Genomic DNA, 72,089 nt, shown 5'->3' on the forward strand with positions numbered 1-72,089 from the left:
ATGACTAGGGGATAATAAGAGTACTACAGATAAACCAAATGCCCCAACTGGTTTGTCATGGTTTGATAACAACAGCTGAGCATAGTAAATATCAGTACTATTGTTAACCATGTTTTTAGACGTTGTCCGTGGTTCGGTAGCAACAGCGGGAGCGCGGTATATATGATACTATAGTTAACCATGACCTAACAGTTGTAATGCTCCAGTAGCAACCGCTAAGAATCCCGTCTGAAATATTTTTCCATTAAAGCGTCTTTTTGTTGTGGGCATACTATTCAAAATGCGTAGCTCTGGGGCTTGTGATGTAATGGGTACTATAGATAACTATGTTCGACTTGTTTTGTCGCTGTTTGGTTAAAGTACAAGCTGGAGCATGTGAATATATCAGTACTAGAGTTAACCATGGATACCAAAGTTGTAAGCAACAGACAAACATGGTAACACATGTTGACCATGTTCTTGGGGCTGTTTGTTGTGGTTCGATAACAACTGCTGGTGATGGTCATATAGTACTATAGATAAACCATGGCCCTAAACTGTTTGTCATGGTTTGGTAAACAACAGTATAGCATGGTAATAACAGTATTACAGATAACCATGTTCCGGCTGTTTCAGTGGTCAGTAAAACAGTGGGAGCATGGTAAATTGTAGCACTAAGATAACCATGCCCCAATCTGTTGTCATGGTTTGTAAAACAGGTAGAGCATGATATAATCAGTATTACAGATGACCAGTTCCACTGTTGTTGTGGTTCAGTAACAACAGTGGGAGCATGGTAAATAGTAGTATTATAGATAACCATGCACCAACTGTTTTGTCATTGTTTGGTAACAACAAAGGAAGAGTCATGTAAATATCAGTATTAACAGATGACCATTTTCTGATGTTGTTTGTGGTTCAGTAACAACAGTGGGAACATGGTAAATAAAGTATTATAGATAACCATAGCCCCAACTGGAAGAGCATGGTTTTGATAACAACAGAAAAGCATGGTAAATACAGTAAGACAGATAACCATGTACTGACTGTTGTTGTGTTTGATAACAGAGTGGATCATGGTACATAGTCTCACTATAGATAACCATGCCCAACTGTTGTCATTGTTTGGTAACAACAGTTTAGAGCATGTATATAATCATATTACAGGTAACCATGTTCTGGCTGTTTTTGTGTTTCAGTACCAACATTGGAGCAATTGTCATATTAGTAGCACTATAGAAAACCTTGCCCCCAACTGTTGTCATGGTTTGGTAAACAACATTAAGCATGGTATATATTCAGTAATACAGATGACCATGTTTTCTGACTGTTGTTGTGGTACAGTAACAACAGTGGGGGAGCATAGTAAAATATAATATAATAGATAACCATGCCCCAACTGTTTGTCATGGTTTGGTAACAACAGGAAAAGCATGGTAAATACAGTATTTCAGATGACCATGTTCTGAACTGTTGTTGATGGTTCGATAACAGTTGGGAGCATAGTAAATATGTGTAACTATAGATAACCATGCCTAACTGTTTGTCAAGGTATTTTTGGAACAACAGGAAAAGCAAGGTATATATCAGTTTTAACGGATAACCATGTTCTGACTGTTGTTTGGTGTTCAATACACGGTGGGAGCAAAGTAAATATGTGTCAGTAGATAACATACTTAATGTTGTCATGTTTGGTATCAACAGGAAAGCATGGTATATATATATATATATCATCGTATTACAGAGAACCAGTCCTGGCTGTTCTGTGCTTCAAGTAAAAACAGTGGAGCCCTGGTAAATATGAGTACTATAATAACCATGCTCCAACTGTTGTAATGGTTTGGTAACAACAGAAGAGCATGGAATATAACAGTATTACAGATAACCATGTTTCTGACTGTTGTTGTGGTTCAGTAACAACAGTGGGAGCATGGTAATAGTAGTATTATAGATAACTATGCCCAACTTTTGTCATGGTTTGGTAACAACAGGAAAAGCATGGTTATATCAGTATTACAGATGAACCCATGTTCTGACTGTTTTTTTGTGGTCGATAACAGTGGGAGCATAGTTAATATGTGCCTATAGATAACCATGCCCTAACTGTTGCATGGTTTTGGTATCTACAGGAAGAGCAAGGTATATATAGTAATACAGATAACACATTGTCTGCCTGTTGTTGTTTGTTCAATAACAGTGGGAGCATATAAATTATTTGTACCATAGATAACCATTGCCCCCAACTGTTGTCTATGGTTTGGTAACAACAGGTAAAGCATGGTATATATCAGTATTAACAGATGACCATGTTTCTGACTGTTGTTGTGGTTCAGTAACAACAGTGGGAGCATGTAAATAGTAGTATTATAGATACCATGCCCCACCTTTTGTCATTGTTTGGTAACAACAGAAGAGCATGGTAATATATCAGAATTACAGATGAAACAATTTCTGACTGTTTGTAGTGGAGTTTCAGTAACAACAGATGGAACATGGTACTATAGTAGTATATATAGATAACCATCCCCAACTGTTTTGTCATGGTTTGATAACAACCGGAATAAGCATGGTATAAAAACAGTAAGACATATAAAACCATGAACTGACGGTTGTTGTGGTTTGATAACAGTGGGAACATGGTAAATAGGTAGCACTATAGAATAACCATGCCCCGAACGTTTCATGGTTTTGGTAACAACAGTTAGAGCATGGTATATATCATATTACAGGTAACCATGTTCGGCGTTTTTTGTGTTTTCAGTAACAACAGTGCTGGAGCATGTAAATAGTAGCACTATAGATAACCTTGCCCCACTGTTGTCATGGTATGGTAACAACAGTAAGCATGGTATATATCAGTATTAACAGATGACCATGTTTCTGACTTTGTTGTGGTTCAGTAACAACATGGGAGCATAGTAAATATAGAATTATAGATTAACCAATGCCCCAACTGATTGTCATGGTTTGGTAACAACATGAAAAGCATGGTATATATTCAGTCAATTCAGATGACCATGTTTCTGACTGTTGTTTGTGGTTCGATACCAGTTGGAGCATAGTAAATATGTGTCCTATCGATAACCATGCCCTAACTGTTTCAAGGTTTGGTAACAACAGGAAAAGCAAGGTATATATCAGTTTACGATAACCACCATGTTCTGACTGTTTGTTTGTGGTGTTCAATAACGTTGGAAGCATAGTAAATAAGTGTACTGTAGATAAACCCTACCATGAAGTGTTGTCATGGTTTGGTATCAACAGAAGAGCAAGTATATATATATATATATAAACAGAATACAGATAACCACTGTTCTGGCCTGTTTCTGTGCTTCCAGTAACACAGTGAGGAGCTGGTACATAATGATACGATAGATAACCATCCCAACTGATGTAATGGTTTGGTACAACAGGAAGAGCATGGAATATATCATATTTACAGATAACCATGTCCTGACAGTTTGTTTGGTTCAGTAACAACAGTGGAGCATGGTAAATATATTATATGATAACTATGCCCCAACTGTTGTCAGGTTTGGTAACAACAGAAAAGCATGGTATATTATCATAATAACAGATGCCATGTTCTGACTGTTTTTTGTGGTTCGATAACATGGGAGCATAGTTAATATGTGTACTATTAGATAACCATGCCCTAACTGTTGTCATGGTTTGGTATCAACAGGAAGAGCAGGTATATATTAGTATTACAGATAACCATTGTCGACTGTTGTTGTTGTTTCATAACAGTGGGAGCATAGTAAATATGTGTACTATAGAAAACCATGCCCTAACTGTTCAAGGTTTGGACACAGGAAGAGCATGGTATATATCATATTACAAGTACCCATGTTCTGGCTGTTTTTGTGTTTCCAGTACCAACAGTTTGGAGCATGGTAAATAGTAGCACTATAGATAACCTTTGCCCCAACAGTTTGTCATGGTTTGGTAACAACAGAAAAGCATGTATTTTCAGTATACCAGATGACCCTTTTCTGTCTGTTGTTGTGGTTCAATAGAGCAGTGGACATTAGTAAATATGTGTACTATAGATACCATGGCTTAACTGTTGTCATGGTTTGGTACCAACAACAGGTGTAGAGCCTTGGTAATATATCAGTATTACATATAACCACTTTCTGAACTGTTGTAAGTTGTTCAATAACAGTGGTAGCATAGTAAATATTTGATACTATAGATAAGCTTGCCCTAACTGTTGTCATGGTTTGAGTAAAAACAGGAAAAGCAACGGTATTATATCATTAATAACAGATGACCATTTATCTGACTGTGTTGTGGTTCAATAACAGTGGGAGCATAGTAAATCTGTTGACTATAGATACCCATGCCCTAACTGTTGTCATGATAGGTATCAACAGGAAGAAGCCATGGTATATATCAGTATTTACAGATAACATGTTTCTGACTGTTGTGTTGTTCAATAACATGTGGGAGCATAGAAAATAATGTGTACTATAGATTAACCATGCCCTAAGTGTTGTCATGGATTGGTATCCTCAAGAGAGCATGGTATAATATCAGTATTACAGATTAACCATGTTCTGCTGTTTTTTGTGGATTCAGTAACATCAGTGGGATCATGGTAAATAGTACACTATAGATATACCATGCCCCAACTGTTGATCTGGTTTTGGAGAAACAAGCGTTAGAGCAGTATAAACAGTATTACAGGTACCATGTTCTGGCTGTTTTTGTGTTTCAGTAACAGCATGGAGCATGGTAAATATGTGAAACTAAGATAACCATGCCTAACTTGTTTGTCCTGGTTTTATGTAACAAGAGGTAAGCATGGATATATCAGTTTACAGGTAACCATGTTCTGGCTGTTTTTGTGTTTTCATAACAGCAATGGGAGCATAGTAAATATGTTTACTAAAGATAACCATGCCCGTAACTGTTGTCATGGTTTTGTACCAACAGTAGAGCATGGTATATATCAGTATTACTGGTAACCTTGGTTCTGGCTGATTGTTTGTAGCACATTTACATTGAGAGTGTTTCTTTCAATAAAGAGCATTGCAACGGTATGAATTCCAAAAATGCTAAGATAGAAAAGGACAGAAAAGTGAAAAAAAAAACTAAAAGTTAAAAATTTACAAAGGTAAAACCTGGAAATGAATATATATCTATGACCTACAATTTCCACTGTATATAACTGAAATCATCAAGGAAAGGAGCTTCTATAAAATCGACTTACTGCATTTCTACAATGCAAAACTTCCCATATTTTAAAAAAGGAAGGACCTTCTCTGGCTTTTGTTCTGATGTTACAATATCTTCAGAATTCCATCAGTATATTCAGAATATTTCATTTCTGAAAAAAGGCAGCCAGAAACTGCCTACAGAACCAGACAAGTTGGAGAGCGAAAGTAATGCTGGGGGGGTGATAAGGAATATTGTTAAAAGTACAAAAGAGTTGTTTTTGTTTTAAGAGGTACTATATACAGAAACAGGATGGGAAAATATCTTTTACTAAAATCTAAATGGATTGTTTGACACTTTAGTGTGGTGTAATTGTTTCCAATTTAAGCATAATCTGATCTGAAATTTTTATACACATTTTACTACAACATTTCTAATTGTACTAAGTGCACATATTTCCCTTATCTTTGTAAATCATGTCATAATGGTTTGATAGTTTTGTTATAAGTGCACATTGTGACAGTATGGCATCCAATAAAACATCAACATTATTGCAATTTTTTTAGAGTACTAAGTGGCACTTAACACATTTGAATCTTCGAATTATTTTTGGGCAGTTTGTTTTGTATTCCAGATTGAGTTAAGTACAATATTACTATTAAAACCAATTTAATTATTGAGAAGTCCTTCCTATATTATAACACATTGTTGACATGATATAACTAAATCATACCTAAATATTCCCATTCAATTAAAAAGCTTTTATTGTTTCCTAAAAACCTTCTTTGCGTTTCTCCTACTAATTGAAAAATGGACTTATACCGTTCTGGGCGTAAACACCTCGATAAACGATTACAGAAAAACATGTTCTGGCTGTTGATGTGGTTCCGGTAACAACAGCTGGAGCTGGTATATAATGAGTTACTAAAATATCCATTCTCCGACTTTTACAAGGTCGGTAAGAGCATCTGCAGCATGTATGATTCTGAAACGGACATGCTCCACTGTTTGTAACACAAACCAATTACAACAGTTGGTGCCTAATTAGCTTTAGTACTGAAACAGATGCTCCGGCTGTTGGTATCGGACCATGACAACAGTCAGAGCATGTTTATATAAAGTGCCTGATACAAACATATCTAATGTTGTTAAACAACCTCGAGAATAGATGGGTCCCCTAGAATATATCTAGTACTGATACAGACCGTAACTCTAGCGTTGTTGCAACAAACATGACAACAGTTGCGGCTGTTTATCATAGTACTAATATAGACGAATCTCTAGCTGTTGTAATCACAACATCATAACGATTTTGGCCTAGGTTGGCTATAGTCCTGGTATGGTACACCAACTCTAGCTGTTTGTTATACAACCACGAGAGGCAACCATTCGAGGTTCTGGCCTGTTACTTTTTATACTGAAGGAAACCCATGCTCTAAGCTGTTTTTACCGGTCAATGACAACAGGCGTAGCATGTTTATCTATTGTACTGAAACAGAACATGCTCTAGCTGTTGCTACCGACCATGACAATAGTTGGGACCCTCACCCCTCGTTATCTACAATTACTGATACTACAGATCATGCGGTAGCTGTTGTTAACGGACCATGACAACAGTTGGAGAAATATAGTACTGCTACATACCATGCTTCAGCTGTTGTAACGCAAACTTGGACAATTGTTGGGGCCTGTTTTTATCTAATGTACTAATACAGACCACTCTTAACCTGGTCTTACACTACCATGAGAACAGTTGGGGCCAGGTTATCTAAGCAATGATACAGACCATGCTCCGTCTATTGGTTCCGGACCATGACAACAGTCATAGCCTGTTTAACCAATAGTACGGATACAAATCATGCTCTTAACTTTATTTTACTAATTTGGATGGGTTTAAGGTCGCAAAACCGACACAATTATTAGTCCAAGGCGACTTTCCAGCTTTGATGGTGGAGGAAGACCCAAGGTGACAGCCTCGCGAGCAATTATTTCATCACGAGCGGGGACCAGGGTAGAACCACCGACCTTCCGTAAGCCAGCTTGATGGCTTCCTAACATATGCAATTCAACGCCTCACGTTAGGCTCGAAACCCACATCGATCATGCTCTTACTGTTTGTTACACAACCATGACATCCGTAGGTGCCTTGATATCTAAAGTAGTGATGCAGACATGCTCCAACGTTTGTAGCACACAACCATGACAACAGTTGGGGCCTTGTTTATCTATATACTGGTACAGAAGATGCTCCCAGCTGTTTGTAACAAAACCTGAAAACAGTTGGCCCGGTTACATATAGTGCTGATACAAACCATGGCGCTAGCTGTTGTTACACAGCCAATGAAAACAGTTTGGGCTGGTTATCTAATAGTAAAGATACAAACAACTCAGTCTGTTCATACTCTCCATGACAACAGCCGGAGCATCTTTATCCTATTGTATTGATATAGACGGCACTTCTCAAGCAAAGCTCCGTATTTGCTTCATAAGTTTCGATCAATATCCGAACGGCCATAGTACAACAGCCATAGCAGTTATTGTACTGATACGGACCATCCTCTGCTGTTCACACAACCATGAGGGAAGTTGGGTCCAAGGTATCTACAGTACTAATACAGACCAGCTGTAGCTGTTGTAACAGGACCATGACAACACCCGGAGCAAATGTTAGCATCTATATACTGATACTGACCAAGCTCCAGCTGTTTTTTCCGGATCATGACAACACCGAACATGTTTTATCTATAGTACTGGATAGATTTTCATGATCCGACTGTTGAAACGCAACCTTGACAATTGTTGGGGCCTGTTTATCTATAGTACTAATACAGACCATGCTCAACCTGTTCTTACACAACATGACATCAGTTAGGGCCAGGTTATCATTAGTAACTGATCAGAATCTGCTCCGTCTCTTGGTACCAGACCATTGACCACAGCCAAGCATGTTTTACACCTATAGCATTAAACAGAACTATGCTCTAACTGTTGTTACCCAACTCCATGACAACCAGTTGGAGTCTGGTTATCTATAGTCCTAATTACAGACCAATGCTCCAGCTGTTTAAACCTAACCATGACAACAGTTGGGGCCTGGTACAAGAGTAATGATACAACCAATCTATAGCGGTAGTCACACAAGCATGGCGAATAGTTGGGCCTATGTTATCTAAAAGTACTGAACAAACATGCACCAGCTGATTAATAAAACAACCAGACAACAGCTGGGGCCAAGGGTATCTAAAGTAAAGATACAGGCCATGATGAGCTGTTGCAAAACAACCATAACAAAAGTTTGGGCTGTTTATTCTAAAGTAACTGATACAGACAATGCTCCAGCGTGATGTAACCACAACCATGAAAGCAGTTGGGGCCTGGTATTTATTAGTACAGATACAGATCCTGCTTCGCTGTGTAAACTTACCACCATTGACAACAGTTTGGGTCCTTGTTTTCTACATTGTATAGTACTGATACAATCCATGCTCTTTCTGTTGTAACCGAATCATGACAACAGCGAGCATTTTTAACCATAGTAACTGATTTATACACATACTCCAGCTGTTTGTAACACAACCAAGAAAACATGTTGGGGCCGTTATATTTCGTAACTGATTTCGACCATGCTCTAGCTGTTGTTACCGGTGAACGACCACACCGCAGCGATATTTTCTATAGTAAATGATATAGACTAAGCTCTAACTGTTGCTATCGGACAATAACAACAGCCGGAGCAGGTTTATCCTGAATTGTACTGATACAGACAATGCTCTTACTGTTGTACACAACCATGAAAACAGTTGGGCCTTGTTATCTATAGACTGGATACAGACCATGTTCTAGCTGTTGTAACACAACCATGACAACAGTTGGGGCCCCAGTTATAGTATAATAATACTGATAATTCTCCGCTATGTAACCGGTCCATTGGCCACATTTAGAGCCTATAAACATATATTACATCTACAGACCATGGCCCTACCAGTTGTTACACAATCATACAACAGTTGGATCTGATTATCTATAATACTGATACAGACCTGCATAGCTGTGAAACCGGACATGACAACCAGCCGGAGCATGTTCATCAATAGAAGCTAATACAGACCATGCTCCCAGGTGTTGTTACAACACCATGACAACAGTTTGGGCCTGTGTATTAAATAGTATTAATAAAAACCATGCTCCACCGTTTTGGTTACCGTCCATGTCAACAGGCCGAGAGCATTATAACTTTTGCACTGGATATAGACCATGAACTAGTCTGTTACTACCGGACCACCAGCCGAGCAATTGTTTTATATATTGTACTGATACAGGCCATGCTCTAAGCTGTTGTAACACAACCTTGACAATATCTGGGTCCTGGGTATCTGTATTACTAATACAGTACCATGCTCTTGTTGTGGTTACACAACTATGAGAATAGTTGGGACTTGGTCATCTACAGAACTGATGCAGACAATGCTGTAGCTGTTGTTGGGCTAACATGACAACAGCCGTAGCCTGTTTATCTATAGTACTAATACAGACCATGCTTAGCTGTTGTAACACAACCATGACAACAGTTTGGGCCAGGTTATCGTTAGTACTAATAAGATTATTCTCCGGCTATAGTTACCGGACCATGGCACGTCAGAGCCTGTTTACCTATAGTACTGCTACAGATCATGCCCTAACTGTTGTTACACAATCATGACAAAATTTGGTGTCTGATTATCTATAGTACTGATACAGTTCATGCTGTAGCTTTTGTAACACAACCATGACAACAGTTGGGGTCTGGTTATCTAAAGTATTGATGCAGACCATGCTGTACCTGTTGTAACACAACCATGACAATAATTGGGGTCTGGGTATTAAAGTACTGATGCAGACCATGATGTAGCTGTTGTAACACAACCATGACAAAAAGTTTGGGCATGGTTATCTAAAGTACTGATAAGACATACTCAGCTAATGTAACACAGCCATGAAAGCATTGGGCCTGGTTATATTTAATACAGATACAGATCTGCTCTAGGTGTAGTCACACAACCATGAGAATAGTTTGGGCCTTGTTATCTACATTACTGATACAGACCATGCTGTAGCTGTTGTAACCGGACCATGACAACAGCCGGAGCATGTTCATCTATAGTACTGATACAGACCATGCTCCAGCTGTTGTTACACAACCATGACAACAGTTGGGGCCTGTTTATTCATAGTACTAATACAGACCATGCTCCATCTGTTGTTACCGATCCATGACAACAGCCCGGGGCATTTTATCTTTTGCACTGATATAGACCATGCTCCAGCTGTTGTTCCGGACCATGACAACAGCCGAGCATGTTCATCTATAGTACTGATACAGACCATGCTCCAGCTGTTGTTTCCGGATCATAACAACAGCCGGAGCATGTTTATGTATGTACTGATTTCATATCATGCTCCAGCTGTTGTAACGCAACCTTGGCACTTGTTATGTTTATTTATAGTACTAATACAGACCATGCTCTACCCGTTCTTACACAACCATGACATCAGTTAGGGCCAGGTTATCATTAGTACTGATACAGATTATGCTCCAGCTGTTGGTAGCAGACCATGTCCACAGTCAGAGCATGTTTACCTATAGTACTTATACAGAACATACTCTAACTGTTGTTACCCAACCATGACAACAGTTAGGGGTCTGGTTATCTATAGTACTGATGCAGACAATGCTGCAGCTGTTGTAACACAACCATGACAACATTTGGGGTCTGGTTATCTAAAGTAATGATGCAGACCATGATGTACCTGTTTATATTTAGTACTGATACAGACCATGCTCTAGCTGTTGTTACCGGTCAATGACAACAGCCGAAGCATATTTATCTATTGGAATGATATAGACTATGCTCTAGCTATGCTACCGGACAATGACAACAGCCTGAGCAGGTTTATTATTGTACTGATACAGACCATGCCCTAGCTGTTGTAACACACCATGAGAAAAGTTGTGTCGTTGGTATCTATAGTACTAATACAGACCTGCTCTAGCTGTTGTTACACAACCATGAGAATTGTTTGGGCCTTGTTACATTACCGATACAGACCATGCTGTAGCTGTTGTAACCGGACCATGACAACAGCCGGACATGTTCATCTATAGTACTAATACAGACCATGCTCCAGGTGTTGTTACACAACCATGACAACAGTTGGGGCCTGTGTATTTTATAGTAATAATACAGACCATGCTCCATCTGTTGTTACCGGTCCATGACAACAGCCGGAGCATTTTATCTTTTGCACTGATACAGACCATGCTCTGCTGTTTCTAACCGGACCATGACAACAACGGGGCATGTTTATCTATTGTACTGATTTATACCATACTCCAGCTGTTGTAACACAACAATGTCAACTAACATTTGGGGTCTGGTTATCTATAGCATGATAACAGAGAGCATTTGCTCTAGCTGTTTTTACGGTCTATGAAAACAGCCGCAGCATGTGTATCTAATTGTAAGGATATAGCCTATATGCTCTAGCTGTTGGCTCCGGACAATGACAACAGTCGGAGCAGGTTTATCTTATTGTAATGGATACAGACCATGCTCTAGCTGTTGTAACAAAAAAAAAAAACAACCATGAGGGAAAAGTTTGGGGCCAGGTTATCGTTAGTACTAATACAGATTTTTCTACCAGGGCTATTGTTACCGGACAATGGACACAGCAGAGCTGTTTACAATTTTTTTTTATAGTACTGCTACTGACCATGCCCTACTGTTGTTACACAATCATGACAACGTTGGGGTTCTGGATTTATTATAGTACTGATACAGACCATGCTGTAGCTTTTGTAACACAAACCATGGACAACAGTTGGGGTCTGGTTATCTAATGTAATGATGTAGACCATGCTGTACCGGTTGTAACACAACCATGACAATATTGGGGTCTGGCCATCTAAAGTACTGATGCAGGACCATGATGTAGCTGCTGTAAACAACCATGACAAAAGTTTGGGCATGGTTATCTAAATTTATGTTACACACAATGTTTCCAGCTGATGTAACCACAATCATGAAAGCAGTTTTTTTTTGGGACCTGGTTATATTTAGTACAGTTACAGATCATGCTTTGTTGTTGTACACAACCATGACACAGTTGGGGCCTTGTTATCTATAGTATGATACAACCATACCGGTCAAGGACAACAGTTCGGAGCAGGTTTATCTATTGTACTGATACAGAACCATGCTCTAGCTGTTGTAACACAACCATATAAGAAACGTTTTGGTCATTGGTATCTATAGACTAATACAGACCATGCTTACTTAGGCTTAGTTACCTCAACCCTTGACAACAGTTGAGGCCTTGGTTTCTATAGTACTCTATACCACCGTGGCTCTATAGGTTGTTACACAACCATGAACAACAGTTGGGCTTGTTATTCTATAGTACTTATACACTTCATGCTCTATCGTTGTTACAACAACCATGAACAACAGTTGTGGCCTTGTTATCTATAGTACTTATACACACCTATGCTTCTATCTGTTGTTACACAAACCATGACAGCAGTTGGGGCCTGGTTATCTTAGTATTGTACAGACCTACTTTAGCGTTGTTAACGGACCATGACATCAGTTGGGAGCCTATTTATCTGTTATTTATGATACATGTTTGGAAAATAATATACACTCCTATGATGGAATGTCAAAGGCAAGTGGGCATGTAATTTTGTATACGGGGGCCTTGCTCTTTGAACTCAAATTTCATGAATACTTCTAGTCACAATCTTAAAGGTGACTCCTCACCCTAAAGATCTTAACATCTTAAAGGTGACTTAGCACCTTAAATATCTTAAAGGTAGCTTGGCACCTTCAATACTTAAACATTCTAAATGTACCTTGCCACCTTAAATATTTCAACATCTTAAAGGTGGCTAGCCATCTGAAATATTTCAACATCTTAAAGGTGGCTAGGGTAATTAAATATTTCAACATCTTTAAGGTGGCTCCTCAAACAAACGATTTCAACATCTTAAAGGTGGCTTGGCACCTTAAATATCTTAAAGGTGGCTTGACAACTTCAATACTTAAAACATTCTAAATGTGGCTAGTCACCGTAAATATTTCAACATCTTTAAAAGGTGAATAGTCACCTTAAATATTCAACAGCTATCCCTGAATGACCAACCCATATTGTCAAACAGAAAAACAGCAAAAATTAGAATAAATGGAAAACAGAAATTTGGTATACAGTATGAAAATATTTATTATCAAAAGATAACAGTAACAAAGATAGTTGTAGTTGATAGTATGCCTAAATAATTATGTCAACAAAATTTTGGCACTTGCCAATAATCCTTTTCAAAAATAAACATAACAAAGAGTTGTTTACAGTTTGTAATATAATACACTGGTACTGGTTATATTTTGAAATAATTAACACTTGAGAAAAAGGTCATGGTCATGTTTAATATTTTGTTTTTCTTTCAACAAATGTTTTTCAGCAATTGAGTGTGGAAACCAGCTACAGAATGCAGCCTTGCCATTGGTCAATTTCAAATTGGTGCTTGAAAACAACCGATCAGATGCTAGATTTTGGAGACTGGTTCTCAAACTCAGTCTAATGACCTTGTAGCCAGGTTCAATTTTTTATTCGTTTTTCATATGTGAATAAATAAAAATCATATTTGAGCCACGCCATGAGAAAACCAACATAGTGGCTTTGCGACTAGCATGGATCCAGACCAGACTGCGCGATGCTGTTCACTAACAGTTTCTCTAATTGTAATAGGCTTTGAAAGCGAACAGCATGGATCCTGACCAGACTGCGCAGGTGCAAAGCCGCTATGTTGGTTTTCTCATGGCGCAGCTCATTTGTTTGTTTAAGGTAGTGGGTTGGTAATGACTACATTTTCTCGTTAGGCAATTCATCATTCTTCGGACGTAGATGTAGTTCAAAGAGCACCAGGCTTTCCATAACAATCGAAATTACACATGAAGAATACATAATTTGCTGATTGTCATTACCTTAACCCTTACCCTGCTAAATTTCTATAACGAATTTGTCCATCTTTAAATTTGGACAGAACCATTAACCTGTTAAAAGGGGTGCTTACCAAAAAGATACTGACTGAATTTAGGAAGAAGTCTCTACTCCCTTCAGTTGATTCAGGGGTAAGTTGGTAGACTTCAGTGAGAAGTGGAGAAGTGGGAAGACTTTAGGGAAAAGTGGGAAGACTTTTTGGGAAATTTGGAAGACTTTAAGGAAAAGTGCAGACACTTTTGGGAAAAGTGGGCAAAAACTTTAACAATCTGGAAGCCAACATGGACGCCATCTACAGATTGTGTGCAACAGTTCTACTTATTCTTTGAATAGTTAAGCTATGACAAAAAAAAAAAAATCTAGAAAATTGATAACTCTCAAGAAAATTTAAGGTCCAAACATATTTGGTCGAAGATACACCCAGGAATTCACAATCAAATATGTTTGTACATAAAAACTTCTAGATGCTTTAACTTCTGATTGACCTTTAAGAGATTAGCAAATTAATTGCATAAAAATACATGTTTGATCAAGTTACTATGAGCTCTTTATTTAGAAGTTAAAGACCTCTTTAATCTGTAAGTACCATTGAAATTTTAATACTTTATTTTTTAATCCCATATATAAACTAAGTTCAATCTATTTAATATACCAAACATTTACAAATTAATGGCAGAAAAAAAAGTTAACTACACAAGATTTTTGGGTAAAAGTTAATCAGCCTGTCCACAATATGTTGAATGGCGGGGGGGGTGGGGGGTATTTTGTTTGTTTGTTTTGGGTTTAGCGCCATTTCTCATCAGTATTTCAGTTATGTTACGGCGGGCAATTAACAATATTTCAGTCATGTTACAACAGGCAATTAACCGAACCAGTGATCCTGGATTCTGAACCAGTACTAACCTGTTCTCTGCAAGTATCTGCCAACTTCTCCACAAGAATCAGAGATGGGGGATGTAATGACTTCAAACACAATGTCTTTTATCAAAACTGTCCAAGTGCTCTTAGTCCTCGCCTAGGGATCAAACTCATAAGCCAGTTATCTACTGGGTATTTAACCTTTAGCCTGCTGGCGGCAAGTGATTCTGCCTTTGTGACCACTGCAGACCAAGTTCAACCTGCACATCTGTGCAGTCTGATCATAATCTGCACTGTTCGCCATTCAGTAAGTAAATCTTCAGTGAACACCCCTTCGAATAATAAGCGGTACTGCCGAAACTGAATAACGGAACAGTCCATTTTAGAAATTATGCTGGTTAAAGGTTTAAAAAACCAGTACCTATGTATTATATGAAACATGCACGATTACAAAACGTTATAAAAATATGAAAAGGTAAACAATCAAATGAAACACGGAATGTTTTTTGTAGATAATCACAAAGGAACGAGAACAAGACATGCTAAAAATATATGGCATATAAGAACTTTTGCATAATATCTGTACATAATCATTGACAATATACAGTTTCAAATATCATTTACTTATAATTAATAATTACACATATGTACATACTGAACAAAAAATTGCAAGTTCATTGTCTACAGTTAAATTTGGAATGATAGACATAGATCTACAATCACAATATGCTCTTAAGGTATCCGATCCATAAATGGCTCAATTTATATGCCCGGTATAGTAGTCGCAACTTGACCACGATGGTTGACCTTAGGCTGATTATTCATATCGATTATTTCATTGTAGAAATAAGGGGTGCTTAGGGTGGCCGTGTATATTTATATGGAATGAGTTTGTATAAAACGTTTTACGTACACACCTTTTCAATAATAGGTTGTGCCTCGTTATGTTTTACAATACAAAGGTCAACCATCGGGGTCAAGTTGTGTCCACTATAACATTATCCTTTTTGGCTGTTTTATGAAAGTTTACCATTTGGCAGTTTGAAAATACCGACATCGTCTGATAACTGCCGAAGAGATAAGCGCTATTTATGGATCAGATACCTTAAACTTGTTTTTAAAAAAAAATACTGTTGCCTGTATTCCTGAAGAAGAGTTAATATACATTGTTGAAAGCTCAACACAGTATATAGTAACATTACTGTTGAAATGAATTTACTCACGGTCTGCCATTTATTCTTAAATGATTTTCATTTCCGTACGCCGAATCCAGGCTTTATCCTACATAAATGAAGTGACGCCATTACTTCCGGTTTACCAAATGTGCAGAATTACCTTAAACTAGTTTCACATTTGAGCCGTGCCATGAGAAAACCAACATAGTTGGTTTGCGACCAGCATGGATCCAGACCAGCCTGCGCATCCGCGCAGTCTTGTCAGGATCCATGCTGTTCGCTTTCAAAGCCTATTGCAATTACAGAAACTGTAAGTGAACAGCTTGGATCCTGACCAGACTGCGGGGATGCGCAGGCTGGTCTGGATCCATGCTGGTCGCAAACCCACTATGTTGGTTTTATCATGGCATGGCTCTTTTATATCTTGACTGTCTAATAAAATCTGTAAATCTTCATGTTCTCTCTTTTACAGAAATAGGAAGTTTTAAAATGATTACATAAACTGTTTCTTATTTCAAGAAACCTAATCCCACTGTGTACGCTACATGGTAATTTGTATATAATGCAGTGGCTAAAACATAGCGCAAACATATTTTAGATGAAAAGTGCTATATCAAGCTGATCTTGAATTAACACGCTACTGCGAATACTTATATTATTGACTTATGGTTGTTGTACCCATATCGCTAGCAATTTTCCGAAAATAATATCTCAGAAGACCGTTATATTTATGAGAACGCTTACAGGTACGTACATGACTATACCAAATGTCGCGGAGATAACTAAAAATACCTATATATGTTATATGAACCAGTGAAAGACAAAACCTACAATTTGGCAATGACATCACATTTACTAGAAATGACGTAACATATGACATCATTAATGCATAGTGACATCATGAAAACAAAACTATGATGCAATAGCTAACTTCAAAGACCTAAGTAATCAACTAAATTGTTAGCTTATCTCCAAGTTTGATACATTAAAAGCACTATTTTTACATACAAAAGTGAAACTCAACAATTTTTCATTAAAATTTGGTTTATATGAACTGTGTATAACGTAAAACTTCGTGGCATAAATTCACGTTGAATGTACAGCTTTATACAAAAGGCACGTAAATAATAAAATTACAAATAATGGTTCATAAACACAAATGAAAATGCCATTGCCTCATAAAGGTAATGAAAACTGGCTAGTCTATAGTAATAAGAGATGTCTGAGGAGACAGTATACTTGACTATTTTGATTCTAGATAGTGAAATATTGCATTTCCGCAGAAACTAGAGCTATCACTCGAGTGATTAATATATCCACAATACTGCTTTGACACAGGACACAAAACATTCTTGAATTGCCAAGATATGTTCAAGCAAGTGAAGAAATTTGGTTGTGGGTATGGTGCACCCCCACCCCACTTCCCTAAAACTCCACCTTTAAAAAAGTGTCAGACGATCTTGTCATATATGATGTGGATTGTGGTGTGGAATAACTATTTTAAGTTTAGATCAATTCCACTTAGCAATAACAGAGACAAAGAAATCAAACCTTTAACCTGAATTTCTTATCAAAATCTATTTATTTATTTATTTATTTATTTGGGTGTTACGGCGCACCAACACAAAAAGTGGGCAAAATTCATAAAATACTGCCACAAGGATTACACATCTTAGGTCATGAGAAACAACTGTTTCAAGTCTGAGGCAAATCTATCATGTAACAACAGAGACAGAGTGACAGTGCATCAACACCTTAACCAAGCTATAGTGTAGACACGAACAAAGACACCAAGGCTAACACAAGGATAAGTAGGATAGCTCCCCATATACTTTGTATAGTTGAGCTAACATAACACAGACATGTATGTATGTGTTTGCCATTTTCTAAAGAAAACAAAATGTCACAGATGTCTTTAGAAAAATATATGAGCCGCGCCATGAGAAAACCAACATAGTGTGGCTTTGCGACCAGCATGGATCCAGACCAGCCTGCGCATCTGCCCAGTCTGGTCAGGATCAATGCTGTTCGCTAACGGTTTCTCTAATTACAATAGGCTTTGAAAGCGAACAGCATGTATCCTGACCAGACCGCGCGGATGCGCAGTCTGGTCTGGATCCATGCTGGTCACTAAGCCAATATGTTGGTTTTCTAATGGCGTGTCTCATATGTATTTCTCATAAGTATTTTTTCACCATCAAAATATTCATTTAATTTCTATTAATTTCTTATTGTGACAGATGGCGCTTCTTGTGTCTTATTCTTGTATACCAAGTGTATATAAAACTGTTGAAATGAGGTACTTCCATTCTGAAATGTCTCTGAGTATGTGTAATTGTTTGTGTAAATGCATATCCTGGAATTCCTTATATGAGCCGTGCCATGGGAAAACCAACTTAGTGGGTTTGCGACCAGCATGGATCCAGACCAGCCTGCGCATCCGCGCAGTCTAGTCAGGATCCATGCTGTTCGCTATCAATGCCTATTGCAATTACAGAAACAGTTAGCGAACAGCATGGATCCTGACCAGACTGCGCGGATGCGCTGGCTGGTCTGGATCCATGCTGGTCGCACAGCCACTATGTTGGTTTTCCCATGGCACGGCTCATATTCTTTTATTTCCATAAATATGACAATACCCTATATACAGAATATGACAATACCCTATACACAGATCTGAAGGTAAGTCTGAGTATATTAGTATATCATTGTCCTTAACATGTAAGAACCATATAAAAATTTAATAAGCAAGATGTAAGAATTTAAGGAGGGATGTAAAATTGCTCAAATCATAAACATAAATTGTAGCTACATGTCAATTACATGTATCAATAAATGAGCCGCGCCATGGGAAAACCAACATAGTGGCTTTGCGACCAGCATGGATCCAGACTAGCCTGCGCATCCGCGCAGTCTGGTCAGGATCCATGCTGTTCGCTAACAGTTTTTCCAATTCCAATAGGCTTTAAAAGCGAACAGCATGGAGCCTGACCAGACTGCGCAGATGCGCAGGCTGGTCTGGATCCATGCTGGTCGCAAAGCCACTATGTTGGTTTTCTCATGGCGCAGCTCAAATAACATTATACACAAAATATTAATGTATTATGCTTGCATAAACAATAATCAGTCAAAAAAACTATCACAGTACGCGAATGGCAGACATCTTTTACGTTCGGTCATTTTTGCAGTCAAACAAGTGCATTTTCGGTTAAATAATCAATAAAATAGCTTCTTTCAAAAAATTCAAGCCATTTACTTTTCTATTAAGTACCTAAATACGTTAAATTCACCAACTTTATGAAGAATTATGAGCATTTCAAATTCAAAGGAATTATGATAAATCTGAAGTTCCAAGATGGGAAACAAAATAATTGAAACTTCCTGTAATTTTACAGTAAATCTGAAGTTTCTACACTGGAAACTTGTGTCAATGAATTTACCTGTAATGTTATGGTCAAATTCACGTTCCTGAGCACAACAAGGCAAATTCTATGAGCAATTTTAAAATGGATAAGTATAATAACATATTACTGTCTAAACTACTTCTAAACTTAGCACGAAAAAAAAGTTCTACAATGTGCCTAATTACAGCTTTCAAAAAATTTACAGAAAAAAATTTTCCACCTAAGCTTGAAATTCGAATCAGATATAATTTAGTTATATAAATAAAATGAAATATCTAACCTAATTTTTTGTAGGAACATCGCAGTGTCGAATCTGGTTAGCTTTCACATAAAGAAATCCAATTACCTCCCTTTCATATTTAGATTACCTGGACTTCATTTGATATATATCTTTTTTTTGTGATTCTATAAGCAAATATGATGTTTTCTTTATGATGAAGGTATTTTTACTCATAGATATAATACAAAAATGTGATTAGAAACAGTAATTTAGAGACCCTAAAATATTTTTATGGTGTTGGAAAAAAAAAAAAAAATCGATATTTTCGCTATCTTTTTTATACTTTTGCTTTGTGTTGTTCTTTCTTCATTGTAAAAAAAACCCCCAAAAAGTTTGCCTACCTACCTACCTACCCTAATTTTTAGGGGCATCTTACCAGAAACAAACCGTATGTTTTTTTAGGGCTAACAAGGTTTTCTTTCATGAACTGTCACTTTACTTCATAAGATTCAGATATAAACTATACATCTTTTTAAAGGTGTCTGAGGGCAGTGGAAGTGTCTTTAAGAATTTTTAAAATATCTTTAATAATGTGTATTTTACTGCAAAAAAAAATTTTTTACCTTTCAAAAATCGGGCAAAATAAAAAATTTGAAAAATAAAATTTAGAAATTTGATAATTTTTTTCATGAAATATTACTTACACTAACTAAGATATTCTATAAGTTTTACAACAATCAATTCACAAAGAAAGCCAAAACTGAATTTTAAAAAAAAATGGTGTCAAAAATGACTGAAAATTACAGCAGAAAATGCCTCACCAAAATCATTTTTGATGATACATTAAAATCTAGGTAATCAAGATATTTTGAAAATTTAAAAATTTCGTATTACCGCACACAGGGTTGTTTATAATGACATATAATAACAGACTTGTCTTGAAATCAAGTAAAACCCCTGATGGCCCTGAATAAAACAGTGAAACAAGTTTTCCCTTTTTATTCTGATATGTTAAACATAATACTTTCATCTTAAAATGTGTTATATTAAATCTACTTATGAGGTAATTCAATGGAAGTTGGATATGTAAACAATTGAATAGATAAAAAAATAATTTCAGATTTTTAATTATTTTAAACACAAGCTAGAGGTTATATGTTCTGCGAAATAATTTCACTAGGCCATAACGAAAAAAATTTATTCAGGATGGCATACAGAGAATTCCGAGTGTCAAAATGATTTAACATAACTTTTGCTATATGTTACATTGATGGTAATATTTCTTCAATATATAAAAGTCAATCAAGAGGTTTCCTGTGATAAAAACACTGTTTTCAAATGAAAATTATGCAGACATTCACTGACACTTAATTGGCTACTATAATAACAGTGAAAAGGAAGTTGCACACATAATTTTTCTGACAAATTTTACAGAAAATTCTGTAAACCACAAACTGTCAAAGCATAATTTTAACACAACGAAGAAAGGCACAAAAAATATAAATGTAAAACAGAACCAGCTATACAAAAAACATACCATTTTAGAAAGTTGACAGTAAGGTCACTTCATAAATGAACAACAACTATAAATAGCACATAAACCAGTGTCTGGAAGTCGACTTAAATTTCAAATAAAAAATGAACAAAAATGAGAATTTTTTAAAGATTATATCGTTAACATAAATGCAATACAGTAGCAATCACTCTAAAATACAAAAAAAAAAAATCTATGCCAAAATTTTAAAACCAACAGAACCCTAGACAAAAGATGTTTAGAGTCTATGCACCTTAACTATGACAATGAACAATCTAACATTTCTATAAATTAAAACAAAACAATTCAACTTTCTATTTCTTATAAAAACTTGAAAGAACTATCACGGCAATGTATCTATTGTGAAAATAAAAAAAATTCAAGACAATTTAACACTTTAACTTAACAATGGAAACTTGCACTTAGACAATTACTTAACTGAGATGTATGTGTGCTTATGAATATAGAACTCTTTTCTAACACTCTCCTACGCAGTGATCTCCCTTGCCACTATGCTCTCATTGATCACTACTAACACAAATTTATCTAAAATTCAGCTAAGTGGACTTTTTTTATTCATCTAATTATTTTGTAATTTTTTTCCCAATTTGTTAAAAAGTTAACCTTAATTATTAATTCTGGCAACTGTTTTCCACTTAAATTATAGTACTTCTTTCTATCACAAAGAAGACAATTAAGGGGAACCCGTTTCTTCGGCGTTTCGTCCGCCATGTTTACCTATCATCCCATGATGAACAATGGTCACATGAATGTTGCGTTGGCACTGATCAATGAGAGCATAGTGGCAAGGGAGATCACTGCGTAGGTTTACTTTCCTCCTAAGTGCATTATCCTTTTTTGCAAACTATAACCAAATCTGTTTAAGGAAACATTTTTCTTGTATGTATTAAAAGGTTTATTTGTACCATTTATTCACAACTAAGCCTTAGATAGATTCTTCCAAAGAAAAGGACGAGTTTTCTTCACCTTTATGAATTTCAAACCTCATTTCTTAATATATCTTTATGCTGAAATATTCTTGTTTGTTATTTGTTTGACACTTTATTAATTAATGAATAATGTTTCATCAACTCTTTTTACATCACATTTCTACATACATCAATACCCATCAAGGTATAAAAATTGCAACCACTCTCACAATACACACCAAAATATTTGGACAAAAAATCTTTTGTTGGGAAACTCCATTTCAGATAGTAGTCAGGTCTAACATAGCACATTTAGGTGAAAAAAGCATCTAATCAAAAGTACTGATACATGTTTCTGATGCCCTTTGGCTTCTGCATTCCACTCAACTTCGAGTACTGCTTATCACGATCTGTTTCATGCAACACTGTGTAGTTCACACTATAGACAAATCCAGTGGTGTTCACTAGTGTTTTTACTCAGACCTGGGGTAATTGTAATCAGTAATCCGTAATTGTAATCAGCTGTAGTCAATTACATTTGTACATTTACTGTACTATAGTCCCAATTGAACTCGTCCATAGCAACATTTTGATGAGCTGTCAGATTTTATGGAATACTCTTCATAAAAACTTCAATAATGTCATAAAAATTCGATATTTTCTGTACAATAAAACAAACAGACTTGATTGTGTAGGAGAAGCACATGAACACATACTCTTTTCCCGCAAATGCTAGCTGATTGATTCCTGCGACATTCTTCTATATATTGAAGCCATAAATGAAGCAATTTCCAGAAATGTCGGCCTGTCGTGTTTACTGAAAGAGAAGAGACAAAACTCATGCAAGAATAGAGGTTATAAAATGATCCATTTCTTAAGGCTGTGACTATTTTAAGCTTCTGAAGACTGAAATAATTATTACTGACAAATGTAACTTTTTTAAAACTATTTTAATCACAAATTATAAATATGTGGATAAAGTTGGTTTTTAATTGCTCACGATGGAAAATTATCACTGGCCATTGACACAGCTGAACCCATTTCTACCAGTATCCAATCATCTTTAAACCAAGTTTAGTGAAGATCCTTGACAACTGATATAATCTAAAATAATTATGTTTTTCTAGCTCTGAAGACATCTGTCGAGGAGTGGAATCATTTGGAAAAAAAAAAAAACTTGTGAAAGGTTCATGCCAAAATGCTGCCAAGTCTGGTGAAGATTCATTGATCAAATCATCAGAGTAAGTTATTTCAAGCTATTTTTCCTTTCTATTTTAAGCTGTGAAGATCTCTATATGTAACAGAGAAGAACCAATTAACCCTTACCCTGCTAAATTTCTATAATGAACTTGTCCATTTTTAATTTGGACAGTACTATTAACTGTTAAAAGAGGTGCATACCAAAAGGATACTGACTGAATGGCGAACAGTGCAATCCTGATCAGACTGCACCAATGTGCAGGCTGATCTTGATCTGCACTAGTTGCAAAGACAGATTCACTTGCTGCCAGCAGGCTAAAGGTTAAACAAACTTGGAAAATATAGGCAAAGTTTTACAGATAAATGCTGAAACCAGCACAGGATACCCAAGGACTGATGACTTACAAAAGTATATCCATCATTACAAACAGGTCAACCAGAGCATCTGACATTGAAAGGGGTCAAAGCGTAAGAGATTTTACATTCTTATGATACAGTAAAACAAATTTAGATAATCACTAATATCAAAGACAACAACCTGACAGTTATCTGACAGGGTGAATTTTATGCAACATATAAATATAGTTTAGAACTGAAATAGTCACAGCCCAATTTTGGATAGTACATGGAACTTATATATGAAAGTACAAAGTACACTTGGAACTCGTTACCTCAAACTCATTACCTCAAACTCATTATCTCAACCTCTCTTATCTCAAAGATATTTGAGCCGCGCCATGAGAAAACCAACATAGTGGCATTGCGACCAGCATGGATCCAGACCAGCCTGCGCATCCGCGCAGTCTGGTCAGGATCCATGCTGTTCGCTAACAGTTTCTCTAATGGCAATAGGCTTTGAAAGCGAACAGCATGGATGCGCAGGCTGGTCTGGATCCATGCTGATCGCAAAGCCACTATGTTGGTTTTCCCATGGCACGGCTCATTTTCCAGTCCAGTCCCGAAAACATGTGCACAAAATATAAATTTATGCTGGATTTTACTTATCTTGAAGTTAAACGCTAGATCCCTTAGAATCCGAGATACCGAGTTTCTACTGTATATACACGTATGACAGATTCTGTTTCACGTTGCTTGGCAACAAATCTTTATCAAATTAAGCTCTAATTGCAGTTTCCTTAACTTTTGTTAAAATATGAGTGGCAAAATTTTTTCCAGTAATTTTGCCTCATACTGTGTAATAATTTAATTATTGTACTGTTTTTCATAAAAAAAATCATAAAAAAAGTATTTATACCACCATTGCAACATGAAACTGAATTTCTTTTGTAGTGTGGCTTTTCAAGAGAACAGAATGTGAGGGTTTAAAAGATCTATGAAGATAATTATGTAAGTGTGCAACAGAATCCATACAAAGTAAAGGACAGTAAATAGAAGGATGGCTATGTTTCATACCAAGTTCCATACTAAAGACCTGACAAGTTAGTGTATATACAGCTGAAACTGGATTTCTTAACCTTAAGCTTGCTAAATTTGTAAAATGGACTGGTCCATCATTCAATTTAGGCAGTACCATTTTTTATTCAAAGGGGTGTTCACAAAAAAAACTTATTCAAAGGGGTGTTCACAAAAAATGGACACTGACTCAGTGCAAGAAGTGGATAACAGCATGCAGACCATGATCAGCCTGTTTGCGCTAAGGTGACGACATGCAGGTTGACCTTGTCTGCACTGGTCGCAAAGGCAGAATCACTTGCCGCCTGCAAGCTAAAGGTCAAACTCTAGTGTTCCTAGATTCCCTGATTTCTTATCAGCACTGACTTGTTCTCTGCAAGTAACTCACAACTTCCCAACCTGACTAAGAGGTGAATGAATGACTCCAGACATCCTGGGTGGGCTAAAAATGCTTTAATTTATCATTTCAATTCATTGTTCAAACAAGAGCTGTCACTAATGGTGACAAATGCCCCCGCAGCGCCTTGACCTTTGACCTGGTGACCCCAAAGTCAGTAGGGGTCGTGTACTCAATAAGTACTATTAGCATGTGAAGTTTGAAGGTCCTGGGTGCAGTGGTTCGCGAGTAAAGTGCCTTCATGCAAAAAGTTAACGTTGTAACGAACGAACTAACGAACGGACGGACAGTTAAAAACTAATATGCCTCACTTCGGGGGCATAAAAATTAAACCTATATGGAAGACCTTCTATGAACAGAGACAGCCTGGATCTTAAGGCCACTAGATTAACAATAGGTGCATTTTAACCTGTCAAAGACGATCTGCACATACAGACTATGTTTTGGGTTTTTATAATCAGGTATGACTGTGTAGACAAAACTCTATTGAGCAGCCAGCAAAAAAAAGTGACACAATATGGCCGCTTAGGTGGATGCTTAAGACAAGTTGAAATTAGAAAAAAAAATGTCAGTTTGGAAAGTTAGCTGATTGGCTGCTTATGTCAAGTGGCTGCCTAATACAGGTTGCTGCTAAACCAGGTTCAGTTGTTTGATCAAAAGGCATAATTAAACCAGGTGTGTCCACCAGGCACTGAATCCACAAAATATAACATTCTCTCAATATCTCAGAAAGCTGTGATCTCTTTAATAAATTCCTTCATTCATTTTCTGTTGTTTTTTTTTCAACAGTATATCAGTTATGTAATGACAGACAGTTAACCTTACCCATGTTCCTGGATTTTGCACCAGTACTAACCTGTTCTACACAGATACTGCCAACTTCTTATCAACCAGAGACGGAGGACAAATGATTTCAAACACAATGTCTCCTATCAAATCGAAACATAGAACATACCTCTTTCCCAAGGGATCGAGCTCACAACAGTACAATGCATAGGTCAACACTCTACCTATTGAGCTTAGCAGGTGGCATTCCTTTTTAAAGTGCATCTGCACACCACTAGAGATAATGTGTGAAAGTCTTAATTTGGTAAACAAGATTTTAAGCACCTACAGATTGGAATAAATCTATATTCTCAATTTCTACTTTTCTGAGACCCAAAAATATTATGGAAGAAACTTCCTCTTTTTACTTTCTAAGAATGCTTGAAACCTTACAGTTTACAAGTTTACTTGCAGACTGCAATAAACCAGAAAGAGAATAAAAACAAGAAATGAGTCTGAACCCAAAATTGCACACCTGACACAGGGATAGGGGTATGTCTGGGTAAAAGTAAGGATGGTCTAGCCTATGACCTTGACCTCAGAGATATGGACAAGACCATTGTTGGAAATACTTCTCATTAAGTTTAATTCCATCTAAATTTTCCTTAATACTTTGAAGGAGCTATGGCTGAGAAATGATTGCTTGAAAACTTGTGAGTGACCTTTTCTGCCTTAAAATTAGTGAGTGGCCTGGTCTTTGACCTTGGCCGTACAGACCAAACTCACCTCACACATTTTCCCATCCAAATTTATTTATGTGTCATGTTTTTGAGTGAATCATTTCAAAAGTTATAACTGACATGTCCAGGACAGACAAACCAAAGTTATAAATTAACTGGCAGTCTGAGTACTATTTGCCCCCCTTTTGAGTTATAAATCATGAAGTTTTTAATATCCAAACTATAACATAATAGACGTAACTTACTCATACTCCCAACACTGCAACATGACACCATACACCTCCTCATCACAAAATTCTGGTTTTGGCAATCTTCTACCCTCTTCTACAAGGAAATGCAAAATCTCCTGCCCTTTCATTTTCTGGTGAAGAAAAACATGGACTTAAATTTTTTTTTAAGTCATTTAGTTAAATTTGTTTGTCTCTAAGCTAATTTATAGTCATCAACAGTTGTCCAACATCTATAGAAGAATGCTAACAAATTTAGGCTTTTGAGGGCTGTACCATTAAATTGTCCATCTCAAATACAGCAATATAACAATTACAGGTTTAAAAACAATAAGAGCTGTCATTAATGGTAACAAATGCCCCCGCAGCGCCTTGACCTTTGACCTGGTGACCCCAAAGTCAATAGGGGTCGTGTATTCAATAAATACTATCAGCATGTGAAGTTTGAAGGTCCTGGGTGCAGTGGTTCGCGAGTAAAAAGCCTTCATGCAAAAAAGTTAACGTTGTGACGAACCAACAAACTAACAAATGAACGGACGGACAGTTGAAAACTATATGCCTCCCTTTGGGGGCATAAAAATAAAAAACCATTGTTATCATTCTTAAAACACTAAATAAGAAAAAGGTTCCTTACATTATACGGCCTGTCTCCATAAGATGTTGCCTCCCACATAGTGACACCATAGCTCCATACATCAGATTTGGAATCAAACTTCCAGAAATACACACACTCTGGGGCATACCATTTCAGTGGCCATTTTCCAGCTTCTTTGGCCTAAAATATAAAAATCATAATCTATGATAGTTTACATAGAGGATATTTGTTTGTTTTAGTGTAAGATCGAAATATATTTCACCGAGTGAACACTATGCTATATTTTCATGTGTGGCACAGCCACGAGTGAAATGTAAATTATGGTGTTCACGAGTGAAATATATTTCGATCTTACACTGAAACAAACATATTTTCTATTTACTTTATGCATTTAAATGGTTTTAACCAAATTTTATTCAGTTTGCCCACGCAACGTCACGTGCATCGCATCATAACGTGATAATGTCGTGACGTCAGGATGTCTTTGTAGAAAAACTAGAAATAGTTCTATTGCGTTTCCTGATTTCTTTGACATTTTATTTTGATAAAATGTAAATATTTATGATCCTTTTATTATTTCTATATATCTTTACCTATACAGAAGAATATTTTTGCAAAGAATTTCCTATCATTTATAATTCATATCATTTCGCATTCAAATGTAGTTCCGTACCAGTGAAAAATAAAAATGATATTTTCACTGTTTGAAACAGTGAAAATATCAATTTTATTTCACGGATAAATTTCAGTATTTCACAGAAGAGTATAAAATAAAATATAATACAGTTGAAATTCGGTATTTCTAATTCCAAGAAATCAGGCGATTTGCTTTGAAATAACCAAAATTCGACTTAAATGACATTTTTTGAATGTGCTTTTGGGACAGGACTTGAAAATGTCTTCAAGATCGCAGGAGTTACAAGATAGGTTAGTTCTCAATATCTACTTTCAACTGAATAGAAGTAATATTAAGTCACATACACTTCATATCATGAAGTAATGCCATTTTGACAATGAAAATTAATGTACATTTTGTAAATGAATATGTCATAATGTCATAAGTATTTTATCCGGTGATATTCACTCATTCTACAATAGATCAATACTGCACTTCTAAAGTCAAACAATATCTTTGTTGCAGACTTCTTGCCTGTTTCTTAATGCAAATTCTAATACTCTGAAATCATTTTATTTTTGGTGGGCATAAATTTCCTGGTTTTGGCAGAAACAGCAATTTCATTGTGGATATCAACTTCTACAGATAAATGAGCCGCGCCATGAGAAAAGTGGGTGTGCGACCAGCATGGATCCAGACCAGCCTGCGCACCCGCGCAGTCTGGTCAGGCTCCATGCTGTTCGCTTTTAAAGCCTATTGGAATTGGAAAAACTGTTAGCAAACAGCATGGATCCTGACCAGACTGCGCGGATGCGCAGGCTGGTCTGGATCCATGCTGGTCGCAAAGCCACTATGTTGGTTTTCTCATGGCACGGCTCAAATTAATGCAATATTTCTATTAAATTTCACTGACTATTTCAGTCATATAAACGACGGAGTCTACTTGTAGCTGTAAGTACAATGCCCAACTTTATACTGCTGCTTCAATGGAATATCACACCGTAGAAATGTGACATCATACCCCACCCAGTCACATTATACTGACACCAGGCTGACCAGTCCTAGCACTATCCTCTTAATGCTGAGCACCAAGCAAGGAAGCTACTAGTACCTCTTTTTACGCCTTTGGTATGACGCAGCCAGGGATCAAACCCACGATCTTCCACACTCAAAGCGGGCGCTCTACCACTAGGATTATTTATTTCATGATAATCAATAAATTTATGTAAAATCTGTGACACGCACACACACATACAAAAGTCTGTAGATTAGTGCACAATAACAATAACACAACCTGCTTCAGTAATTAACATGACAGATAAACCCAACACTTTGTGCTTAAACAAATTAGTCTTTGATCACTAAAAATCAAGTACAGTGTATAACATCCTTTAACACTGTAGAAGTACCATCTGTATCGGAAGTATCTTTACATTTGATTATTTTGTTTTTAATTGTACATTATTTAGTACGCCTATGAGTAAAAAAAGCTTCACACTGAGACTGGTTTTGAAGCTTAATCTAATTTTGTTACAGAGAACACAGGTCTGCATTTATTAACTGAGTTTGGAAACCAGTCTCATAACTCTAGCATTTGATTGGCTGTTTCTGAGCACAATTTTCAAATTGACCAATGGTATTGCAGAATTCCTAGACTGGATGCCAAACTCTGTTTTATAACTTCAGACTTTTGCAGTGTTAAAATATGGTGCAGTCTAATTTGTATTATACAGCCTGCCATGGGAGTGTCATCATTTGCTAAAGACAAGTCAAAATTAGAACCAAAAGTCAATATGGGAACTTGACACTGCCGAAAATAGCAGCTGAGGTTCCTGAAACCTGTGACTCATAAATCAAAACAAAATACTGGAACCATTAAAAAAACAAACAAATTCTTACTTCATAATAATTGTTATCTCTGCACAGGGCTTTGGACATTCCGAAGTCACTGATTTTAGCAAAATGTTCTGACACAAGTAACACATTACGAGCTGCCAGATCCCTGTGAACAAACTTCTTGGATTCCAAATATTCCATCCCCATAGCAACCTGCCATAACAACTCTACAATGTTTGCTTGTGAAGTCTCTCTGAAATATTAAAAATGACTGTTTGTTTGTTTGTTTAAGGTAGTGGGCCTGAAATGACACTCTGGTGACTCAACAAATTACGTAATCTCCATATAAGCTGCGCCATGAGAAAACCAACATAGTGCATTTGTTACCAGCATGGATCCAGACCAGCTTGCGCAGTCTGGCCAGGATCCATGCTGTTCGCTTTTGAAGCCTATTGTAATTAGAGAAACCATTAGCAAACAGCATAGATCCTGACCAGACTGCAAGGATGCGCAGGCTGGTCTGGATCCATGCTGGTCGCAAATGCACTGTGTTGGTTTTCTCGTGGCATGGCTCAATTATGAGGTTTCCGCATTCTCCATCTTTATGAAAAGCCAAGTTGAGTTCATCTAAATTTACGTCCTGAGAATTTTGAATCACATGAGAGTCCATAATCAGACAGAAATTGCCGAGTGTTGTTATGTGTCCACCACCTTAATTACAACCTACTGACATTCAAATTGTATTGTTCATGTAAAATAGTTTTGTTCTCAATACGTTACATTTTACAGGTCATTTAGATTTTATAGCACTGAAAGAAGCGCCAAACGCCCCTGGCTAAAGCACTGATGGCTCACTCGAGTAATTCATTTGATCCAATTTGCCTATATCTGGATCACTTTAAACCCTTAAAACTGAAGCATTATGCCCTTCTCCTAGACACTGTGTGTTGTATATATAATCAAATACTACCCAAGTTCCTTAAACAAATTACTTTACTTGATCATAAGAGCTATTCCTGTATAAATAGATACATGTATAAAGCTTACTTGTGACTTTTTAGAAAATTGTTCAGTTGGCCAAGGGGAGCTAACTCCAACACAAGCATAATACTATCAGATTTACACACCCCTGGAAATAAAATATTTAAAAGTGTAAGACATAACAGATTGGTGTTGACTGTCATTGCAAACAGAGGAAAGTGATGAAAAGGGAGCCAAATCTGGCACATGATAAGCTGATACATTTGCTTCAAACTATGACTTTGGGTATATCAAACATGCAAAATTGGCATAAGCATATACATGGTAACGAACATCTCTTTATAAACAAATTAAGTTTAAACATAGTAACGTGCCTCTCAATAAGTATAAACATGGTACCATATCTAATATTAAGAATAAACAAGACTACTTCCCTATCCTTAGTATAAACAGGATAATGTACCTGTCATTCAGTATAAACTGGGTAATGTACCTATCATTCAGTATAAACTGGGTAATGTACCTATCATTAAGTATAAACAGGGTATTGTCCCTATCATTAAGTATAAACAGGGTATTGTCCCTATCATTAAGTATAAACAGGGTAATGTACTTATCATTAAGTATAAACAGGGTATTGTCCCTATCATTAAGTATAAACAGGGTATTGTCCCTATCATTAAGTATAAACAGGGTATTGTCCCTATCATCAAGTATAAACAGGGTATTGTCCCTATCATTAAGTATAAACAGGGTATTGTCCCTATCATTAAGTATAAACAGGGTAATGTACTTATCATTAAGTAGAAACAGGGTAATGTACTTATCATTAAGTAGAAACAGGGTATTGTCCCTATCATTAAGTATAAACAGGGTAATATACTTATCATTAAGTATAAACAGGGTATTGTCCCTATCATTAAGTATAAACAGGGTATTGTCCCTATCATTAAGTAGAAACAGGGTATTGTCCCTATCATTAAGTATAAACAGGGTAATGTACTTATCATTAAGTAGAAACAGGGTATTGTCCCTATCATTAAGTATAAACAGGGTAATGTACTTACCATTAAGTATAAACAGGATAATGTACCTAATAGTATCTAAATATAAACAGGGTATTGTAACTTACATCAAGTACAAACATGGATAAATACCAGGTCTATCTTATGTAGTATAGACATAATTATGTACCCACCATTATCACCCTTGTTACCCGGATAATATGAAATGATATGGTACTTCCAAAATACTACAAACTGGATGAACTGTCAAACTTGGTAAGGACATTGTTTATTTCAATATTTTCTAATTACTCAATCTGATCGTTTAAAGTGTTATAACTGATTCAAAATAGTTTACAAGCTGTACCATTTGCACTAAACAATTTGCATATGGGACATATTATTCACTTTGGAAACCCTTTAACAATGTTTACATTTTGCTTTTGAGAACGAGTTTGGCGATTCAAACCGTTGTCAACCTCATTTAATGGACTTTTGGTAATGAATGTTATTTTGTAATTTTCAGTTATTATATAAACAATGATATGAACATGTTAGGAAGTTTTTATCTTAGATCAAATAAACCAGATTTACAAATATATAAGCATATGTATTAGTCGATGGATACTGACCAAAGTATTCACAGAAATTTCGAAGATAAAGTCCAAAATGTTATATGGATAATAGTCAACATTGTAAACTGACACAACAAAGAAACGCAACAAGTATTGTAATAGTCAATATTTATAACCTACTGATGTTTAGCCATACAAATTTATATGTGTAATCAAAGTAAACATAACAGAAAAGAAATTTATCATCAAAAAATGAATATCGTCTGAGATCATATTTCTTTCCATGCTTCAACGTCAGTGCAGTCAACAACGCGTATAGCCACCATTGCTCTGTATGACAGCCTATACAAGGGTGGACTTGAAGGTGGAATTTATTGTTGCCCATACTATGACTCTGCCACCATTGTACAGATAAACCTCACGCACACAGTTATTTGCGAAACGTTCGTTGCGGCATCTGTATATTCTGACCTATCCGTCAGCGTGATGGAGATTAAATCTTGATTCGTCGCTAAATACAACAGTTCACCACTGACATCATCGCTTATTTAGAGCCCAGCGTTGCTTTTCTTGACGATGACAAGAGCCTGGCATCGAGCTGGACGACGGAAATGAATCCCGCGTTTACGCAAACAATTTATGACTGTGTCACAGTGAACTGGTCATCCAGGATTTCCAATTACAACATGTGACGTGGAATGTGTGTGCGTGTGCGTGTAAGAGAGATCTTGGTGTACCAATATGTACACCTAGGTATTCAGAATGTGAACAGGGTTTGTGCTATTAGTGATTATAAAAGGTAGTTGACAATCAAATACATGTATGTATTTTATATGGAATATGGAGACCGTGGGGTAAAAAGGGACAGCGGGGGGAAATAATACTTATGCAGATGTGTACTTGATACCAGGAAGGTGCAAGTTGTACACTGTGCCTGTTACAAGCATAAAAATGTTAACAGGCTCATTTCATCATGTTGTTACAAAGTAATTTATCAAAACATGTCCACACACACAAAACTAGTCAATCTGTAATAGGATGTCAATGAAAAAAATCAATTTTGGCTATTATCCACTTTCAAAGTGGCATTATCCATGGTCATTTTTGGCTATTATCCATTTTTCATACACAGATCAATATAAATGGTTTTGACATTAAAACAGCAAAAGTAAACAACTTATTGTAAACTATGTCAGATAGTGAAATGGTAGAGTCGTATATACAGTGAATTACAAGCATGAAAAACAATTCTAAATATTTTTTTATGATTTTTCAAACTAAACTTACATGGTTTTTGTAAACTATTTAACATATTGTATATTGTATTCACAAAAATACAGTAAAATAGTTTGAGTTCCATGGAAACAAATCGCCATTCTTTCTTTTTGCAACATCTGGGGGGTTAAAATCTCTTATCAAGCCACAGCAACTTACCGAAAAACGTGAAATTTTCAAAATCGATGATCGGCCATTTTATAGCATGTTGGAGTTATCACATCATTTTGTATTATCTGGTTAACGAGGGTGATTATGCATAAACAAGGTTACATACCTATCATTCTCACAATATGTTTGTGACTGAGAGGCATCATAACTTTGGCTTCTCGTAACAACTCAGGCTGTAAAAATATTATTTTATAATATCACATAATTGGTAAAAACACAGGTGAAAATCGTAAACAATTACAGCGAACATTATGAAAAAAATACTTACAGCATAAAAATACTCATTGCAAACAAAAACTAAAAGAAATAGTAATCACATGTTTTGAACATATGAGCCGTTCCATGAGAAAACCAACATAGTTGGTTTGCGACCAACATGGATCCAAACCAGCCTGCGCATCCGCGCAGTCTGGTCAGGATCCATGCTGGTCGCTTTCAAAGCCTATTGTAATTAGAGAAACCGTTAGCGAACAGCATGGATCCTGACCAGACTGCGTGGATGCTCAGGCTGGTCTGGATCCATGCTGGTTGCAAACCCACTATGTTGGTTTTCTCATGGCACGGCTCATATATGAGGTTTGAACAATATTTGCATTACAAACACTTAATATAATAGCCATTTGTCATGGAGGATTTAGGAAAGTTTATGCAGAAAAACTTTATTCAAATTCATTTGCTTACTGCAAAAATAATTATACAAGTATGTTGTTAAGTGCATGGCTTTAACAACAGACAGCCACTTGGGTATATTCAAATTCTAGCTTTTTATAAATTGACAGAAAACTAGAGCTGACAGAGCACAACAATGCTCAACTATTCAAAAGTCCTGTCACTAAAAAAAAAGTTGAAATAATGCCAATATAGTGTAACATAGTGCGGCTATTTAATACAACAAATCATAACCTTTTTACCAGTTTTATTTAACATAGCAACAGTCTTTTATTAATTTCATCATACCATTTTCACGTACATAGCATTTAGTGACCTAGCATATTAACTCCGAGTCCAATGGCTTTGCCCTAACAGTTCTCTCGCATCTCTTTCCCATCTGTCTACATCAAAATATTTTCGACATTATAAACAAACCATCTGTATCTGGAGGCTATGTATAAATAACAACTTTTTCCACTTTTTCCAAATACTACATTTATTAACTAAATGACCCTGTAGAACTTATTGTTATTCATGTTACATCAACTTTCATCTCTATGACTGAGCAGTCTAGACTGCTGGCATCAAATTACTTGTCTCCCAATCACAGTGGGTTTCTGCCTAACCAATGTTTGATTTCTTTTATGTTAATAAGCTACCCGGCAAGCTATCAAGTTTATGTCAATGGTTCTACCCAAATGCCGAATGCTTAAAATAATACCCGTGTGGGCCCAAGCGGTCTTCCGCCTCCTGGCTGAATAAATTTTAGGTTAGAATCAAAAGAAAGTTGAGCTGTAAGTTTTGATTTTTATCACATAAAGTATCTGCCCAGTGTATGCATACAAGGTGAGAAAGTGCACATCCAGTGTATGCATACAATGTGAGGAAGTGCACATCCAGTGTATGCATACAAGGTGAGAAAGTGCCCATCCAGTGTATGCATACAATGTGAGAAAGTGCACAGAACTATTCATTTTAGGGGACAACTTTTTGTTTCAGAGACAGCTTATCCTGCAGGACTAGTGACTTACAATTGTTACCCATCCTCAGGCTATTTCTGCTCTTCAGTATGGGCGGACAATGGAATTTTTGTCTCCTGCATTTGTAAAACAATAAACCAGAACCTCAATTTTTTTGTAAATGGGTATATATTTAAACCTACTTCCTGTGAAGAAGGGCAATCTTCCTGTTTGAGTGTTTTGACGGCTACAGGAATCTTCTGACTACTTCGTAAAGTACACATACCCTTACATACTGACCCAAACTGACCGGAACCTGTAACATATAGTAAACAAATGTCAAATATCCAGTACTATTTTCACTACAGACCAACAGCTTACTAAGTTTCCAAAGCCATTTTGGACTACAGATTAACAGCTTAATAATCAAGTTTCTCGTACTATTTTTCACTACAGATTAACAGTTTAATAATCAAGTTTCTCGTACTATTTTTCACTACAGATTAACAGCTTAATAATCAAGTTTCTCGTACTATTTTCACTACAGATTAACAGCTTAATAATCAAATTTCTGGTACTATTTTTCACTACAGATTAACAGCTTAATAATCAAGTTTCTGGTACTATTTTTCACTACAGATTAACAGCTTAATAATCAAGTTTCTGGTACTATTTTTCACTACAGATTAACAGCTTAATAATCAAGTTTCTCGTACTATTTTTCACTACAGATTAACAGCTTACTCACCAAGTGTCTCTTGAAGATCTACTTGATCCGGTTTGAGATCAAAATGCGCTAATGTTCTTGGCACACTGCCATAAATATCTTCTAGTCTGTCTGCATCCATACCAAGACGCTGCAACGTAACTCGCCGGCTGTCAAACCCAATGTGACTATCTGAAATGAAAACAAGCCATGAAACATTATCCTCTAACAAAGCACACAAATACTGTGAAATCATTAATATTCGTGTGAGACTAATTATCGAGCATTTCGTGGTCGAGTCAATCCATGATATTTAATCTGAATGAACAAGTAAACTTCCCATTAATTTTATGTTCAAAAGTTGAAATCCACGAATTCATATCCCCACGAAACTGTCGTTATGACCAAACCCATGAAATTTTGTGCCCACGAAATTAAATAATTTTACAATATAACACCTTCTTCCTTTTTACAATGCCTTTCAAAACCATTTTGCACTCAAAATATTTAGCAATATTCCTGCCATATCTGGTGCCAACTTGTTTTCAGTGAAATGTACCACTGTGTTCCCAGGTTTCTTATCAATACTGACATGTTCTCTGCATGTAACTGACAACTTCCCCACATGAATCATCACAGATGGGAGCAAATTACCTTAGTTTCATTATTTTCAGCCAATCATTACTAACAACATACGCCTCATCCAGGATTGGAACCTGCCACCCCTTGACTGATAGTGTCTCATTCTACCAACTTACTGCGTTAATTGGGATGGCAAACAGCATGACGGAAGTACTGTAAATTTATTGTTTTGCACAAAGCCAAAAAAACATTTATAGTGAAAAATTGCAAGTCTATAATATCAGGAAAATCGCTTACAATCAAATTACAGGGAGAGACAAGATCAGGACAGGCAACTCTACCTATTCTAAATTACTTGTCCCTATTTCTAAACCAGTAACAGTTTATTTTCATGATCTATTATTGGATTCTGACTTGTATCATCAGCGACAGATCCAGGATTTTGAGTCGATGCACTTGCCAGAGGTCCAGGGTATGCTCTATGAAAATGTTTCTGCAGATATTCCCTAAATTGGGCTCTTTGGAATATATTTGAGATGAATATTTGACCCGCACCATGAGAAAACCAACATATTGCATTTGCGACCAGCATGGATCCAGACCATCCTGCGCATCTGAGCAGTCTGGTCAGGATCCATGCTGTTCACTAACAGTTCCTCTAATTGCAATAGGCTTTAAAAGCGAACAGCATGGATCCTGACCAGACTGCGCGGATGCCAGGCTGGTCTGGATCCATGCTGGTTGCAAATGCATTATGTTGGTTTTCTTATGGTGCAGCTCATTTGGTCTCTCTGCTGTTCACTTTTATTTTGTAATTTTCAAGTTCTCAGCTTTCCTACCCACCAGGCCTCATAATGATATCCCTACTTCATATACAATGAAATGTGAGAGTGGAGCAAACTGAAATCCCCTCCCCCTGTCCCACAAAAAATGCCCTCAAACATTTTAAAATTACACAAAATGTAATGACTATGTTTAAAGTTTTAAAGGATGTGTGTCAAATCTTCCTTTCTCATAATTCTCCTATAATTATGTCCTATATACATACTTCCTTGTGACCCTTCCCAGTCCCCTGCATCCAGTAAGCGATTTTGTGCATCGTCTGGTGTTGGAGGCAGTTCCCTTTTCTTAATTCCGACTTTATTCGCCAGCCTGTCTTTCAAACTTGGTCGTTTTGCAACAGATGGCAATGGCGGAGGTGTTTCCTGACCCTGGAATTAACAGTAAATATAAAGATATTATATATGGGTCGTTCCATGAGAAAACCTGTATTAGAGACAAAAAATCAAAACTGAGATAACAAAATATTCATGAAGAACATTCTTTTACCTTTCAAAATTTAAACTTTAGTAGATCGATAAATCTACATATCCACCTCACCAAAAGGCAATAACTGTATAGTACCATATTAGAGACAAAAAATCAAAACTGAGATTTAACAAAATATTCATGAAGAACATTCTTTTACCTTTCAAAATTTAAACTTTTATAGATCGATAAATCCACATATCCACCTCACCAAAAGGCAATAACTGTATAGTATCATACTAGGGCCAGGACGATTTCAAAATTTTGAAACCGGTTAATCATTTGTTAATCATTTGTATGAAATCGAATCGAACCGGTTAATTGGCCGCCATATTGAAAATGCTCTTTGCCTTCCTGATGACCATATCAAGGTACTTCCAGCAGCTGACTTCATTAGGAACTTACGGACTTTATTGTTTGCAAGCAGTTTGAAAATTAATAAGTCATATTTCGGTTTATTTCATTTTAAATATATCACGACAGGCGAATCCGACACTGTTGATTATGTTGATTGATGTGTTTTAGCTGAAATATACTGTGCTGGTCAAAGAAATATATAAAGTATGAATCGTGATGTTTATTGTTTAAGAGCGATTAGTGGTTTTTCAAAATTGAAACCATTTCACCTAGTAAACGAATCAGATCTGATTAACCAAGTAATCGTCCCAGTCCTATATCATACCAAAATTAGAGAGGGTGCTTTTCAAGACAAACATGTTCAAACACACTTTTCATACAAAGGCAGCCATTCTGGGAGCTAGATTCATCCTCTACCAGTACAGACACAAAGTGATCTGAGCAGACGGACAGAGGGAGAGAAAGCACCGAGAACAGAGAGAGAGAGAGATTCTTTAGATACATGTTACTGTACAGGCATGTCTGGCTAACTTAACCTGGTTTTTTAACATGCCCAGTGTGTAGCACCGATACATGGATTGTGAAGTGGTCTTTCCTGGAAAGATCCAGTACTGGCCTTAGGTGAGAGACACTCAAGAGCATCTCAGAAATTTCTAGTGCATGGACTGGGGTTTGAACCCCCCACCTCTGGATTGACAGTATTTTATCACTAGACCATCCGACCATATGGCTTTATCACATTCATACTATGCTCCAGAAAATGTTTAACTCTAAGGATAATTAATTATCCCCCATTTTGAAAACATGGGATTAACCCTTAACCTGCTATATTTCTATAATGGACTGGTCCATCTTTCAATTTGGACAGTACCACTTATTACTCAAAGGGGTTTTCACTGAAAATTTACTGACTGAATAGCGGACAGTGCAGACCATGATCAGACTGCACGGATGTGCAGGCTGATCTTGGTCTGCACTGGTCGCAAAGGCAGAATCATCTGCCGCCAGCAGGCTAAGGGTTAATTAGAAAACATGCAATAAGTTTGAAAAAATAAGCTTAAATGTGGCAAAGCTTGTTTTGTTGGGTTTACAGTCATACTGACAAAATTCAGGTTAAAATGTCATAGCAACTTTCTAGCTTTTAATTGTGAAAGAAGATCAAAGTGCTTTATAAGTGCTATTTCAGGTACCGGTATTGGTAGAACTATTAAATCTTCTGCAAGCGAGCTGGATGGCTTCCACACATGAAGACATAAGCAGTGCTTGAACCCAAACAGGGACAGGTCTGTGATTTGACGTCAGCAATTTTTACCACTTGGTCATGGAGGCCCCAATATCTGGGAGCCAAAACTCCGTGTCACATGAATTTAAGCCGAAATCAGGAAGTACAGGGAATATATATATTAAAGGTGATTTATCACACTTGAGCAAAATTTTATGATACTCTTCAGTTTCATTATATTATACCATTACCTAGTGTTAGATTACTCTCAGAAATGAAATGTATGTTTTGTAAATGTTCATGAAATTTTGTAGTTACCTCCCTTGATATAAGAATATTTCAAAAGTTGACTTTTGCTCTTGATTTCAATGTAAAGTCTAGTTGATAAATTTTTAGATATTTCAACTATCTTAAAGAAAAGGCAAGTTTTAAAAAAGTGTGTTGCTTCAAAATTCATCTAATTTCAATCTGTCTTGATAGGCAAAGGGAGGTAATAATAATTTTATAAACTTGCATTTCTAATAAATTCTGGCAAAATATATTCTTGTCAATGCAAATTTTGAGAAATTGAATATAATAGTTCTTTTATTAGTTTATATATAATTTATTTTAGTTCGATTGTGAATGAAGTTCTACAACTTATATTTATCACTCTCGACACCTCATTCCTGATGGAATCCCCGGTTTGAGTCAAGAGGCCAGTATTCACTTTTAATGCTGAGCGCCAAGCAAGGGAGCTACTGGTACCATTTTTCACGTCTTTGGTATGACGCGGCCGAGGATCAAACCCACGACCTCCCGCACTCGAAGTGGATGCTCTACCACTAGGCTATCGAGGCGGTTTATTGATATCAGTCCTTATGCAATGTCTATTAAATTCACCCTTATGCTACAATAACATCTTGTTTTGGCAACTTGGAGAGAAAAATCAAATTCTAAAAATCATTCCACGTCTGATCATGGTCTGCACTGTTTGCTATTCAGTCAGTAAATTATCCGTAAACACCCCTTCAAATGATAAATGGTACTGCCCAAATTGAACTAGAGCTATCACTAAAGGTGATTAATGTACCCCCCCGTATGCACTGACACAGTACATTGCAATTTGACGCACACAAGATTGCATAATTATGTGGACTGTATGTATATAGACTGTATGTATACAGTATAGTAACAAAAAACAAAGTCCCATAACTGTGCAGAATATTTATCTAAAAGAACGTAACATGCACCATGCACAACTAGGGTTGGTACTGATCACTTGCGTGAAGTTTCATTAAATTGTGTGCAATGGTTCGGAAGATTAGGTGCACACAAGATTGCATATGCAGACTGTATGTACATAGTATGTTAACAAGAAACAAAGTCCTATAACTCTGCAATTTTTGTTGTTGAAAGACCCTAACATACCCCATGCACAACTACTGTTGTTACTGATCACTTGTGTGAAGTTTCATTAAATTGTGTCAAGGGGATGAGGAAAGATGGTACGCACAAGATTGTATCTATGTATATAGTATAGTAACAAAAAACAAAGTCCCGTAACTCTGCAATTTTTTTTTTCTGAAAGAACCTAACATGCCCCATGCACAACTACTGTTGTTACTGATCACTAGTGTGAAGTTTCATTAAATTGTGTCAAGGGGATGAGGAGAGATAGTGCACACAAAATTGTGTCTACAGACAGATGGACGGACAGACGGATGGACAGACAGACAACCTGAAACCAGTATACCCCCCTTACAACTTTGACAATGATGGAACAGTCCATTATAGAAATTTAGCAGGGTAAAGGTTACCTGATTGGCTGCTTAAGGCAAATGGCTGTTTAATATACAGGTGGCTTCTAAGGCAGATTCTAGTGTATATATCTATGGCAAAATAATTTTGCTCAGATCATGAGTAGTAAAAGTGGCGTTTAATAAAGTTTAACACTGAACTTACAGGTGTAGGTGGCATTGGTGCACTTGGTCGTCGACCCCTTGTATTCTTCATTAAATAATAATCTAAGTTCCCTACATTGCAATCCATGTATTCTGCAAAATGATAAACAACAAAGTATATGGCTCGAGCAAATGCAGAAAATGCAGACTCATACAGCATAAAATGTCACTGTTCCTATTGTTTAATATCCATTTTGCAAGCAAAGAATAGTTTTCTATACTTCTTCAAGTGTTTTTTGTATCTGTTGCTTATTTTTTGTTTTGTTTTGGGTTTAACGCCGTTTTCCAACAGTATTCCAGTTATGTCACGACGGGCAGTTAACCTAACCAGTGTTCCTGGATTCTGTACCAGTACAAACTTGTTCTCCGCAAGTAACTCCCAACTCCCCACATGAATCAGAGGTGGAGGACGAATGATTTCAGACACAATGTCTTTCATCAAATCGTCACAGAGAACAAACGTCCCGCTCGGGAATCAAACTCACGACCCCGCAATCCGTAGACCAACGCTCTCCCTACTGAGTTAAGCGGGCAGGCTCTGTTGCTTATGGAAGTACCACCATACCTACAGCTAAAGAAATAGGTTGAACTGGTAGCTTAATGCCAGAGGAATACCATTATACCAAGTATATCCGACTAAGGCAGGCACATGGGCAGATCCAGTAAAATCACCAATATTCAGTAAGCCTCGGTTAGTTACATGGCTTCCTTACCCAATATCTGTCTTGGTTGGTTTCACGTTACACCAACATCTATGTCAATATGGCATCTGTCCAGCTTCAAATCATGAAGAAAGACCGAGGTGCCCATCCAGGCATTACTTCAGACACAGGTAGATTCATGGCTTTGCCACATGAAATAATTTCTACATCACTTTGCAGGCTTAGTTCATATTAATTGAGCCACAGCATGAGAAAACCAACATAGTGCATTTACGACCAGCATGAATCCAGACCAGCCTGCACATCCATACAGTCTGGCCTGGATCCATGCTGTTCACTAACAGTTTCTCTAATTGAAATAGGCTTTGAAAGCAACCAGCATGGATCCTGAACAGACTGCGCAGACACGCAGGCTGTTCTGGATCCATGCTGGTCGCAAATGCACTATGTTGGTTTTCTCATGGTGCGGCTCAATTCATTTTAGCTTGATCATGATAAAATCACAAAACTTACTTGAATCACTTTATAATCCTGCATCTCGGACAAACCAGTTGGGCTCAAACCAAGACCACTGGGCTGAGTAGATAACACCTTAACCATTCAGCCACCACTTCCCTTTACCCACAACAGGGCAACTGCAAGTGATTCAAAGTCAGAAACCTAAACAATTTGGCCAGAGGGTTCAACCCGTGCCTAACCGCAACTTATAGCAACTCTGCTGACAGTGAGGCACATTTTTGATACAAATAGCTAAACATATTACAAGTTTGCATACTCTTAAGCTGTTCTGCATTATATCCAGGGCTTGGACACGGTTCTGTTAGTTTACGTAACAACCCATCCTGCTTGTTGTGGTAATGGTCTACAAGCTGAAATACAAATTAAATTTAATTAAATATTTCAAAATATAATTTTCATTCATTAGTTTATTTGCAAGAAGTTGAATAGCAATGGTAAGATATTAGCTGTAGAAAGTTTTATTATATATGTATGTAAATGTCATTAAACGGAGAATATTTGTTTTTGTTTCTTTGTTTCAGTATAAGACTGAAATCTCTTTCACAAAGTGAACATCAGATATAATATTTTCCAGAGTTACCCAACTAAAATCTGGTTGTCACAAGTGAAAGTTATTTCAACTTTACATGTAAAACAAACAAATCATGTTATTTTAACCAAATCATACCAGTTGTACTCCATAAATTCATAGCTCCATGAAAACAAGAGGGCCATGATGGCCCTATATCGCTCACCTGAGTTTAACTGCTTGCTTGAACAACTTATTTGCTAAAGCTTCAAAAACAAAAACAAAAACTAGGAGAGAAGGTCATGGTAAAGATTCTTCAAGGTAAGTACTGAAATCTGTTAAAAAAAATTTACAGGTGGTCCAAATCTCTTTCCTGTAGCTTCAAAAACAAGAAAGTAGGTCAGTAGGTCAGGGTTAATAATATTTAAGATGAATATTGAAATCTGTATCAAAAGTTCTACAATGTCATGTGGTCCAAATTTCTATGCTGTAACTTCAAAAACAAGAAAGTAGGTCAGTAGGTCATGATAAAGACTATTCAAGACGAGTATTGAAATCTGTATCAAACATTATACATGTGGTCCAAATCATTTTGCTGTAGCTTCAAAAACAAGAAAGTAGGTCAGTAGGTCATGATAAAGACTATTCAAGACGAGTATTAAAATCTGTATCAAACATTATACATGGGGTCCAAATTATTTTGCTGTAGCTTCAAAAACAAGAAAGTAGGTCAGTAGGTCACAATAAGAACATTAAGATGAGTATTGAAATCTTTATCGAAAGTTACTGACATGGTCCAAATTTCTCTGCTGTTAAGATCGGTGTGCAAAACTGCATATGTCATCCAAATTTCAAGGATGTATATTAAAAAACAAAAACATAGGTCATTAGGTCAAGGTCACGGTCAAGTGACCGTCACCCCTAGTTACTTGGGGTCATCAGGTAATTCTAATTAAACAGTCTAGAAAATATGATCAGATAATTTTTGAAGTATATTTTCCTATATAACTCATATACAAGTGACCCCCGGGGCGGGGCCTCTTTTCATCCCAGGGGCATAATTTGAACAATCTTGTTAGAGAACCACTAAGCAACACTACATACCAAATATCAAAGGCTTAAGTCTTGAACTTTCAGACAAGAAGATTTTTTAAAAAATTCCCTATGTAAGTCTATGTATAACTTGGTACCCCCGGGACAGGGCCTCTTTTCACCCCAGGGGCATAATGTGAACAATTATGGTAGAGGCAATGCAACAAACCAAATATCAAAAGCCTTGATCTTGCAGTTTCAGGCAAGAAGGCTTTTAAAGTTTTTTTCCTATATAAGTCTATGTAAAACTTAGGACCCCCTGGGTGGGGCCTCTTTTTACCTCAGGAGCACAATTTTAAATGATCTTGCTAAAGGACCACTTGGCAATGCTACATACCAAATATCAAAAGCCTAGGCTTTCCAGTTTCAGGAAAAAAGATTTTTAAAGTTTTTCCTATAAGTCTATGTAAAATTTGGTACCCCCGGGCAGGGCCTCTTTTCATCCTAGGGGCATAATTTGAACAATCTTAGTAGAGGACAATAAGGCAATGCTACATACCAAATATCAAAGGCCTTAGTCTTGTGGTTTCAGACAAGAAGATTTTTAAAGTTTTTTCCTATATAAGTCTATATAAACTATGTGACCCCCGGGGCAGGGCCATATTTGACCCTAGGGGAATAATTTGAACAATCTTGGTAGAGAACTACTATATGATGCTACATACCAAGTATCAAAGCCCTAGGCCCTGTGGTTTTGGACAAGAAGATTTTTTAAGTTTTTCCTTTTGGTTGCCATGGCAACCAGAGTTCTGCTTGGAATTCAATTCTTTGAACAAATTTGAAAGGGGACCACCCAAGGATCATTCCTGTGAAGTTTGGTGTAATTCTGCAAGAAGAAGATTTTTTTAGGAATTGTTGACGGACACACGACCCACTACGCATGACGGACTACGGACATTGAGCGGTCACAAAAGCTCACCATGAGCCTTTGGCTCAGGTGAGCTAAAAAAAACATGAAATTTCTCCCTACATGTAAATTACATGTTTGAATTAAGATTTATGTTCAATAAATACAGTTTGAAAATATACCAACAGATGGCGTGAAAACTTTGTTCTGAATTTTGAAACCTCAACTACTTATCAAAATAAAGAACAAAAATCTATACTTTTAACATTTAGGGTGCTGGTGGCAAGTGATTTTGCCTTTGCGACCAGTGCAGACCAAGATCAGCCTGCATATCTGTGGTCTGCACTGTTCTCTATTCAGTCAGTAAATTTTCAGTGAACATCCCTTTAAATAATTAGTGGTTTGCCCAAATTGAATAATGGGCCAGTCCATGTTAGAAATTCAGCAGGGTAAAGGTTAATACCTATATCTTAAATGTTTGAAAAAATGCAACTTGACTATTCTCTTTTTTTGCTATTTTAGAATAGCTGTGTCATAAATCTGACTTACCATCATTATGCAATCAAATTTTGGTCCATCCTGAATTCCGAATTTGTTATTTTCATCTTTATCAATTAAGTAATGTCTTGTGTCCTTTTGGTAGCTGATACCAATGGCAAATGTTTTCTTATCATCTCTCAGTCGAACACTGAAATATATTGCATAAAGTACGACATTAAAATTTTGGTTCAGACTCGGTTTCAGTTAGGTGTATATGTAACATGGCCTTACCTATAAACTTCACATCATGTCAGAATCTGAGATGGAGGACGAATGATTTTAATGCTCTTGTCTATATACTGAAGTTGTTACTTTTTCATTTGTACTCTTGGACCTTTCTGTTATCTTTTTTGGTGAGTGTTGTAGGGGTAGGGGTTGTTGTGTTTAACCTTTAGCCTGCTGGCGGCAAGTGATTTCGCCTTTGCGACCACTGCAGACCAAGATCTGCATGCAAGGATCATGGTCTGAACGGTTTGCTATTCAGTCAGTAAATTCTAGGTGAACACCCCTTTAAATGATAAGTGGTAGTGCTCATATTGAAAGATGGACCAATCCACTTTAGAAATTCAGCAGGGTAAAGGTTAAGTTACACTGACACAATTATGGTCACATGACAACTATCCAGCTTTCCAATGGTGAAAGAAAACCAAACGAGCCGCATCATGAGAAAACCAACATAGTGCGTTTGTGACCAGCATGGATCCATGCTGTTTGCTAACAGTTTCTCTAATTGCAATCGTCTTTGAAAGTGAACAGCATGGATCCTGACCAGACTGCATGGATGCACAGGCTGGTCTGGATCCATGCTGGTCGCAAATGCACTATGTTGGTTTTCTCATGGCGCGGCTCAAATGTGAATTATTTCAGGCATAAGAATTTATGATAGCTACTTTACCCAAAGACAGCGCTACTGGTAAAAACTGACACACTTCCTCCAAAGCTATTTATACGCAAACACTATAACAAGTTATAATAAAACTCATAAAGTCTACTCACAGAAATTTGCCATCTTTGTGTCCTGAGTTACTGAGCCTGTTCTCTGACTCTGTTCTGCCAATTTTACCATGATACCATGGCTGTTTCTGGTGTAAATCTTTAGCCACCATAATGACTAAATGCTCCCTCTGTGCACCCAGGGCCCGCTCTTTGTTTACTCCCTATTATGTAATATGCTTGCATAATTCATATGATTATGTACCAGTATTTGTTTATTCTTGTTTGTTCCATCATTTAAGCTTGAAATCCACCAAATCTTGTCCCCACGAGAAAACTAATATTGATTATATAAATATTATGCATTTTACTTCAACAGCCTAAGTTAAACTGACATAAATGAGAAAGTTAACACAATGACACACATTAAAATGATGTGACAGACTCGTCTCGATATGAAAGTAAGTCTTCAGTATGAAAAAATATAGATGTTTCCGGTTCCATTGTAACTTAACAGAGAATAAAAACAAGTGAGCCACACCATGAGAAAACCAACATAGTGCCTGCACATCCGCACAGTCTGGTCAGGATCCATGCTGTTGGCTAATGGTTTCTCTAATTGCAATAGGCTTTGAAAGCGAACAGCATGGATCCTGACTAGACTGCGGAGATGTGCAGGCTGGTCTGGATCCATGCTGGTCACAAATACACTATGTTGGTTTTCTCATGGTGCGGCTCAATTATTGACATTTCTGGTTCATGTAATAATTACCTTAATAGAATTAGCTTTTCGTATCAGTTCCTGTTCAAGGTCACTGTAGGTCATTCCCCTAAATGCCACTGGGACCTGGGAGGGATGTCTATCACACCCGACAGAAAGCAGTGTGACTATACCATCTTTCTGGTTCCGATGGTGATATATCAGCTCTACTGGCCCCGGAAACTTCTTGCCAGACGGTATCATGTATGAACCGTCCGTCTGTTTTTCAATACTGTAGTGGTGTACCCTAAAATATACAAAGAATACCATAAAGTCAATAATTAATATGTCAATGTTATTTTTCTATTACTTAAACAACAGCAGCATGTTCACATTTATCATGCTTCTAATCAAGTTTTACCCGTCTAAATTTTTAAAATGGACTGGTCCAACATTCAGTTTCGACAGTACCACTTCTTATCCATAGGGGTGTTCAAATTAACTGAATGAAGAGCAAACAATGCAGACCATGATCAACCTGCAAGGATGTACAGGCCGATCTTGATCAGCACTTGTCACAAAGGCAAAACCACTTGCCACCAGAAGGCTAAAGGTTAAAATGTTGCTTAATATGTGTGACCATGTTAAATGCAAGTCCCTCTTTCCTGACATTTTGCTCAAATTATTGCTTATATTATCCAATGTAAAAAAATTGTGTGAATTTGTTCCGCTCTAATTTTATGGTCACAAATATCTACAAAGATATAACTATGTAAAGTGGAATCATTACAGGTAATAGTCTTTGAGGGTTTACTTTTAAGTTGACTTCATGGTTGTGTCAATCCATGAAACTAAGTCCTAACCAACATTATAAAATTCTCATCTGTTCCATCATTTAAGTTTAAAATCCATGTTCTCATGTCACCACAAAAAGTTAGTTCAATTAGCTATAAACACCTACTGATATATAAATGAGCCATGCCATGAGAAAACCAACATAGTGGGTTTGCGACCAGCATGGATCCAGACCAGCCTGCGCATCCGCGCTCACTTTATCTAGACAAAAACAAATCCAGAGGAAGCATGCCTCAAGACCCCATGTGCAGGTTGAGCCTGCACAAGTAAACATGTATTCTTGACTAGCTTGTTACAACCCTGATTTATATATTAAGTACAGTCACCCTTTAAGCTAAAACATACTTTTACAAGTATTTTATTTTTGTTTGCAAATAAAACAATAAAAATCAATAACATGTTGCAACCCAGTAGGTACTTTTACTGCCTGCTTAAACATTTGGTGAAATTTCTAAAAATGAGAAAGTCCTTTAGTTTCTATGATGTCCCTACCTGCCGACATGGCACAAGCTTACGGCATAGTTTCCAAGTGGATTAATACTCTCTCTCAAGAGAAACATTCCTTCAACAAAGCCCTGCTCTTTTAAAATCTCTTCTGCCTCATCACGGGTTATACGGCCATAGAAATAAGGCACTGATGATGGTTTAGTAGGTGGTTTTGGATTGAAGTTGGATGCCATGATGGTTTTCTTGTTGTTCTTTACTTGTTGCAAATTAATGCCATGATCTTCTTTGATCCCAGTGTTAAGCTGCTTCTTGTCAGTCTAAATTTTCACAGAGTCTTTTTGTAATTATTCAGGTTCTGTTGGAGAGTCAAGGGTAAGGTAGACAACAGTCTAAAAGGTAAAAGGTAAGCTTTATTTAACATTGCATATAATCAGCATAAAACAAGAGCTACAAAGCTCTTGTGCGACAAACAGGCATCCAGTAACAGATACTTACATGTGCTTATTTTACCTCCTGGTACAACTCTTCAAATGCTAAGTGTCAAGCAAGTAAGCTACCTTTTGTTACCTCTTGTTGACAGGGGAATTTTCAACACCCTGGTATGGCGTATTTTCCCCATTCAATTTCTGTTTTCTTGCATCGATGGTTCAAGTCTGTGTCGATTTCCTATTTATACAGTCGATAACTGGTCGTGCTGGTGTGCTTATACTTTTTTTTTGGTACAAATACTGCTTATATTTATTTAGTATTTTTGCACCTCATCAAAAACATCAAAATTCAAAACTTCTCTCAATATATAAAAGACATCTGACATATTACATTTATTAATCCAGTACTTGTCAAGCCTTGTTTTAAAAGTGTCAACAGTTTTTGCACTTATTATCTCAGTCAGTAAATTGTTCCAAGATGTTACAACTCAATGAGTGAATGAATTTTACCTGATAGATTTCTTTGCTCTAGGTTTTTCTAGTATCCCGCGACAACCTATTTTCAGACACAACCCGTATTCGGCAGGCCCCGGTAATGTTTTAGTTTTCCTGGAAAACACGCCTCTTCCGGTTTCCCACACGCATGCTTTGTTTACAAACACCATACAAATGTCATGCTGGTAGTTTTGAAGAAAAATTGAAATTAAAAGGGTAAGCAAATGATAAAAACTTACATACTGTTACATTTTTATTTTTTTTCACTATTCCCAAAATTTCACGTCCAAAATATGAGTTTTAAAAATAAATCCAATGTTTTCATGTTGAAAGCTCTGGTCGTCGGACAGATTAGGTTATTTTACAGGCTCCGCCCCAACCATCAAATTTTGCAAAAGTATACTTCACACAAAAAGCTACCACTTATAGACCAGTGTACCTTACGAGGTTTTCTTAATCAATTGGTTAATAAAATTTTAAATAGTAGTAGAAAAGTTTTTTTCTCTGTTTCTTTTCACAAGCATGTGCCCACTAGGGGGTCATATAGACCTTATGCTGATAATATGTAAGGGATGGGTACACTTATCATTTTGTATGTAACAGTGAGGGTAATCAGAATAGGAGACATGTTCCTGTGTCCCATTTGTGCTGATCCCACCAACTAACTCCATAAACTAACACTGAAAATACTTTGTAAATACGTTTTGGGTAGTTTTCTTGTTACTAACAGTTACATTTGATGTTCGAGATTTGTTTAAACTGTTTCTGACTTTTTGTGACGTAAACTTTGGAGCGCAGTATATTTTGAAGCAGGTGTCCGAAAATGGGTTGTACAACTTCCGGTTAATGGAAAAGTGGGTCAGCCATGTTGGAAAGGATATCTAAAACATGCTGTGGGATGAGGTTTGTTTACTTGCGTATTTTTTAGGATAAATGATTGTTGAACAAAACTCCAGCATTTATAATTGTTCAACATTTTCCACGTAGCGAAACCGTAGCGATATACCGTTAGCTGTCCGAAAACGGGTTGTACCGGGATACAAGTATGATTTTTCGAGTCTTTGGTAGCATTATTGGCATTATGCGAATGGGGATCGAAACCCAGTCCTCCCACACTCAAAGCGAACACTCTACCACTGAGCTATTGAGACTATAGAGGATGTCCCTGCACCAAGAGACCTGAAACCTAGATGTATATACCTACTGATCATGCTGTATCTAACCAGGAAGATTTATCATCATGCAAATGTTAATTTTTTCGTTCTTTTGCGGTCCTATCAATCTATTTTGTCGTACTCTTACCCTCAAATACGGACAAATCATCATGTATACAAATATTTAGGTTAGTAGTGTTGTCATTTCTTTCTATATATCAACAAAACATTGAAATATTAATATTTACCTGATTTGTAAACCCGGAAGTTGGGAAACTATTTTTTCCAAGTCGCTTGCGTACCAGATAAAAATAAAATAAAATGACTTCAAAAGCCTAATTGTGGTAACATTAGCTCGAGTTGCGTAGTTATTCCACACATTGAAATAAATAAAATACCATGAAAAATATCACTAGATTAAAATAAACACAGTTATGGCTTCCGTATTACAGGAATTGTAGCACCACGTGCATTATAAAAAAAAAAAACTCAAATGTTTCGTTTTGGCTCGAGTTAGAACGGATCTGCCGTTGACGTCAAAACCCTTGCGGGAACGTAGACGTTTTGCACGTCAAAATCAAAAAGAGAAAGAATAGGCCCTATAGTGATAAAAATTTAGAGTGGAAGAAACTAGAAAATAACTTTGGTGATATGAAAAGGTTAAAACTTGAGTTTGCAGGATAACTAGGGCGAGCAAACTGCAGCACTGAGCTGCTCTAGGGTAGGGAGGTTGGCGACTATTGGGGGAAGTTGGTTCCAATGGTACACTGTTCTCGGAAAATAAGAAAACGTGTAATAGTCAGTGGTTGCTGTAATTAGCCTATAACTTAGGGAATGGCCATAGCGGACACAACGGGTCATTGGGGTCAGGTAATCAACGATTGGGATAGCAACCAGATCATGATATATCTTATAGAAGAGTGATAACCTAGAATCTATACGCCTTAAATCCAGTCGACGGAGGTTTAGGGAGTGTAGCATATCTGTTACACTGGAAGTACGGCCGTAGTCGGTATTGATCCAACGGGCGGCTCTCCTTTGGACGCTTTCAATTTGGTCAATTTGAGTTTGGGTGTGGGGCTACCATACCTCGGAGGCATATTCGAGCTGGGGTCGGACTAGAGTCTGGTAAGCAATGGTCTTAATGGGTTGGGATTTTACCTTAATGTTTCTTCGTAAGAAGCCTAGGGTTTGGTTAGCTTTCTTGGTTGACCTGTTTATGTGATTTTACCATGATAGGTCATTTGAGATATCCGCGCCTATGTATTTAGCTGAGCTGACCGATTCAAGTTGGACTCCATGTAGGTAATACTGGGTAGCGATAGGATGATTCCTTCTAGTGGCGTGGATCACTTGACACTTAATTGGGGGGGTTGAACTCCATATCCCACTCCATCTCCAACCTTTCTAGAAGTTTGAGGTCATTTTGGAGAGTGACAGATTGGTCTGCAGATGACAGAGTTAGATATATTGCCGTGTCATCCGCAAACAGACGGACTTTGGAACTGACGTTTTGTGGGAGGTCGTTTATGTAAGCTAGGAAGAGCAGGGGACCAAGTACAGACCCCTGTGGGACACCTGATGATACTGGGATGGCATCAGAGGTAGTGCCATCGTACTTAAAATTTGCCTGCGTTTTCTTGACTTGAAAGACTACATTTATGAGTTCAGCTTCAGATAATTTTTCTGATTCAATCCTTAGTGTCTGAAACTTGTTTCTGAATCTCACATGTGAACATTTGTTTCAAATTTGAATCCTCTTGAATGTGTTATCCCAAAGAGCTATAAATTGTATTTTATACTTCGTTTTAAAACATATGCCATGGATAAGTTTAAGTTGATACTAAACGGATCCTGTATTTAATCGTACCACGACGGGACAACATGTCCTCGCAGCATTGTGACACGACACTATGAGGCTACTGTTCTTCACGTACTGGATGTTCTAACTATTTTAAAATTTGATTTTTACAATTATAATTGGATTTTTCTAATTCAATTTTATACTACATTACCAATATGATAATAATAGAATCAAGTAAGCGTGATAATTGCTTATCTGATTTCTGTGCACGTGACTGTAAAAGAGTTGCTTAGACCCCAACTTGAATACTCCAGCTCTGTTTGGAGTCCATATACTAAACAAAACATCTATACAGTTGAAATGGTTCAGCGCAGGGCCGCGCGATGGGTTTCCAACGATTACTACACATACAGCTGTGTCTCCCAAACGGTAAATAAACTGGGATGGCGTTCGCTTGAAGACAGAAGATCAGATGCCAGGCCACTTACGTTTTAAAAAATTGTAAATAGACTGGTGGAAGTGCCAATGCCCTTTACGTTATACCCCCTACCCGCTTCACTAGACACATGCACCCCTTGTATTACAAGCAGATCATTACACCCGGTAATAATTACAAATTCTCATTCTTCCCAGCTACTATAGTTCTATGGAGGTTGTGCAGATCCCTACCCTGTAACAATTCAGTCAGGGAGTGACCAAATGTTCTCACACGATCTTATGTGAAAAATGCTGTTTTTAATCTCTTTTAACTGTCTATACTGCTCTTATTAATAACACTGTCATCTTGACTTTCAACACTTCACTAATACATTAGTTCTTTTGAATCTCTCGCACAGACGCACACCTGCACTTAATACTCGGAAAGAGGGCGTGACAGTATAAATAAATAAATAGATAGATAAGCTGACGCAAGGTTCAATACTTTTTCCTAGGGAAAAATCATTTAAATATTGTTCTTGAAGAATAAAATACGTCGAAAAACAGACATTAATTTTCATATTATTTTTATAATCGCGCGCATGAATAACAATGAGCGCGCTCGTGCCGTTGGCATGTTGCAGGCCGGCTATTTACATGCAATTCATAGTTTCATATTTTTGTTGAGCAAAACTATTTTGTTAAAAAGACGACAGGTTGCACGAATTTCGACAATCTCTACAATCACCAACCTATAGAAAAAGTTTGCGCGCGCTGGCCGAGTTGCTGACGAGCCCATGACGAGCCGACGAGCACATGTGGGCAACGTCACAGAAAAGTTACAAGCCCGACCCAAGATACACAGATAGCTGCAAACCACATCAATAACCGGTTCTGAACAGTCGTATCGAACGCGAGACCAACAACATGCCAATGAGAGTACGGTTGTCAAAAGTCTACGTGACCACGAAAGGTAGAGCAAGGTGGCCATTCTAAGCTCTAATTCAAACTGCACGCTATCGCCAGCTGCGGGAGCGTTGGGCTCGCTAGAACCAATGTACGACTAGAGACGAGCGAACAAATGTACCTTTCACCGGTTAGCATGATTTAATATGAACGGCACAATGATGGTAGGGTTGGAGGGCGACCTAATGATGACTGTGTGTGGGAGCGTGATCATTACGGTGGAGGTAGGAAAAGTAAGAAAATATATTTAAAGAAAATAAGGATTGAGATGTCTTGTAAGAAACTGAAAAACAACATCAGAAAATAATCCCATGAAATTCGTTGTTTAGCAAGCATGAATTAAAATGAAAGTGGTCTAGATCTTTTATCAATACAATCAGCAGTAATGCTACTGTGACATCCTAACATGACTCCTCATATCACATTATATCAACAACATGGAACTATGTCTTGGATTATTTTACAATGTAACAATGAATGGTCACTTTATATTTGGTGTGAACAGTCCTGTACGTCTCAAGCTGAGCAGTAGATACGTTAAAGAATGAAAGAGAGTTTTTGATGAGGGCATTTCTGTTTAGTACACTACTAATTCTAACAAGTTTGATTCAGTTATTAGCCCCATGTGGTTCTTGGGCGATCTGTGTATAAAAAGAATTGGAACCACTGCCTTACCCTTGCATGATCGTAAGATGCGACTAATAGGGTCTTAACACTTGGTTTTGCAGTAACTCTGTGATTCCAGCAGGTATGCAGATTTTGATTCCATACCTCATGTTTTTATTTCGATGTAAATGAGATGTGGAACCAAAATTTGTAATCCTGTTTGGCGCCATATAACCTATACTGTGTTGGTGCGCCGTAAAACCCAAATAAATAAATAAATAAATGATTCAGTTATTAAACTGATGTAGACAGTCCTTTATTATGAATATATAAACAAAACTAGCCAAAGTGAAAACTGATACGTATACAGCCTATATGAGAAACAAAAACCCAATTTTTGACATTTGCGGACATAAATTGTCATATTATGGTATAATAGCACTATGCAGCGGTATTTTGAGTATATTATTTCACGTCCGCATTAAAGTTAGAAAATGTTTATGTATTCTTTTAGGTGTTTGTTCAAAAGCTGTTTGACTAGTCAGTTTCGTGGTGTTATTGTTGCGCGCATATAGCCAATCTGCGCATTTGGTAAATCGCGCTGCGCAAATAACCAATTTGTTATCTGCGCAACGATTTGTAAATCGGGCAACCTTATATATTTCTTATATGCGCAGGGTAACTGTCTTGCGCGTTTGGTAAATGGGTCTGCGCTTTTAACATATGGATGATATCTCATGATAAAATTGAATATCATTAGAGGGTTAGACTTGTAGGCCTACATAAAACTGTTTTAATTTTAAAACTGACGGTGATCAGGCACGCGGAAAGGTGTGAATTGACTGTGCTTAAAGGCAAAGTAAATCTCCTATATAAGTGACCCCCCCCCCCCCCCCCCAAATACCAGACTTTTTAATCCCCAATATACAAGATCCTGTCTGGTCCAGTCTGATACGGGTCCATAAAACCCCTGTAGACTTGACATGTAGCCTAATTATTGTCAGAGAATCATAAATTTTATTGCCTACAGGTAAATTGGTTATTTCCTGTGTTTTGCATTTTATTAATTGAAATGCTGTTGTTTTTTTAGTCTTTTTTCAGCATGTACACAAAATTATTTTAATTGATAAGATACTAATTTTGATTGCTCAGTCATGTTGAGTAATGTCCTGGCCAATTAAATTATAACTTTTATAGCAAAGCATTTCTCACTATAAAATAATTATTCAAAACTTAATAAGAGAAATTACAAGTTTGTTTATTCAATGATCATGATCTTTTTATCAAAAGTAACAAAATAAAAACGAAAGAAAAAAGATAATTGCTGGATTTTATTAGAAATTAAAGAAGCGTTCAGTTGCATTTTTAATTGATAAAGAAGGTATATAGACAGAAGGATGTTATATATTAAAAATGCATAATTCCTCTTGTGTTGTCTAAATAATGTTAACTTTCTTTTATGTATAATAAAATCGAGCAATAAAGATATATCATTGTTCAAAATACACAATAATTTATTACTTCTAAAAGCTATGTGCCTGAATGCATTTTTTATATTTTTGATAATAAAAAACAGCAATAATGAGATGTAATTGTTAAAAAACTTACTGTATTAAAAATATGATAAAACACTGTTGTATCTTATCACTTTGTTTATTTAGCCCTAATTCAATCAAGCTTTCTAAACTCGTTATAAAAATGAGAACTGATTTCCTATAAAGGTGAGAAATATCACCTGCAATTTATTTACTGCACAGTAGCTATACAGTAGCTTATTATGATAAACAGAAGCAAGTCTACCAATGGTCCTGACTAGTGTATTGGCCCTTATTGCCAATACGCAGACCTTATCATCTCCATAGGCCACATACCAGGCATACCAGAATCAGTGTCTTTAATTTGTAAAGAACATTTTTTTAAAGTAAATGAGCGTATTTATGCGGTAATTTCAATGAGATGCTCACGTCCCTGGTAGTTTATGGACTAAACATTTCTGTTGACGACGGTATTAAGAGTCATTTGTCATAGGTGTTAAAAAACTTTAAAATGATACAAAATACCCAAAGAATATTTAATAACACAAGTTTTTTTTTATTTATTTTTATTATTTTTTTAACTTTTAAACGCCGTAGCCTGTGCGGGATGTCGACCCAGCGCTAATATCAAATCCTGAAATGACACCGATATTTCACATATATATTGATCATTTCTTACAGATCGTATTGATATTTTTTAATGTTCTGTAGTACAAAAGAGTAATTTCGCCAGAACGTGAACGAATTTTTGTTGCTGCGCAAGATGTGTCCTGCGCTAATAGAAAATCTGGAAATTACTTTGATAATATGAATAACTGCCATAAACCATGCTAACTTTTACATTGTTTAACAATTACAGACTGATATTGCAAATCTTCGTTTTAAAAATGTGTCATAAATTTATTTCAACATCAGTAAATTCATGCGAGTTGGTCACCAGGTTTCAATATCTGCAGTATGATACAATATGCAATAAAATTCAAACATGCGTGAAGGTGTGATTTCCTTCGGATAGCCACATCGTCCTCTCTATTCTTTTTATAACTAAAGTATTTTTACTTCATTCGATCACACGCAGTCATTTTATATCGGATATAGAACATAAAGGAGACTTACATAAAAGACTGAATTGACACACACTTACCACAATTCACCATATCGCTTTTTTTTTTCATCATATTAAAAAAGCGCAATTCTTTTTTACCAACGTGAGCATATCTCTTGATATGGCCAAGATTAAAAATAAAACAAAAATAAGCAGAATTAAAAGACGATTCTTACAGATCTTTTATACTTATATCATTTTTTAATGTTTTATAGTGAGACAGATAGAATAACTAATAAGTTTCGTCAAAATGTGAACGAAATTTTACATTTTGTAGGTGCGCAAGATGTGTGTCCTGCGTTAATATAACTCTGAAAATTACTCCAATAACTTGAATATCTTTTATAAACCATTTGAACTTTTACTTCGTTTTTCGATTACTGTCTAAAAATGTAGCTTTTGAAAATCTGAATATAATGTTTCATCCGTAGCCTGCGCGGGATGTTGTTCCTGCGCTAATAGTAAATTCTGAACTGACGCCGATATTTCAAACATATTTCAATTCTAAAAGATACTATTTATGTAACTTCATAAAAAATGTTTTCGGAGTAGAAAAAAAAAATAGAGAGAAGCGTGATTTCCGTCATAACGAGAACAAAATATTACATTTGTTATCTGTGCAAGATGTGTTTGCCCTGCGCTAATAAAAAATCTGGAAATAATCCTGATAACTCGGATATCTCTCATCAACCATGCTAACTTTATCATTGTTTTGTGATTACAGGCTGTAATTGTAGCTTTTGCCAAATGAATATTTTGTTACATCTGTATCTTGCGCGGGATGTCGGCCCTGCACTAATAAAAAATCTGGAAATGATCCTGATTACTTGAATAGCTTGCATAAACCATGCTAAATTTAACTTTGTTTTATGATTACAGACTAAAGTTGTAGCTTTTGCAAAGACAAATGTAATTTTAATTCTGTAACCCGCGCGGGATGTCAGTTCTGCGCTAATAGCAAATCCTGAATTTAAATATATTTAAGTTATAAAACATAGCATTTATGTACCTTTTAAAAATGTAGTAGAAACAGATAGAAACAAGAGTAGTTTCCGTCGTTTCTGTGCAAGACGTATGTCCTGCGCTAATAGAAAGTTTTAACATTATTCCGATAATTTCATACGCTATGTCAACTTTAATTTTGTTATTACAATTACAGACTAAAATTGTAGCTAGAATATAAAGTTACTTCTACATAATTCGCGGGATGACGGTCCTGCACTAATCGCAATTCCTGAAATGTCAACAATATACCAAATATATGTCATTTCTTACAATTCTAATTGAAATTTTTTTTTTTTCATGCTTTTATAATGCAAAATAAATAGAATAACGAGTAAATTCCATCAAAACTTGCACCAAAGTTTACATTTTGTAGCTTCGCAAAATTTGTGTCCTGCTCTAATAAAAAATCTGAAAATTACTCTGTGTACTAGAATATCTTTCATAAACCATGTAAATTTTATCATTGTTTTAGGGGCTGAAAGTCCAGCTTTTGCCAAAATGAATATCTTGTTATCTCTGTAATCGGCGCGGGATAGCTGTCCTGCGCTAATAGCAAATCCTGAAATGATGCCGAAACTTCAAATATATAACTCTCACGATAGAATGACGTCACGTTAACTTGCGTTGACGTCAAAGATTTTGTTGCGACAAAGAAAAAGCGCTTGTATATTTATCTACTGTTTTAGATTAAGGGCATACTGGTATTGGAATCGAAATGATTTATAGCAAAACCATGTTTTAACACTCTTTATACACTCGGGCGTTCATACGTCGTACAAAACAAATCACTCGGGATGCGCCCTCATGATATTATCACGCCCGACGTATAACCGCCCGTCGTGCATAAACATACATAGACATACACCTGCGCAGATAACAAATGTAAAATTTCTTTCTCGTTATGACAGAAATCACTCTTTTTCTATTCATTTTTACAGTACTCATTTGAAAGTTTCATAAATAGTGTGTTTTATGAATGAAATATTTTTGAAATACAGTGTAATTTCAAACTTTGCTATTAGCGCAGGACCGACCTCCCACGCAAGTTACAGGTGTAACATTATAGATCCACTTAGATTTGTAAAAAAAAACTACAGTTTTAGTCTGTAATCGTAAATCAAAGTAAAAGTTGATATGATTTATAAAATATATTCAAGTTATCAGAGTAATTTCCAGATTTATTATTAGCGTAGACACACATCTTGCGCAGATAAAAAATGTAATATTTCGTTCTCGTTATGACAGTAATCACTCTTTTTCTATTCATTTTTTACATTATTTATTTGAAAGTTACATAAATAGTATGTTTTATGAATGTAATATATTTGAAATACAGTAATTTCAAACTTTGCTATTAGCGCAGGACCGACCTCCCACGCAAGTTACAGGTGTAACATTATAGATCCATTTAGATTTGTAAAAAAAAACTACAGTTTTAGTCTGTAATCATAAATCAAAGTAAAAGTTAATATGATTTATAAAAGATATTCAAGTTATCAGAGTAATTTCCAGATTTATTATTAGCGCAGACACACATCTTGCGCAGATAAAAAATGTAATATTTCGTTCTCGTTATGACAGTAATCACTCTTTTTCTATTCATTTTTTACATTATTTATTTGAAAGTTACATAAATAGTATGTTTTATGAATGAAATATATTTGAAATACAGTGTAATTTCAAACTATGCTATTAGCGCAGGACCGACCTCCCAAGCAAGTTACAGGTGTAACATTATAGATCCATTTAGAAAAATTATAGTTTTAGTCTGTAATTGTAAATCAAAGTAAAAATTAATATGATTTATAAAAGATATTCAAGTAATCAGAGTAATTTCCAGATTTATTATTAGCGCAGACACACATCTTGCGCAGATAAAAATGTAATATTTCGTTCTCGTTATGACAGAAATCACTCTTTTGCTAATCATTTCTTTACAGTATTCATTTGAAAGTTACATAATAGTATGTTTTATGAATGAAATATATTTGAAATACAGTGTAATTTCAAACTTTGCTATTAGCGCAGGACCGACCTCCCACGCAAGTTACAGGTGTAACATTATATATCTATTTAGATTTGTAAAAAAAACTATAGTTTTAGTCTGTAATCGTAAATCTAAGTAAAAGTTAATATGATTTATAAAAGATATTCAAGTTATCAGAGTAATTTCCAGATTTTCATTTAGCGCGGGGCACGAACACATCTCTTGTGCAGCTACAAAATATACAATTTCGTTTACGTTTTGATGAAAATTAGGTCTACTCTTTATTCAATCGATTTTGTACTATAAAATAATAATAATAATATAGATAATATCTGTAAGAATTTTCTTTTAATTCTGTGACTTTTTTATTTCATCTTTTATCTTAGACATATTGAGAGATATGCTCCCGTTGGTAAAAAGAATATTATTGTGAAATTTCAAGATATTTCAATATAATAAAAACGATATTTTGCTAAGTGTGTGCTCGGGTAAAGTAGAAAATTATAAAAATAGCCTAAAACATACCAGAGGACGACCTGTGCAAGCTGGAGGAAATCACACCTTCACGCATGTTTGGGTTTTATTGCATCTTGTATAAGATCGGAGGCATTGAAACCTGGTGACTGACTGCCGTGAATTACTGATGTAGAAACAAATTTATGACACATAATTTAAGTACCAAGATATTCAGCATTGACATCTATATTTATTAATAAATTGACCAACTGCATGATTTATCAAACACGAAATGCAAATTTCTGATATATAAAGTAACATTTGTTATTTGCGCTGCGCATTTTGTAAATCGCGCAGGTTAAATTTATCCTGCGCAACGATTGGTAAATCGTTGCGCATATAACCAACGTACAAATATTTGTTATATGCGCTGCGCGTTTGGTAAATAGCGCAGATTGGTTATTTGAGCTCAACATTATCATCACATTTTCTTGTAAAAGTCTATGTACATTCTAAAGCATGTTTAAGTAAATCAGTCGACCAGGTTGGTTTTTAATGTTTAATAAGTTGAAAAGGTAATATTAAGAATACCATAAAATTGATCACTTATGTAGTCGATCACTATATATAAATGGCAACAGCAATTTGTACGTATTGCTTCAATGAACCTCGAAAATGTTATTTTAGAAAAACTAATTTCAATTTGTTTAACCCGATATGATCACAATAAAAGGTTCACTTGAGATCCGTAATCAAATCAAACAAAAAATCCAAACGAGACATGGCTTAAGAAACAATGTTGCAACTGTTTGTTAATTTGTTTATTGTGTAATTTGCAGTGCATGCGAGCGATCTTTTCTTGATAAAATTGTCACATTGTCAACAAGCAATCGGTCGAAGGACAAAGTAATGTGCTTTATTTAGTTTTAAATTTCAACAGTAATTTAATGTAGACAAAGCGGCACATCTTTTAAATCACCGGATGTAATTTATTCAAACACGAGGTAAGGGTTCAAGATAACATAGTGGTTAAAGTCAATTGGAGAAAGAATAAAATAGGGCGTTAAAGGATTATAAACCTGCAGATAAGTTTTAAGGATTTTATTCCTGGACTTCATTAGTTGGGTTGTTTTCATGCAACAGAAATATGTTGGGTATAACTTATCATATGCACAAGTAAGTGATTTCGATTTCATTATTTAATTACTTAATTGTATGGAATATACATGTAGTGTGAATTTAGTATCTAGATCTAGTACATGTAAGCAATTGATTATTTAGTATGTGTACAGTGCTCTATCACATCTTGATAAATCTTGAAGTTTATGAATTTTTTTTTAACATTAATGAAATTACAAACAGTCTGATTGGTTTTATGTATCACAATAGTACATAAAAGCTATACTGAGTCATCTTATAAGGTATAAAATTCAATAACATGTGTTACTACTGGCGATTTCTTTGTAGATTTTAACGCCGCATGCCTATAATTGAAACATGCAGTGCTCGTACCTGTTGTACAATTCTTGTTAGAAAAATGGTAGCTTTAACAGAAAAACACATCAAATATATTTACACATACTTTCACTGACCTCTACACCTTTCTGTAATGGTGACGAATATTTTTCTTTATGTCCGTTGCCTGAGAAAAAGTATCTGATCGGAATTTCATCTTATCTGACACAGAATCATTTATCATACATATAAGGTGGAGTTTAAAAAATCGTATCTACGTTTGTCGTTAGTCATTGTTGTTACCTGTTCAGATCAATATTGAATACATGTACACTGATACGGGATATATAATTTTAGGCAAGTACTTTTAATGTTGCATGTTTACAACAATTTTATCTTACTTCAACATCTCTTGACTGATACTTAGTGTGACATAAATGTTGAACAAAGTGCATACTCGAACCTGGCCAAAATAGGCGTTTTTTTATTTACACAGGTGAGGTATCATTTTGACGCACATGGTTAAGGAAGTTAATGACAAATTCGTCACTAATTTTGATAATGATCATGGTAAACCTTTGAGCATATCTGTTAGATAAACGTTTTATCCAAGCTCAGCGAAAATAAGCAAACTAAAGTTTAAACGTGAAACTTATTTACAACTTTGGCAAGAATCAATTTGGATTAAATATACAAAAATTGTTCCACAATATTTGTCAAGTTTTGACATTTAGCGCCAAATCATCGGGGTGTGACAAGGCTGCTGAGCCAAATTCCATGACATCGCGTTTGATTAACCAATCATAATCTCCGACACACACAAGGTACCTGATACGGTCTGATGCACGCGCCCCATCAATACCGAAAGTAGGCTGTTGAGATGAAAAGTAACCCCCTAACTATGTTTGGAATCTTTAGTAAAAAACTCATTTCTTTTTAAAACTGGTTTTCGAATATACTTTTAAGATATACATTTATAGTTGTCAATTAGGTTCCATTGAAATTCCGTAATATTTACATAAATTATGTAAATATTGACCGTGTGTAAATGAACACTACACGCAAGTGATGTCATGATATTGAACAGCCATATTGTGTACTGAGAAGGTTTGTGAGAGAAACAATTCCAGAGAATTATGTTTATTTTCTTGTAAATATTTGGCTAATATTTGACTTCACGCGAACGGATGGTAAGATTATTGATTGATATATTTACACAGGAGTACTAAATGAACTGTTTGCACGTTGTTAATATGTTTGTAGCAGTTAAATTTGATTCCACATGGGTATTTCGGTAACGGTTCCCCACCACCCTGTAGAAATTGAGAGTGAATTTTTGTCGCATGTCAGTTGTCATGTCGCGGGGTTTGATTTTTTTTGTTGTCATTGTTAATTTAATTAATTAAATTCAGTGAATGAGTCATTCAGTACAGTAGTGTGGAAATTAAGATTTAATGATTCATCTCGCTGAGAAGTGCAAATCTGGCGACACATGATTGTATTGATGCATGGCAAACTTATGGCCATGGCATAGGGTTATCAGAATAGTAAGGACGATTTATAATAATAAATTTAATGGTTATTCACTTTATTGTTATTTAAAGGTTCTACACTGGCTTCTGCTACATTTTTTAGATTGTAAAATTTTGTTAAAGTAGACAATCACAATGATCTATTATCATCTGCTAGTCTGACCAACTTATTATAATAAATTTATTATTAATTACATTATCTCTGCATGTTATTATGTTTGATCTTGCTTATATAGAATAGGAAGTCTTTTAGAAATAAAATATCCACATAATGACATCAGGTCTGCAGTCACAGATGCATAATTATAGAACTGTTGTGTTCATCTTGAATTAATTAAATACTTTGGTGGTATTTAGGTCTATACTATAGTGCTGCAAGTTACTGTATATATACTGTTACATTTTTATATTGTATTATGAGCATATTAATTCGCAATATCTCATCCTCTATAGTATATAACATATATTATATGAAGCCTACTACAAGTGGTTAGTACTTTAAATACTTGTTTATGCTAGCATACCTGTGCAGTGTCACCTGTTCATAACCAGTTCATTTCCGCCGGGCGATACTGCAAGGACAGTATTACCAATTAGTCTGGCCAGAAATTCATTATACAAGAAAATATAAGAAATAAAAAATCTCTCCTTTGAGTGTTGAAAATTTAAACATACTAAGAGAAATAGAATGCTTTGATTTTCATATATCTTGGAATTGGGGCAGGGCATATTAGGAAGGTGAAAAATCACACAGTAACATCCAAGGTTAGCCTGCACATCTGTGCAGTCTGATCATGGTCTGCACTGTTCGCTATTCAGTCAGTAAATTTTCAGTGAAAACCCCATCAAGTAATAAATAGTATTGCCTATATTGAATTACGGACCAGACCATTTTAGAAATTTAGCAGGCTAAGGGTTAATATTGCAGACCACAGTCACACATTCTGCAAAAATATGCTGTGAAACAAAAGTTAATACAGCTTTTATTTTAGGTTCAAGTAATAAAAAGAGCTAAAATAGTTACAGTACCCCCTAAGACACAGGTCTGTTAGTACAATCAGCTTCAAACTTCAAGTATGGATGCAGACATCTCCTTCTTTAGGATGGGCGTCTCACTAGTACCAAGTCTGAAAGCGGTAGGTCTAATCAGGTAGTCATTCAAATGTGTATTAATATGGCCTTCTTTCATTTGCATAAGAATTTTTGAGCTGGTTGACAGCAGTAGCAATGGAAGTGAGCGTGTTGGCTTACATAGGTTTGATGCTGGGTTCAGGGTTCCCTTCTTCTTGTTGGCGTTCACCTTGTGTAGTCCTGGTGTAAATGCATTGTACCATGGTTTGTTAATAGAGTGTGCTAACTGGCCTGGTACATCTGTCTTCAGTTCTCTAGGTTTTATGTTGGGTTACCTCTCCCTTAGAGTCCAGCCAAAAGGGTTCCTAGACTTTAAAGGTGTGAAAATAAGAACAAGAACCAGTAATTTGTATCAATGGATTCCATTAGCTGACTTTTTTCAACATGGAAGGGACTGTGAATTCTGGAATTCTGTCTAAAGTAATGTCTTTCATCTGTGCTCATGATGGCAAGTTTTTAATTACTTTTATGAAATAAATTAGCATTGATAGGGTGAAATATGAGCCGTGCCATGGGAAAACCAACATAGTGGCTTTGCGACCAGCATGGATCCAGACCAGCCTGCGCATTCGCGCAGTCTGGTCAGGATCCATGCTGTTCGCTTTTAAAGTCTATTGGAATTGGTGAAACTGTTAGCGAACAGCATGGATCCTGACCAGACTGCGCGGATGTGCAGGCTGGTCTGGATCCATGCTGGTCGCAAAGCCACTATGTTGGTTTTCCCATGGCACGGCTCATATATTATGTTGAGTTACAACTTAAGACACTTTGATCACTTTCCTCTCAACTCAGTAGGTTAGAGTCTTACTTAGGCCATCATGTAAGGGAGCCATCCAGCTGGCTTGCAGGTTTGCAGAAGGCTGTTTATTTCATCTAGATGCCTGCAGTGATGCAATAATACCCGGAGGGGCACCTGTTGTATTTCCTTCACGGTTGAAAATTGGATAGTTGCCTTAAAAACTGAACTGTTTGTGCAACATAAGGACCACCAAACAAATACATTTACTATACAGTAGACATATTGCTGAAAAACATTGTTTAACTAAACAATACAAAGTCAGTATATATATAAATTAACATTGTCTCAAGTTGCACAAAAGCCTTCAAATGTAGTTAAATTGCATTGTTATATTAACCTTTAGCTAGATAAATTGTCGTCTGCTGGAAATGTCGTCTGCTAAAATTGTAAAGTTCATTCAATTTGCTCCAAAATTGGAAGAAATATTGTCAGAGTAGAAAACAGCTTGGAACCTGATCAGACGCCGATTTAATCGGCGTCTGATCTGGTTCCAAGCTGTTTGCAAAGGCTGTTAAATTCGCCTGCAGCAGGCTAAGGGTTAAGTGTTGATAATGATATTCATAATTGTCTTCAGTTGCATAAAGACTTAAAAGTTTTACAATGTAAGAGGATGTAGGTACAATATACAGTAAATACTTGTATCTTGTGATTAATTAAATATCAATTAGGAGAGGAGGAAGCAAAATATTACTCAAATTCATTAAATATTGCCAAAAATAGCTGTGATTCATTGTGAAAGTATACTTCTACTTTCAGGTTGAAGCCTAGTGGGTTTACATTTAGTCTAGCTCTTATTTGTTATGTTTGAAATGTTGTAGAATATCAGTTAGCTCCAGAGAGGACAAAGTGCTCAATATAAATATTATGCTTCTGTGATTGCCCTGTGTTGGCAGTTTTTCGTTGTAATGAGTTGTCTATTGTCATTAGGGCTGTCATTGATTTGGTCTTAGGCATATCGACGATACCGATACATCAGAAGACAAATATCGATGATACATCGATATATCGATTATTAAGTTAGATTAACAACCTATTTGTTCATATGCATACTATATACCTTCCTGTAAATGCTATTTTTAGTTTTATTGCCTACTTTTCATATTACTGTTTGATTGTGTTGTATTTGTATTTATGAAAATAAAAGAAACAAATAAAAATTAATAAAATCTTTCATTTTTATTTTGCCTTCACTTCTCTTTTGCATTTATCTAAATTTACAACTTTGTAAGCTTAATTGTTTTTGAGGGTCTGAGTGTTTATCTGGATAGTTTTTTCTCTCTGTAAAATATCGATTTTTGAAAATGGGAATCGATAATCGATCGACAAAAAAATATCGTTGATACATCGATATCGTTTCTATCGATGACAGCCCTAATTGTCATGAATTTTTAGCTCGACTTTTCAAAGAAAAAGTAGAGCTATTGCACTCGCCCCGGCATTGGCGTCGCCGTTGGTTAAAGTTTTTGATAAAGTCAAATATCTCTGTTACTATCAAAGCTATTGACTTGAAACTTAAAACAGTTATTTACTATCAAAGTCTACACCAGAAGAAACAATCACCATACTCTGATTTGAATTTTGATAGAATTATGCCCCTTTTTAACTTAGAATTTTTGTTAAAACTTTTGATAAAGTCAAATACCTCTGTTACTATTAAAGCTTTTGACTTGAAACTCAAAATAGTTATTTACTATCAAAGTCTACACCAGGAGAAACAATCACCATAACTTTGACAGAATTGTGCCCCTTTTTAACTTAGAATTTTTTGTTAAATTTTTTGATAAAGTCAAATATCTCTGTTACTATTAAAGCTTTTGACTTGAAACTCAAAATAGTCATTTACTACAAAAGTCTACACCAGGAGACCCAGTTCCCATAACTCTGTTTGAATTTTGACAGAGTTATTTCCCATTTTTACTTGGAATTTTTTTCACTGGCAAAGCTCTAATTCAGAGTCAAGCACTGAGAAAAGTCGGGCGCGCTGTCTTACGGACAGCTCTTGTAATGTTAACAATGTAGTGGTTTGGCTCAGTTTTAATGAAACTTTGTTTGAGCGTTAATAAAAGCCTCAATAAAATCCTCGGTCAAAACTTACATCAATAGGCCAGTTATAGAAAAATATTGATAACCATCTAGATTTCACACTTCCTTTCTGTTCTACATGAAAACTGGTTTTATGTCAAAAACTAGTTTTTGAGCTCAAATCATAGCGAAACCTTGTTGACACACTAGTAGCCACATTTTTCTACCAAATCAAAGTGAAATCTGGTCAGAATGATCCAATGACATCTAGGTCAAGTTCAGAACTGGGTCATCTTGAATAAAAAAACTAGTTCAGTTGATGAATACAGGGCCTAAATGGCTCTCTTGTTAGCTCGACTTTTCGAAGAAAAAGTAGAGTTACTGTGAGATCATTTAAATTAGCTGGCATTAAATTTTGCGCGAAGAAAACGTGAAGAAGGACTGTTTCGCGCGCCTTAAATTCGCGCATTTTCAGTTTTAGAAAGGGAAAATATAATAAAAAAATAATAATAGCGCGGTCTTGAATTCGTGCATCGGTCCTAGCGCGAAATACGCGAATAAAAATGATTTCACAGTATTGCGCTCTCCCCGGCGTCGGTGTCTTGCGCTCTCCCCGGCGTCGGTGTCGCCGTTGATAAAGTCAAATGTCTCTGTTACTATCAAAGCTGTTGACTTGAAACTTAAAGTAGCTATTTACTATCAAAGTCAACACCAAGAGAAACAATCCCCATAACTCTGATTTGAACTTTGACAGAGTTATGATGCCCCTTTTTAACTTAGAATTTTTTAGTTAAAGTTTTATAAAGTTTTTACTGGCAAAGCTCTAATTCAGAGTCGAGCACTGAGAAAAGTGGAGCGTACTGTCTCATGGACAGCTCTTGTTTTTCTATTTACTTAATTTTCTGTTCTTGCTTTGCTGAGTTACCTGATATTTACTGAATCAATATTGCGGTACTTTATGGATTGAGAAATTAATCAAGTGTAGCCTTGTGGAAAAATTCCTTCATCAGGAAGTGCTGCAGTGTTTTTTGGGTGCTGAAAGTTGGCCAAATTAGCTCCCTATTTTTGTTTACATTTCATCAGCAAAATTATTAGTATTTATGCATACTGTATCATTTAAAATACAAGACAATTTGCTTTTAAGTCATTTTCTAGTGGATTGTAACATATCGAAGAAAAATACTGCTTTTATGTTGGTGTGATTTTCTTTCATTGTAGTCACTGTGATATGATTTTCCCTTCCTAAAGTTTAGGCCCTACCAACATTTCTGCGAAAGAGGTTTTAATTTTCCACTATTGCACAAAATGCATGAATGGTTTCTTAATATGACTTGCAGTTTGTCGTAAATTAACTTGAAAATAAAATAAATTTAATTTTCATACTATAAATTTTCATGTTTTATTTGTTAAATGTGAGAATGAGTCATAGGGATAAGTATTTCTATATACTATATTATAGCCTTTAAATAGAAGAAATTATGAAATTTGAGCAAAAGAGAAGTTCATGTGATTGCTTAGTTTATACAAGAATTTCATTTGCTGAGTAGAGGTCAGGGGATTTTAGTAACCTGTCTGAGCAATGCTGTTTTTCTATAGCAGCACACAAATTTGTTAATTTCAAAGTGCAGATTTTCTTATTTCCCTACTTTATCAAAATAAGCAAAGATTTTAGTGAAATATATAGAAGAACCGGTATAATAACTTTTACCTTCTATGATAATAAGTTTTTATGAACAGAATACCTTATCTAGCGAAATGATAACGGCTATAAGGTAAAAGTACACTTTTCAGAGCAAAAAAGTTAGTCACCGAATTAAATAATTGAAAGTTTGAAATTCTTTTAAAATGTCAAAATTCCATTTTAGCTGATACACAGGAAAAACCTTGAACTTAAACATTAAATGCTTGAAATGTTGTAAGTTTTTCATTAATTATACACAGTTAGAAACACACAAGAAACATGTAGAAACTTCCGGGATGCAAGGTGCTCTGTCGCTGGTGTGACTTCCTGTAATAGGCATTTTATGCATGATGCTTGCACATTCATCTTGTATGTTGCTAGGAGGTAGTTCAGACATATACAGCACTAAGCCTATGAAAACCCTGAATTTATGGGGCATACCCAGTAACCCCTGGAAAGCTCACCATCCTTTCAAAATCAGCGCGTTTTTACATTTAGTTTGAACCATGATTCATCCTTGTTTTATAGCTAAAAGTTTTTTCTTTGTGTGAAATTTTAGGAAATGTCTTACAAGTATGTAATCATGCTACAAATAAATACAGCCAAACCTTGGTTAACTAGACCTTTGAAGAGGAGATACCTCACTACAAGGGCAGATATTTTAATTCCAATTAAAACTTATTTTCCGAGTAAGTTAATGTCTCTAGAGCAACAGCCTGTATACAAAGACTATTTTGTTCTATCCAGTTGAATTTCCTGGAGATGTTACATTGTAATTTTTAATGTCTTTCTTTTCCACTCTTTCAGGCAGTGTTAACACCTGATGTAACTAAGCAACAGTTTTTGTAGAGGGGTTCCGCTATGTCACATGATCCAGACTACTATTTCAAGGAGTATGGCCTCGCACAGACTGATCTGTCCATTAGTATGCTCCAGCTTGACCCGGCTGACAGAGCTGTACACAGAATTGCAGGTAAATATACAAATATATATTTAGATCTGTGCACAAGATTGCAGGTAAATGTACATATATATATATATATATATATACCGTAATAATTCTATTTATAGCCCGGGCGTTTATTAGAAACATGGTCGGCTCAAAAGTTAGGGATGGGCGAATAATAGGGACAAATCACCAGCAAACATTCAAAATCTTGATGTAATATTTATTTTCGAATGTACCGGTGACTATAAGAAAGTAATGATGTGATAGTCGTACAAAAATCGATAACGGCCGTACTATATCGGTACTATAACCGGCCAAGCTAAAACTCACAAGATACATGATTAAATTTAATTTATTCTGTCGTGATTATAGTATTAAGTATTTTTGTTCGTGATTCTGTCATTTTCAAGCAAATTTAAAAAACACCCTACTGTTTTAGATCAAAGCGCCTTGAATCCAGTATTGATTAAATTTCCCTTGCGGGACCCCTGTCTCGAAATGTTAGACTAGTGACGTGACGTAATTACGAAAAGCGCGCGCCTTTGCATTAGCACATGTTTACCTGGGTCAATACACAATACATGTATATATGATATGGCGGCATGTGTGCTAGTTTCAGTTAAAGCAGCCATAAAAGGTTATCATGTTCATAAAATTAATCATCCTTTCGGAACTATACTGACATGCATATTAGAACCGGAAAATGAACACAGTGATAGTGCTATTGTTCGTGCAAGGAGCAGGCATTGAAATACTGTGTTCATATAAAATATACGGAATTAAAGACAAGAAAAGTGATGTACGTTCTTACATCAGAAGGGAAATAAGAAAACTCGCTGTTTAACTGATAAAAGGTAGGATTATTTTCTAAGATTCATAGGATGGGCGCTTATTAGATAACATCGTATTTTTGATTTTTTTCTTAAAAAAGGCCGTTTTTTTTACAAAAAGTCGGGACTGGGCGTTTATTAGAGCATGGGCTATAAATAGAATTATTACGGTATATAGATCTTTACACAAGATTGCAGTTAAATTTACAGACATATGTTCAGATCTGTACGCACCAGATTCCAGGTAAATTTACAGGCATATGTTCCAGTCTGTACATACAAGATTGCAGGTAAATTTACTGACATATGTTCAGGTCTTTACACACGAGATTGCAGGTAAATTTACAGACATATGTTCAGGTCTGTACACACAAGATTGCAGGTAAATTTACAGACATATGTTCAGGTCTGTACACACAAGATTGCAGGTAAATTTACAGTCATATCTTAGATCTGTACACACAAGATTGCAGGTAAATTTACAGACATATGTTCAGGTCTGTACACACAAGATTGGACATATCTTCAGATCTGTACACAAGATCACAGTAGACTACAGTCTGACCTAGTATACTGGTCTGTTCTCAAGATTGCTGATAAATTTCAGTAGAAACACTGCAGGAGAATTTCAGTAGACTCGTATACAATACTCGTACCTGTACAGAAGATTGCAGGTTAATGTCAGTGTAGCTTCAATTTACTAGTTATACACAGACTGTAGATTTTTACACAAGATTTTGAATGAATGTGTTGTCTGTTGTTTCCAGTTTGATACGGTGTACAGCTGTGTACACAAGATTGCAGGTGACCG

General features: G+C 36.1%; 1 protein-coding gene across 1 annotated transcript; it reads right to left on the reverse strand.

Annotated features, from left to right (window-relative positions):
• Positions 1–16,154: 16,154 nt before the first annotated feature.
• On the reverse strand, positions 16,155–51,311 carry LOC123524326 (tyrosine-protein kinase SYK-like). Its single transcript, XM_045302425.2, has 16 exons — positions 51,247–51,311; positions 48,967–49,310; positions 47,692–47,926; positions 46,983–47,143; positions 45,996–46,134; positions 43,256–43,349; positions 41,820–41,911; positions 38,037–38,199; positions 36,449–36,598; positions 35,904–36,016; positions 34,197–34,263; positions 31,132–31,213; positions 30,148–30,337; positions 27,672–27,812; positions 27,056–27,171; positions 16,155–23,112 (listed from the first exon to the last, which is right to left on the reverse strand). Exons 2-16 carry the CDS (start codon positions 49,152–49,154, stop codon positions 23,028–23,030), a joined length of 2,016 nt encoding a protein of 671 aa, XP_045158360.2. The 5' UTR covers positions 49,155–49,310; positions 51,247–51,311; the 3' UTR covers positions 16,155–23,027.
• Between the last annotated feature and the right edge of the window lie 20,778 nt (positions 51,312–72,089).

This window comes from Mercenaria mercenaria, chromosome 3, assembly GCF_021730395.1.
Source record: "Mercenaria mercenaria strain notata chromosome 3, MADL_Memer_1, whole genome shotgun sequence".
Classification (NCBI taxonomy): domain Eukaryota; kingdom Metazoa; phylum Mollusca; class Bivalvia; order Venerida; family Veneridae; genus Mercenaria; species Mercenaria mercenaria.

Coding starts and splice junctions, on each gene's coding strand:
- LOC123524326 (XM_045302425.2), bottom strand. CDS start 49,154: ATGGCATCCAACTTCAATCCAAAACCACCTACTAAACCATCATCAGTG. Junction 46,135..46,982: donor CACAAAGATGGCAAATTTCT/GTGAGTAGACTT, acceptor AATATATTTCAG/TGTTCGACTGAGAGATGATA. Junction 34,264..35,903: donor ATTGCCCTTCTTCACAGGAA/GTAGGTTTAAAT, acceptor ATATTTTTACAG/CCTGAGTTGTTACGAGAAGC.